Raw genomic sequence first — 71,705 nt, forward strand, 5'->3', positions numbered from 1 at the left:
GGCTGGGCAGGAGCACAGTGGCTTTTTATCTAGCTTAGTTCCCTCTGCCATGCCCCCCCACCCAAAGCGGCGTTTTCTGGGTATAATTTATGTTGTGGCATTTCTGTCAGTAGATGTGGTGTCAGCAATTTGTGTTCCTAATGGAAGTTTACATGGAAATGAGATACTTAGCCACAGAATAAAATTAAAGATGGGATAAAACTAATAAAAATTGTAATGCAAAGGTGTTTGTGCCTGCTCATATCTTTAAAAAAAAATTTTAATGAGGATTGTCTTTAGCCAGGCAAGCTTGTTTTCCATGGCTAAAATTCTGATATAAGTAATATGAACAGAGTTAAAGGTAAAACTGTGTCAGCACTTATATTAAAAACTTCTACATTGCACAGGCCTTATACCACTGGGATAATATTTTACATTAAAATGATATTTAAAGTTTTAGAACCCAGAATGTTTAATAAAATTCTGTGGTGTTTGTACCTTGGGAAAAAATATGTACATACGATGTATATTTTTGTAAAGTTAAAAAACTCAGCTCAGTGCAAATTTTATTGGAGAAATGATTTTCCTGAATAAATAGTCCCACTGCAGGATAGTGAGAGTATTTAGAAACAGCTGCATATTGCATTAGAAATGAAATAGAAGCATTGTTTAGACTTCTTAGCAAAAGGCCCCCGAGATAGCCCAAGCTCTGGAGTTAGACTCTCAACTTCTCCATCCTAAAAAGGGGTTTTACACAAATGGGATCCTTATTCATTCTGAGGGACAGCAGACAGTAGAGGCACAGTTAGTGTTCTTCCATGCATCTACAACCTCTCTGTTCCCATCTCATTCTTTTCCTCATAGAGAACACATTCCCAAGAAGCCAAGCAGCACATAGACATCGTAATCCTCTAGACGGAGTTTCACTACATTATCATAGGAAGCTTCCTGCCATTGAATTAGCAAAAGACTTTATCACTTACATTCCCACGTGTTTCTGAAGTATTTTTTAAAATATCTTAATGGCATTTTCTGCCTTAACTAGAATTTTCTAGTTGATCCATTCATCGAATGGACTGTATCTTTGAATATTTTCTAATATTCTGAGCTGAATGTGAATGATGATTAGATTATGCACAAAGATGTTCAGAAAGGAGATTTACTTTCGTGAATGATGCCTGTATTTCTGAAACAATTTTCCTCAAGTCAAACTGGTGAGAAAGACTTGAACTCCAACAGTTGAAAAATTTCACCCTTTTCAAATGATTTAAGGACCTGTCCTTAGTAATTCTGATTAAAGGTGAATGTTCTGACACTCGGTCCCTATATCAGAGGTGTATCTACCAGTGTCCTGCTAGGATTCTGAATAGACAGCAGAGCAGCAGACACAGCTTACACATACCAAAATGCCCATATATGTATTCAGCTTTGTAAATATGCCTTTAAAAATACCTCATCATATTTAGCCACTCCTAAATATGTATTTACACAAGTCTACACACTGTAAGTGTTTACCTGGGAGACAGGAACAGACTCTCTGGTAAATAATATGGGTTTTATAGCCTTTCATGAAGGAATTTTTTGTTTGCTATGTAAAAAAAATCATCTCCTCTCAGTTATAATTTAATAAAATTTTCCTTTCCCTGTAAATTTACTGCAAAGCAATTGAGGTAAAGCCTTGAGATGTTAAAAAAAAAAAAGACAACACTGGTGTTAGCTTTGGGTACAGAGTGGCTTTGATTCATTTTGCTAAAGACTACAGAGAGTAGAAAACACGGATATGATTTCTGAAAACCAGACAAATAAAAATAACCTGTCAGATATATTTTAGAGCTAAGGCTATCGAGTAATTACCTATTTTTTCAGGTTAAAGAAAAAAAAAAAACAGAACCTCTAGGAAGATCCAAATGATTTAAACTACTTTGCCCTGAATTTTCTAGATCACTGCTTAAATTTACACTTTATATTACATGAGTGGATGCAGGTTAAACATTTTTCAACTCATAAGCAAAACTGTGTTAAATCTAAGATATGATCAAATTCTTATAGAAAAGCAGCATTGTCCAGTACACCAGTTCAAGGACAGGAAATTTTCAGTGCATACTCTAACTTGCAAATACACGGCCTTAAGCAATTGAGTTGATCTGACTTATGATTCTGAATGTGTAAATTAGGTTGTGATCTACCCTAGACCTAATGAATGATGGATCTGTACTCAGATATTAAGTACTGAATATTAATAGCAAAAATATATCTTTTTTAAAAAGACACATTTTTCTTTTCTTTTTTTTAATTGAAATACAAAGTGAAATAACACATGATGCTTGGAATTAAAGGGATGTCTCGTTACTTGGTAGGTTCTCACAATTTATTCACTATCCTTCTCCCCACATTTGCTCTCCCCTTATTAAGGCTTTTGAAATCACCTAACATTGAGCAACTGACGTTACCTTTTGTGAGCCGTTTTAGGGTCCCAGAAATGGATATGGCTTAATTTGGAGTCCTTTACAGATTTTTTTTTTTTTTTTTTTTTTTGGTGGTACGCAGGCCTCTCACTGTTGTGGCCTCTCCCGTTGCGGAGCACAGGCTCCGGACGCGCAGGCTCAGCGGCCATGGCTCACGGGCCCAGCCGCTCCGCGGCATGCGGGATCTTCCCGGACCGGGTCACGAACCCATGTCCCCTGCATCGGCAGGCGGACTCCCAACCACTGCGCCACCAGGGAAGCCCCTTTACAGATTTTTAAAGGGAGGATCTCTCAGAAGAGATCACTCTCCTCATCAGCTCACTTCCTTCTAGAAAATAAATGTGCAGGATTTCCAGCAGTTTGTCTCTGGAACCACTGAAGATTTTCCTGTCATCAGTGGACTTAGAGACCTACAAGAGAAGAACAAAAGGAGAGAAGCCCCTTATATGAATTCTAAAGACATTTAATAAATTACAGCCTTGCATTTAAAGGAGACTCCTCTTTGTTCTACATGTTTCAAAAATTTTCTCTTTCGGGATCTTTCTGTGTATGGGTACCTGTGCACAGAATGTATGAGTTTGACTTATGTTGAGGAGGTGGGAAATGTGGGCATTTGGGGCAAGTCCAGATATGGAAACATTGCAGGCTTTTTTCAGGATAGAAACATACGAATTTTTTAATGGGCCCAATTATTTTACCCCCACATAAAATGCCTGTTGAAATTTGTCAGTGCAAAATAGGTGCTTACATGCCTTCCTATCTCATCTCTAAATGCAGCTTGGAAGAGATAAAGTTTATATATAATATACATATTTTTAAAATAGGTGTGAAAACATTTACCTCTTAAATTCAGATGTTTTAAGGTACTTTACTTTTAAGCCTTTTTCTTCCATTTATTCTCAAAATGTTGAAAGATGCATCCTGTTATTAAAGATTAAAACAATCTTTTAAAAATAAAATTATGATTTGTTTTACCTTTGAAATGTACTAGAAATTTAAATACAATGATATGCTTGATGAACATGGAACGAGGGGTTTTGCAACTAGGTCACGAATTCAGATGTGATCCAGAGAGTACTGAATACCCTACAGCTGTCTATCATGAGTATCTAAAATGAATGCAACAAATAAATATCTGATTATATTTCCATACAAATTTTATACCTACTCTGCTAATTGAAGTGGAGCATAACGTACTATTTGTGTATTCAGTTTACACTTTTGAAAATTATTCTATATCATCTTACATTTTCACAAAAGGAATAATAAATCCACTGTCACGTGAATAATGCCCACACATATGTTCCAAAGGACACAATATATTCCCCACCTTCTGAGTGTGAACCAGGAAGATGTAATTCTTTCGGCTCCATTGTAGATTCTCACACACCTAGGGACATGGCAGGTGAAAAGGATCACTCCTGTGTACAGCAAATCCATCCTGACCCTGATGAACGATGTTCCAGGGTACTGCAAGAGCTAACAGATGAGCAAAATCACTGACCCTCTCATTAGAATCTGAGTCTGTTAGAAGAAGCACTGCCTTCTGTCTCTTAATATCTCACAGACATTTGGGAAATACGATTTCTATTCATTTACTTCTGACCAGTCACTCTACACCTTATCCCCACTAAGACTCAGGCACAAGTGTGGAGTGCCAGAGGAAGGACAAACACCTGCTATGCTAAAAATTGCCCCATCTCCTTGCCTGTTTTCCTGGAAACAAAGATGTGCACTTTGACTCTCTTCCCTGAGGGTTCTTTCCTGAAACTGTGACAAGATTTCAGAATTCTCAAGTTTTGCTGGAAACTGAGACCAGCATTTGTTGAGGTGAAAGGAGAGTGTGAAGGGGGCTCAGCTAGAATTAAATCACAAGCCTTCATGTGGCTGCCAAGTGTAATCTTAGACATACAGTCTTTAAAATTCCTAGGTGGCAGTCCCACTCTAGTCTGTACTGTTGAATCAGTCCTGGATGTATTGTGCTTAGATCTTAATGCTACCTTGTAAGAGTGTACAGCATTCAGGGAAGAGAATATAGCTTCACAGGGGAAATACAACCATATCCTATAGAGCTCAGCTAAAAACACTAGGACTGCTTAGAAAAAAACAGAGGGAATTTGAAATCCCCTTCAAATATCTCTGCTATGCAGAAGGTGCATTAGGCTTATTCTGTATGGAAGCATCATGGGATAGAGTCTGGCTGAATATATAGAAGTTTCTATGAGTTGCCCTGTCCCCAAAAGGAAGACTCACTGCCTCAACAGAATTTAGGCAGCATCCAGGCACAGGCTAGATGGCCCCTTGGAAATTTGGGTACTGACCTTTAAGCCTCTTTCCAGTACTGAAGTTGTATGAATCTACAAAACCAAACCACTTGTGGGAGGTCCAAAGGTGCTCATGGGGCAGTTTCAGGATAATGTGAGAGTCAGGCGATATGGTCAGGCCATTCAAGATGGCTGTCCTCTTGCTCTTTGTCATCCCCTAGTCGACCAGCACCTGCTTCACCTACAACCTGCCCCACCTAGTGCTTGTTCTAATGCTTAGGCCAGAACGCTTCCACCTGCTAGTTTATTAAAGGGAAACATCTGCCCTCGTGATGGTCATTAATCTGATGGGCTGTGCCCCAGCTGCTGGTTTCCTGGTAACTGATGAGCCAACCTGATGTCAATTCCCACTATAAATGGTAGTCTCCTCCTTTCTTGAGTGGCGAAGGTTATTGTCATGTCCTGCCTGCTGTCTGCCGTACACGGTGGGGTGTTGCTCCAGGACCCATTGTTTCAGATGTGTTAAGATACCCTATCCAGTAAACCACTGATGTCTCTGTCACTGTCTCCGGGCTCTTTCTTTGCTCTCAAGGCTGGGCAAGCACAGGGCTTGCAGGTCTGTGGGGTATAGTCCAACACATACCAACTAGGCATATCCTTGTTTTGGTCTTTTCTAAGCCCAGGATTTCTTTCAAGGAGGATGAATTCCCTGCAGTGAATGTGACTGTAAAAAGAACATGGGTTCTACAATCAGAGATTCCCTGATTGAGAATCTTGACTCTTCCATTATACTAGTTGTGTACACTGGAGGAAGGCAATGAACCTAAGAATCTCAGTCATAAAACTGAGAATTATTATTCCCATCTCAAAGGGTAGCTGTGAGAATAGAAAATCATCTGTATACTGCCTGGTGTATGTAGTAGGTGTTAATTGCTGCAGGTGCATAATTATATGGGACATAAATATTGTGGCCTAAAAAGCCCACTTCTAGACATCATGGGGGAGGATGCTCATATGGCAATAAGTTCTGAAGGCAGTGAGCTAGGGTGATGTGTGTCAATTACCTACTTCTTAAAAGGCTCCTTTTTCCATCAGGAATACGTACATTTATGTTAATATGGAAAAGAAAAAAAGATCCTACTGTGGAGATTGTGCTATAAACACCTAAAATGTGGTAAATGAAATAATAATCACAGTGATGAACTTTATCAAAATTTACATGAAATGAATAATGCAAAGGCAGAGGAAATTATTCTCTACTAGCAGCAGAAATCCTCTACACAGCTCCCTCTTAATTTCAAGATTCTCCTAGTGAAGCAGAGTCTGTCTGATTATTAGTACTCTATCTTTTTAAAATCAAATCACCTAAGGACGGAAGCACTGGTCACAAGGACAGTGAGAATCGTCTGATTTCTTTGCTGAAGAAATAAATTCCCAAACTAAAAGTTTTGATTTTCCAACCAGGAGGGCAATTATTTTCACATATAAATAATTGGCGAGTTTGATCCAATTAAACTGCTGAGTTTATTAACTAGCTATTCTGTAAAATGTAACCCTCAGCTATAATTATTATGCATAATTATCTCTGTATTTAATCTACTTTCAGGTATTAAGCCTATATTTAACATGGCTAGCCCTTTGAAATTGGAATCAAAGACCTTTGATCTGGTCAGTCTTCACCACATGTATGGGGTATTTCTGTCATGAATTTGCACTTTCACCATCCCTTGAAGGACACTAACGTAGCACTGGGTTCTTTTCAGTTTTGACAGGAACATGCAATTCGCACTGAATTAGTAGCATTAATTAAAATTCCTACTAAATTCCTAGCATTAATTAAAATTCCTACTAAAATGAAAGGATGAGTAGATTTGATGGAACATTCACTCCTAACTTAAATTGGTAACCTTTAACACACAGGTAAGTTAAGCAGTCTTTTCGCTGATTGGGTTCCTTCAGGCAATCTGGCTACATGCATGACTTAATGCCGCCTCCAAAGATGCCTGACTTTGAACTTGTGAATATAAAATGGGCAGTCGGGAGCGTGTGTTCCAGGAACACAGTTCTCTTGCTCTAGCACAAGCATACTTGCACACAGGAGAGGGGGCAAGTTATCTGACGGTGAAGGCTCCGGGGACGGCCCCTGGCTTCCTGCCCTACCTTCATGTGGCAGTAATTTCCCTACACAAGAGGCAGAGGGCCTCTCCTTGACACACGGTGTCTGCCTTGCCTCCCACACACAAACCCACAAGAAAGTCTGAGCCAGCAAGTATTAAGAAAGAAGTCCTGAGCTGACCACTCCAACTCTGGAGCAGGAGTAGTAGCCACTGCCATGCTCATGGCAAGAGTTTCACTGCATCCAGTTGGAAGCGGGCATAATGAAATTCCTTGATCAAGAGTCCCGGTGGAGTGTTGGCAATTGAGCGCATATTCTCCCCTTGGTAGGAACAACCATGGAACAGCAGGAAATCTATGCTTTGGCAGCAAGGGAGCTTGGTGCTAACATTTTTCTAAACAGAAACAAGACGGATGATTTGGCCTGATAGTTACAAATTATATGATACATTAAATCACCTCTAAAAATAAAAACAAAAGATTTGAAGAAAGGTGTGAATCTTATGAAAGGAGAAAGACGCTTAGACAAGCTTTTTGCCTGTTAGCAAAAAGTAATTTTAAAGCGTGTTGAGACACATGAGTAGAGGAGACTAAAATATAGAATTGTGAACACCTAAGGTGTTCTAGTGTGTTTAGAATTCAAGGACCGAGGGGTCTGGACAAACTCCCACAATAATCCAGAGAGCATTTATCTGTAATCAATCAAAAATTTCTCTTACCCAGTAACTTATTACAGAGTTCAGTAAACATCAGGCACAGACCATAGGCACTAAACAAACACAAACATAAAAAGAGACCGCCCCCACAAAAATCTATTCACAGATATAAGGTATAAACCCTCTGGATAGCAACAGATGAGCACTAAGAACTAGAGAAAATTAGAAAAACTATAGGCATTAAAAAGAAAAATAAATATTCTAGAGAAACATTCAAAAATCTTTTTCAAATTTCTCAGTGTGATACTGGGTCTTCACTTTCTTGCTGCTCTCCACCTTGTCAGATGGCTTCATTGGTCAGAGACACTGCCTCAGTTTCCTACAAGGTCAGGATCATTGTTACTTCTCTTCCTCCTAACTATTGACCCAAAGAAGACAGCCTAGAATAACACAATCACAATGCTTCCTCCCTAAGGAATGTTTTGGGATTTCTTTCCTCAGAATATTGTTTCTCAAAGAACCCAAATGAGTACAGAGGACAGCTTTGCTTGTGGCCACCACTAACCTCAGTGAGCAGATCCAGAGAAAAGAAAGAAAAACAGGGCAAAGCTTCCTTTCTCTGAGTTCCCGAGACTTGGTGATAAAGCCACTTCATTACTTGTCGTCTAATTCAATTTCAAGCTGTATTTGATTTGAAAAACACAACGCTTATTAGATCAAAAACCTGGAGATGATTCATAAAATACAGGACAAAGATATACAGAGGATGTATGAGCATAGTGCAGAGTGACAAAAATAGAGCATAAAACATGTATATCTTATCCCTAACATGCTCAAGATTTTAAAAGTAAAATGAAGAACCTGTCCATGAGGCTGAAATTGAACCACTCAAACCAGGCTCAGTGTTTAGAAATGAGGAAGAGCCAAACCAATAATAATATTGTGGCATTGATTCTTTATGGTCTCAGTCACACCCACCTCATCACTTAATATATTTCTTCTCCTAAAATGTGTTCAATCCTTTTTGACGGCTTGGCTCAGAGCGTAGATAGTGGAGCCAAACCATATCCCTTTGGTTGGTCTTAAGCTTGGCTGGACTTTCAATGACTTCCACACATTAAGAGCCCACTCTCACAAAAGGCTTAATATAATAATGAAGCCACCTACCTAACAAGTAATAAGAATCAGCATTTCCCGATTCGTCCTGTGAGCCAGGCGCTGTGCATGGAGCCTTACCACAGTGTGTCGCTTAACCCTCACAAGATGCTGAGGTAGGTAGCATTAGCCCCATTTAACAGATAAGGGACTTGAGGCCGGGAGGTTAAGACTTTGCCAAGGTCACAGAGTTCGCAAATGGTGGGACCTTGATTCCATCCATTACATTCAAATTGCTGCAGGTTCACAGGCTGTTGTTCCGCTATACTTTGAGGCAAATTTCCTGACAAATTAGTATTGCCACTTCTGGAAATTTGGAAAGCTTCACATTGCTGCATCATGTGAAGACTAGCCAGCATTTCCTGGGGAGTCTGGGAAATAAACCGCTCACCTTCAGTTAGTACAGAGGTCTAATGTTCACAAACATGCAATCAATTACTAACACCCCTCCCTCTGCCACCAGCACCTCCATCAGCAGCAAGAAAAAATTAGGACTGCTGCACACCCACACGGCGGATTATTTTTTGTGATTAGTGATTTTTTAATTTCTTTTTTAATGTAGTCAATGGAGTATGAGGTCTCCTGTATGCAAATACTGGGGGAGGGGTTACACACTGTGTGAGTTACCTCAGGCCAAACCCAAAATAGCCCTGGTTCTCCCATCCCTGAACTTCAAAGCCAGCCCCTTCTCCTTGCTGCCGCCACTGCCGCTGCCGCTGCAGTGACTCTGCAGTGGTCACAGGCCGCGCAGCCTGGGTGGTCCCCCCAACCCAAGCATTCCCCAAGCCGAACTGTGGAGAAACCACATGCGTCGTTCTGGGGTGGGGAAGGCAGGGGAGAAAAAGGCAGAGCTGATAAATACACTCTGCCTTCCCCCCAACTCCCCCCTGGGGAAGGTCAACTATATACAAGCCGACTGTGCTCACACAAGGCAAAGCTTTTCCACAGTACAGCACTGTCCCGCACTCCCGGGATGTTGCTTCCTGACTACCGTGCGGCGACACGGGAGGCCACGTGGCACTCATTGGTGGGAAGATCATAAAACTGGAAGCAAAGAGGCCCAAGTTCTGACTGCAGCTATCATTCACAAGCCCAGATTCCCAGCGTTCTATGCCCACATCTGACATGCCTCCGGGTATTGGGCACAGGGGCTTATTAGTTTGTTTCCTGACTGTGGGAAAAATACAAACTATTTCTCCCAAATTTCCTCAGCCCCTGACTCTATCAGAAAGCACTGATTTGCAGCAAGCAAGTTTCAGTCCTCAAGAGAATTCAGCTAGAAATCAGCTTTCGCATCTTTCAGAGAGCAGACAGGAGGTTTCAGGGAGGACCTAAGCTCACCTCAGGCATATCTCTTCTGTGGAGAGAGAACAGAAGGTTTTTACACTTGGGATGACTTTTCAGGGGAATCAGGAACTGAGCAGTGACATTATCCCTGCTGTGCATTGGAGAATCCTCTTTCTCCGGCCTGTTATGGGGCTTTAATCTGAGGGACATCATCTGGAAAAGCCTGGGAGAAACAGAGAACCACGAGCCTATGCAGCTCTGGGGGGAGTTTCTTTTCTTTATGAAACTCACAAAGGAATCAGTCCTAGGATCTGAAAGAATACTAAGGTTTTTTAAACAAACAAAAAAAAAAATGGCCTCTGGACGTTCCAAGACCACAGGCTACAGAGTGGGGAGGAAGAACCGGCTTTTCTTTGAAACCAGAAAATCCATTTGGCACCTTTGTCCAACAGACACAAGGAAAGGATCCCGTGATCATAAGTTGTTTTATCTAATTTTTTCCCTCCTGGTTTCCTTTGTTGTGAGTTCCCAGCTGCTTTACACCTTTCCATGCTTTACAACTATTGAATCTCTTCTACAGATCTGTAAAAATAAACAGGCCATTTCCAGATTACCAGCCAGCGACACCACATCCTGTGTTGGAGCTGATGATAAATAAGAGTGAGGCAGGTAGTCCCCCAGACACATCTGGGAAGCATCCTCTTCTCTGAACAGAAGCACACAGCATTCAATTCTAGCCAAAGCTTGTTTGGCCTGTGGTCTGCTGAGTTGAAATGGTTATGCTATTTTTATTTCTCTGAATCTAAAGATTATGTTTTTCCTCTGACATTTTTCCTTTTCTAAAATTTTGATATATAAAAAAATAATCCCCTGGGGGAAACTCTATTGGCTTTAGCCGTGAATCCCAGGTGCTTTCTAATTAGCTTTAAAACTTATGTTAGAAAAACTTCAAGTCAAAGACAGCTAAAGCAACCAGCAGCCACAGTTTGGGCTAATTAACTCTTCTGGTAACATCCGGTGACTAGAAACTGTGGTCTCAAATATTCTGTGATGATGTAGCCACTCAGGATCTTATGTGCTCTTTTAACTTCTTTTCAATTAATCAGCTTTATAATGATTAACAACCCGAAATTATTTTTAGCTCTAGTTCTTATTTATTCTTCCATTTATGTATTCTTCACTTTCTCCCATTTAAATCCTCCAATCTCTGCTTAAAACACAGGAATTTCATGAAACCAGCATCGCTCCCTCTGCTCCCCAAACATGTGCAAACATACACAGAGGGGGTACATGTAGGGAATAATCTTTCTTTCACATCCTGAATTTAGCATCCTCAGAAGGAAGGGCAGACAGAAGATAGGCAAAGAAAGGGAAGAGAATTGCTAGAACTCGCACTTTGCTCCCTAGAATCTTAAGCCTTCCATCTGTAAAGGTTCTGTGATGTGTGCTCCCATCTGCCCTTTTGAAGGCCAGCTGCTAGCTTCTGTGCAGATATAAGGTGGAGGAATCAGCCTCAAGGAAACCCAGATTTACATATCATAGGACCAGTAAGGGGAGTTTTTAAACATACATGTTTACCACTCTTTTCTAAAATCCAGAGAGCTCTGCAGGCCAATGCTGGTTATAAGACCTACATGAAACAAAATATCATTTTTCTGATACATTGATCACCAGTCAGAAGGTTAAATTGAGATTTCCTGGTAAAGCAAGAAAACAGCTCTAAAAGTTGAACTAAAATGAATAAATATGACTACAACAATAGAAACACCAAATGAACATTTTATCCTTATTTTCTGCCAGACACTGAGCTAGGGATTTCTGCATGTGTTATCTCAGCTGAGCATTATAAACACGCTCTGTCCTCTCATTCTGTTCTCCAATTATCCCCCCAGGCCGGCCTGCCATATGCCCACCTCCTGCACGGAGATGTGGAATAAGGCAAGACCTTTATACACAAGCACACCAGACCAGTCCAAATCCACCCTGAGAACTTCCACAGCCCTAATCTCAATGCATGACTTCCTAGTGGGAGGAAAAGAGCTCCATATTTGTCAAAAAGAAAAGTCTCAGTGTTTGTCTGCCTTTTCCAGGTGCCCTTCCTTCAAGTTTCTGGGAGTATTTTATCTACACAAGGAGGAACACTCTAGTGTCTGGATCAATATTTGTAAAAGCTTTTAAGCTATAAAAACCATGATCTTCAGCACTCAATATATTCCGACAAGACCACCCTCTATGTCAAGTGAAGCGGGTAAATTCTTAGGTAGGGATTTTTAGACTCACTCCTTGCCTACTAGCTCTTTCAGTGGAAAAGTCCGTAATCATTAAGCTAAATACAAGGGGACAGGCATTCCCAATTATAGAGTTTTAATTCCCTATAAGTCCAACCAGCACAAACTTCATCACTACTTTGTAGTGTTGCTAACTAATGAGCTGAATTTTGGCAGCCCATTAATCTTAATTTTGTAAACATTAAATTTTTTCCCTGGGTTTTGAATGGAGCTAAAATTAGCATTTTTGTTGTTGTTTTGGGGTTTTTTTTAGTATAACCTCCATTTCAACTTCCTGCTACTGGATATTTTATTACAACAAACAGCTCTATCCTTGACCAGGGTCTAAAAAGAACTCAGAAGAGTTCTGGGAATAATGGTCCCACCTCTCATCTTGTTTCACACACTTCCCCTGTCCCTTCTGGGACACGGAGCCGCCATTGACTTCTAAGGAAATTCACTTGAGGCTCAATTAAAACTACGGAGCACAGAGAAGAAGAGGCATGTCCTCACCTTTTCCTCCCCAGTAAGATCTGTTTCCAGGACCAATCCTATATAGGAGGACTTTTGAGGGCTTATGGTATGAGACAAAACTTGGAAGTTCAACCCAGCTCTCACTCATTTGACAACTGCTGGTTCATCTCAAGTTTCTCTCATAAGTGCAAACGCCTAAAAATTAAAACTGAAAGGCTCTCTCCCACAAAGGAAGTACTCATGGCTTCCAATTTTCCCCCAACTCTCTCTGGCTTCTTAGTCATTGCCATTTAGCAAACAGAGTTTAGGGAATAGCAGTTTTATTAGTGTAAGAGACATGGGGTATAAACTACACTCTGTTTAGGTAAGCTACCTGAGGTCACTTCACATCACCCATTTTCTCATTGTGGGCTCTCTTTAGCATGTTCTCACTCCAAACAGGCTATACACTCTATCTTTCTTCCCTTTTTTCTCTCTGATAGCATATTCTAGAAGTCTTTGAGCCCCTTCCCCTTATTTTCCTCAGGTCTACCACACTGGAGCCTCCAAGACTCTCTCTTCCTTTCTATACTGGACCCCTTCAGTCTGTTGCCATTACTTCATATTTCTGCTGATAAAATACCGATCCAATCACTGAGCATCATCTGCTCACTTATGACAAACAAACAATCACATTTCTTGTTCTGAAGCATCCTGACATTTATCATTTTCCTTCAATTTCATGTTACTTACTTAAAGTCTAAAAGCAGTCACCAAATCAGTCTTGCGGGCGGGGGGGGGGGGGGGGGTGGGGGGGCGGGGTAGGCGGCTGAAAGCATTTCCATGCAGAAGGCTATACTTGTGGTGATTAGGAATAAAGGCCCCAAAGTCAGCAGCAGACAGCCAGGTAGAAATCTCAGTTCTGCTGTGTACCACCTGGGTGTCCTTGGGCACACTGTATAAGCTCTCTGTGCCTCCTTTTTTCCTACCTGCAAACTGAAGGTAGAATTGTCTCTACTTCACAGGGTAGTTGTAGAGATGAAACGAGATCCTGTGTGTAAACACTTAGCACAGTGCCTGGTGGAAAATAAATTCTTAATAAATGTTAACGACAAGACAAAAACATACAACATTGTTTTAACTGAAGGTTACATCAGTCCCCAATTGCAGTTTGAGAATAATTATCCTACTGTACCACCCTATTTGCAGGAACATTTTATTCTGTAGTATGAGGAACATGGAAAGGTATGCATATATGTATGTATGTGTATTATACACATATATATGTATATTTGTACATGTATTCTTTAAACTTCTCTTTTACTGACCTGCCTCATGCAATAGATGCCTACTTTTCATGACATGCTGTCAATCAGCACTGTGAAAGCTAGGAAGAGGTAGGAAACAGAGAGAGAATTAAAGCTGAACCTTGAAACATGGGCCTATTGGGACCAAATAAAAGAAGTAAGGTGAACATAACTAGCAGGGAAGTTTCAGAAACAGTGGCTCCAGAGTCTGGACAGACTAGAGCACATTCAGCAGACAGTTAGGTCCTGAATTCTGCCAGAGCAGAGCAGGAATTATTTCATACCTACACCTAACGGAAGACAGAGCGGGATCAGCTTACGTTGGGTTCACAGGGTGTGGGCTTTCACTTTGAATTTGCTGTTTTGGTCCCTGTGTAACAACAAAGTTTCATCTGGAGAACTGTCTCCTAGCAATTGACAATGGTTCATTAGGACTCTGTGTTGAGGATTCTGAGGCCACTGGCTCTTAGGGAAACAAAGCATGGCTGATTATTAATGTCTGCCATGAGGAAGGAGAAAGAGGTAGCCTACATGCTTTATGTCTGCCATCCAGGCAATGTAAACAATCGAGGTCAAGGAGGGCGATTTTAGCCAAAGAGTGACATGATAAAAGAGATGTTTTAAAGAGATTAATTTGGCAACAGATCATAGGACAGGCTGCTGAGAGAAGAGAAGAGGCAAGAAAACCACTTTGGGAACTTCTCCCGAAACCAGGACAGCAACCATGAAAACATAAAAGAAGGAATACATTTAAGAGACTGTAAGAACAAATCGATATACTTAGCCTGACTTCTCAAGAGCCTTTAAACTGAGGGAGGGCATTTTTTAATAGACTTTATTTTTTAGAGCAGTTTTGGGTTCACAGTAATATGGAGCAGAAGGTACAGAGATTTCCCACACCTCTTGACCCCAACACATGCATAAGCCTGCCCATTATCAACATTCCCCTACCACAGTGGCACATTTGTTACAGCTGATGAACCTACACTGACACATCACAGTCACCCAAAGTCCACAGTACACATTAGGGTTCACTCTTGGAGCTACACATTCTATGTGTTTGCACAAATGTTTAATGACATGTATCCACCGTTATAGTATCATACAGTGTAGTTTCACTGCCCTAAAAATCTTCTGTGCTCTGCCTATTCCCTCCCCACTAGCCCCTGGCAACCATTGATCTTTTCACTGTCTCCACAGTTTCACCTTTTCCAGAATGTCACATAGTTTGAGTCATACAGTACATAGATTTTCAGGTCGGCTTCTTTCACTTAGTAATATGCACTTAATTTTTCTCCATTAGAATGAGCTTGATAGCTCATTTCTTTTTTAGTGCTGAATAATATCTGTTGTCTGGATGTACAAAAATTTATTTATCCATTTACTAAAGGACACCTTGGTTGCTTCCAAGTTTTGGCAGTTATAGAATAAAGCTGCTATAAACATCCATGTGCAGTTTTTTGTGTGGACATAAGTTTATAACTCTTTGGGGTAAATTATGAAGGAGCTCAATTGCTGGATCATATGGTAAGAGTATGTTTAGTTATGCAAGAAACTGACAACTTATCTTCCAAAGTGACTACCATTTTGCATTCCAACCAGTAATGAATGCAAGTTCCTATTGTTTCACATCCTCTCCAGCATTTGTGGTCAGTATTCTGGATTTTGGCCATTCTAATAGGCATGTAGTGGTTTCTCATTGATGTTTTAATTTGCATTTCCCTGATGACATATGATGTGGAGCAGAGTTAAGGCGTTTTGATTCTTGAGAAGGGTATCATTTTGTCTAGTTCTTCCAATAAATACAAAGATTTGTTTATTTCATTCATCCGTTACCAAGCATTGTCACCTAGCAGACAGCAAAGTAAGGGTATTTGAAATACAGTACAGGTGAATTCTGACAAATAATAGCCAAGGAAAAATTTGGATGAGGTGTATTTCTAACATCAGTGAGTATTTTGGTAAATACTCATTTACAGTGAGTAAATACGGTAAAAGCTTTTTCCTGGTGAAGCAGGGGCCACCTAGAGGGAGTCAATGACCTGGGGCAGAGGTGTTTGAAGATACTAAACATAATCTTGCCTTCTTCATAATTTTGACCAGCAGCTCTGGCCCTGCCTTAGTCACCCACTTTTGTCTCTTCATCGTGTGTGCACTTGTACAAGGTACATCATGGCAGTTATGCCAGAAGTAAAGCCAGATCTCATTTTAAGGACAAGTCTCTAAAAGCCTCCTGGAGGATAGGGTAGAGGGAAAGAAGGAATACTGTTTATAATCACTGACCCTGAAAAATGTATTTATTTGTTATTTTACTGAGGGACCACTCTATATGAAGCTCTGAATTAAAAACAATTTCAAAAGTATAGGAATGACATAGAGCCTCCAAAACCATATACCCTTCCTAGAAGAAAAAACACATGTTTATTAAAAATTAAGGAATACAGCAAGAGATGGCATAGACCCTATATAGAAAATATCCCTGCCTTGTACCAAGCCAGTAATAGTCTATATGCTGCCAGTCGGGTGAATGAAAGTATGACTTGGGGGACAGGAATAACCATTCACATAAGTGCTGAATCACAGAGATTTCCCCAAGCTTGGGCAAATGCTAGGCAAGAGGGAATAACAAATGAAGAGATGCTGTTTGGAGAAGAATGGGCCCTGACTGGGGCTCCCGCCTTCCTGCACAAATGTGTTGATTATGTGACTCCAACTAGGCTGAGGGAAAGATGGTTGGAACATTTCCTTAGACAATGGCCTGATTGAAAGGTCACTTCCTGCCACTTTCCATATCCCTGAGGGGAAATCCCATGCTGGCTCCAGTACACAGTGATGGCTATGTTGAAAGCCAGGCTTCTGAACAAATGCCTGCCTGCCAGAGTCACTGGCCTCTACTTTGGGGTTTAGAGATGAATTAAAGATAAGTATTCATGCTTAAATGTCCACTCAAACATAATGCAATCTGTACAATTTTCAATTCACAACCGTTGCGAAGTAGCCGTGAGTGTTTTTCTATACTTCGTTGACCCTATGATTTTTCATACCATCTAAGAAACAGAAATTCCTCACTCCCAAATGAGCAACATTTTGAACTCACCCCTGACCCTAACATGATAAAAATCTGTGCCGTTGAAAAGAAACATAAAGTGTTTTGTTGTTTTGTTCTGTCTCTTCCCCTGAAAGCCATCCAAGGGCAGAATCCTGTTGCCTGTGTTCACAATGAATATGACATAGAAAGAACATGATATTTTAGACAGAGCTTTCAGAAAACTCTATATAAGGACAAAAAGAAACATTTGATGCTGAATTCTTTCCTAATTTAAGACATTTTGAGTCCAGTTTTTATTTATTTATTTTTTAAAGGAACAAGACAAATTCCAGGACAAATGCTCCTGGGATTTCTTGTGTGAGCTGAACGTAGTGATGAGCAGACATTGTCTAAGTCATTGCAGGAACCCTAGATAACCTAAATGTTCCCTCTGTGTGCCCAGCCAGCAACACCCTGCAAAAAAGATCTCACCCCTTCCCCAGCTGCAACCACACTCCCTGAATTCTGACATATTTCAGTACCCTAGCATTTCAAACATGTTGGTGTGTTATTTTGAAATTGCTCTCACATTATTTCGTGGGAACATTTAATAATTGAATGCAATGCTTATCAAAGCAGATGTTCTGCAACAGAATCACCTGGCATTGTTTTTTTTTTATATAAATTTATTTATTTTGGGCTGCATTGTGTCTTCTTTGCTGCGCACAGGCTTGCTCTAGTTGCAGTGGCTGGGGGGGGCTATTCTTTGTTGCAGTGTGCGGGCTTCTTATTGTGGTGGCTTCTCTTGTTGTGGAGCACGGGCTCTAGGTGCACGGGCTTCAGTAGTTGTGGCACTCAGGCTCAGTAGTTGTGGCTCGTGGGCTTCGTTGCTCTGCTGCATGTGGGATCTTCCCGGACCAGGGTTCAAACCCGTGTCCCCTGCATTGGCAGGCAGATTCTTAACCACTGCGCCACCAGGGAAGTCCACCTGGCATTTTTTTAAAATGCAGATTCTTGAGCCCCTGCCTGGAATGTGGAACATCTATGCGAGAGGCCTGGGTATCTGCAATGTTAGAGAAAATCCTGTGGTTTGGATCCACAGCGTAAAGAATCCTGGACTCTAACTATAGTCTTAGTTCCACTATTCACCATTCACTGTAGACTTTCAGCCAGTCATTTAATCTCTGGACTTAAGTGTTTTCAGCTGTAACATAGGATTATTGTGAAATAGTATATGCAAAAGTACTCATATATATAAAAAATTATTCACACGTGTACTTGTGAATTCCCTAGTTAGATGATAAAACCTTTGAGACCCAGGAATCTCTTTATTGTACTTTCCTTATTGGTAATGTCATATTTATAGCTGGATTTCAGTAAATAGTTGTTTAATGTACTATACAGCACAAGACTCGGAAGCATTTGCACCCTGATACTTAGAGAAAGTTAATTAGCCAACAGGAGTCCACATCAATGTAGAATTTACCTTGGACCAGGGCCGTCCCTAGGATTTGAAGGTTAATCAACTATCAGAGTTGATTAATTAAACTGTTGTTTGCTGTCTAACAAAGCTTATTAAGGTGGACACGTAAGGCCTCCTTGCCTATTTATTCAATTTTCCAAGAGAAAAATAACTCACGTAGCCTGACAAGTCAGGCTGACTACCCAAAATGGATCAGAGTAAGAGTAAAGAGATTTTGTTTTAATTAAAAAAAAAAAAAAGAACTTTTATTGTGGACATTACTTTAATGCTTTCTCATGTCAATACATTTAGTACTATATCATATCCCTACTTTACAAATGAATAAACTAAGTCACAGCCTGATTTGTCTGTCTCCACAAGAGGAAAAGACCCATCGACGGGTTGGGCTGATCACAGGGGCCTGACAGGGCATCCTGCACCCAGAGAGCCATGAATCTGCTGCAAACAGTCACTGAGTAACTGACTCCCTTGTGCTCTGTTCTATGGCTGACCAACTCCATTTTTGTTTTGTGATTGAGATATTTATTTCTTTAAATATGGTAAAGTCTTCATTCAGGTTTAGGTCAGTTTTATAGCCTTCGAGTTATTTCGTCTTGTAAAGTCAGTGTTTCCACAAGTTCTATTATGTGGTAAAAAGAGGAGCACTTTTTTATATGAATAATTATATATTTGTGATATGGTTATTAGAAAAAAATGTATAACCAGTATACCAATCCTAATTTCAAAAATAGTATTACAAAGATGAGGTTAAATAATTTTAAATGGTGAGTTGATATAAAGTTAATTTAATGAAAAACTTTAAATAATAGTTTAGGTATTGTGCAGATATCACAAACTTGTGAAAGGAGTAATAAGGGCAGTTTGGGGAAGACTGGTTTAAATTGACTTTGCATAGCTCTCTGTTTCATTTTGAGTTGCTTTTATAATTTAACTTTAAGAAAAAATATTCATTTCTCTATTCTCAGGTTCTTCAGCAGCTGCCTCAAAGTAGTCCCTCTTGAACCAACAACCTATCTGTACTTCACTTGAAATTATGCAGCTGATTATGTGATTCCAAATCACACTAAATACAAAGATAGTAATAATAGCTTCATTTATTGACTATTAGCATGAATTATACACTGGTTTAGTCATTGTACATATAGTGTTGTTAATTATCAGAACTCCTGTGGGGTAGGTATCATTATCCCCAATTTATAGGTGTGCAAACTGTGAAAGTGAATAATTACCTATAGCCCCCTAACATGCTAAATGTAGGAACCAAAAATGGAACTCAAATCTGTCATTCCCTTAAGTCTTTGTTCTTTCCCCAATACACATTGCCTCTCTGTACTAAATTTCCTAAACTACACGGCCAAATATTTTTAAATGTCTTACAGAGTAAAGTTGCAGTGAGAATACTGAAGTTGTAGAAGAACTATAGGCTATATCTGTATGTGTCTTTAAGTGAACTGAATTGATTATATTTGTAAATGGGTTACTTCCAAAGTGCCTGCCATCTTATTATATCTCCTTTTCAATCAAGCCAACATTCCCTTCTTCCCATGGAGATCAAAACCTGGCAACCGTATTCGTATATGAGACCCTAGCTGGTCCTGGCCCGCTAGGAGTCAACACATTTCCTAAGTCAAAGTTGCTCTGATTGATTTTCTTTCCTGCAAATCTGGACCAAGGACTACTTTGCTAAACAGAGGACATGTAAATTGGGGAGCTGTGAACAGTAGAGGGTGTAGAGAAGCAGAGAGGGAAGACTGAAGCAGAGGTGTGCCTAGAACTGGAGAACAAGGCCTTGAGATGAGAGAGAGAGAGAGAGACAGAGAGAGAGACTATATTACACAACAGAAAATTTAACACTTGGCCTCTAGCTAGAAAATTTTGAATGAAGAAGGGTATTTCAAGGAGTGTGAGTCCCTCATGAGCCCCTTCTGCCCTTGTGCTGTGTGAAGTATCCTTACAATACATTCTTACGTTTCAATTAAGCTAGTCTGACATGGATCTCTGTTATTATAACCAAAAGGGTGTTAAGTAATATAGTCGCAATGTTGGAAAGAAATTTCTCCTTAAAAACTTTCCTTGGAGTAACCTTGAACCATTCAGTTTCTTCTGATCATTTACTGGTAGTGATCATATTAGAGATGATTTCAGTTAGTTCTAGAAGCCAGTCCATTTAACCAAATTGTAATGTATACACTCAATATACAGATAACTGACTCAAGTTCTTTGATGGGTTTCATTAAATTGTCCAAATATTTTTGCATCATAAAGACATTCAAATGAGAAAATATCACATTCTTCCCAAAAGAGCAAAACCACATGCACACACACACACACACAAAGGCTTCATTTATCAAACAAACACCTATTCATCTCACTTAGCTCCCTTTAGTTGCACCTTCTACTCATCCTGTCTTAACCATTCTTACTGGAAACTCCAGAATAATTTTTGGCCCAGACGAAAGTAGAAGCAGATTTAGCAACCAAAGCATGTATATTTAAAAACTGCCCCTTACTTAGCATGTGTTAATATGATGGTGCATACCAGAGGAACAAAATAAAATCATCACAAGAAATGACTGCAAAACACAAGCACTCTGGATAATTCAAATGAAGCCTTTCAGCTGGCTCAAACAATTTGGTTTTGATTTCATACATCACCAAAGTGAGACATTAAAGAATACTCTATACAGGGCACTTTTTCTGTTGTTCATCCATGTTTTCCCCTGGGTTTAAGAAAGAAAAAAAAAACAGTGGAAAATCATAGCATTTTTTCATTGAATTGATTTTTTTAAAATGAGTTTGACAATTAAAATCAGATTTTTTTTAAGCAAGAAAAAAATACATATAAGAAACTTATACTAAAAGTTTTAGCAGAATGTGGATTAAATTATTGGTTTTTAAACCATGCTTTAAAAATGGCATTGACTCTGGAATGGAAAAATCAGTAAATCCAAAGTAGAACAAGATTTCGACACTAGTAAAATTGAAAGCTAAATTAAAACTTTGTGTACATTATTTGCAAACGTAATAATCCTAGGAAGATTCTGACTGTAACATCTTGCTAGCTGAAACTGATCTCTTCCTAAAGTGTTTGCTTCCACTGATTGTTTCTAGTTTATTAGAGAAATTCTTCAGGCTATAGCTATTGAAATCTGCAGTTGATCCTTCAAGTAGATTTTGGGTAGCAAATCACATGGGCCTGACTATCCAGTCTGTTGGCCTTGTTTCTTTTGGCCTAAAAGTTTTTCCTTTCAATATTTCCTGCCCCACGAGAGGAAAGGAAAATCTAGAGAGGTGGGAGGTACCATTGCTTTGTGAGCTGCCATAAAAGTTGGCAGGTGCTAAGAGACTGGAGTGCTAGGAGACCACTAAAGTTATAAATACATGCTTTAAAAAAATCTTGTGAGTAGTACATTAATATTATTGCATGTCATGCTGTAGATGAGTTTACTTCTACAAAGTGAACCCCTTGCTGAAAAAAATGAGCCAGCAGAGATTACTTTTGATAGGAAGAATTAATGCAGAAGGCTTCAACTGAATACTTCTTTTTGAAACCTAAAAACTCAATGTGCATTACTCATTAGGAGTAATTATTAAGCCCTGTTAATATACAAGTATATAGCAGAGTAATGGACCAGGCTGGCCCCCCACGGGAGAGTAAGCAACTTTCCGTGAAAAGCCTGTTAGAGACAATGTCTCCCTAAATTCCCACAGTGGTGCTTCAGTCCCTGGTTAATGCCAATGGAAACCTGTAGCTGTCAAAAAGCAAACACCTTTAAGGCTCCATGCAAACTCTTTCTGTTGCTTACAGGATCCTTCCCCTTACTCCTTTCTTTGGGAAGAAATATTTTTTCCTTTAGTCTCAATTTCAAGGACATTCCTTATCTGAAGCTTTTCCCCCATCAGCTCCTTCCTTTCACCCAACCATCACTGCAGCTGAATTAATAGATCAATCACGTGCTCCTCTGTGTTACAATAGCATTGTGTTAATACCTGTAGCACAGCACTTATCATGTTGTATTACAATTAGCTCTGTGTGCATGGATCTATCATCATGATCCTGGAGATTTTTGAAAGTGGGGACAATGTGTTATTCATTTAGTGCTTTGTTTATAATAGGTACCCAAAAGATATTCATCAGAACAAGTGAATGAAATTCTCTTAATAGAAGTATACTCATGCTTTCACTGTTCATACCTCTATTCAACAAGTAGTGTTACTTAGAACATATTTTGTGTCTTACTGCAAAATATTTTCGGATCCATTCCTGAGAAGTAGAGGGTAGAGAACTGGAGGTCCCTGGAAATCTTTCAAATGGATGACATCATGTAGTGGACAAGTGCAGAGAAAAAGAGACAAGAATACAACTTCTCCTGATTAACAATTTTGCTTACAGCTATCTCTGATACTAAACATATAGCATGTGCTTGATGAAGGCTTTTTGAATGATTGATTAATTGATTACAGTAGAGGTTCAACTGTTTTCTGTCCAAGCAGGCTATAATAACATACGCTAAAAATCTCATCTTCTACAAAAACTTTCTTATAAAGTTTTCTCCTATTAACCCACATAAGACTGACTCCATTCCTTACTAAAACCTTTAAAATTTCTTGTTTGTATATCTTTATACTCTAAATATATACCATCATGATTGTACTTATACAGTATTTGCTGATAATTGGTGCCCTTTTTAATATGCTGATTTTCTCAGAATTAGAGAAAAACATTTTCTCTTTCAACTAAAAACTAATATTTTTATGCTTTTATAAACCAGGAATTTGATTAATTGGTTCTTTACCAGGATAGTGATCACTTATATTAACAATGATCGCCCAGAGGCAGTGCAAGTTGTGGGGCTCCTTCTGTAGTCTCAGCAAGTGCCATGTTAGTATCAAGCATAGACGACCATACCGTAACTTCTTAAGCTTTCACAGTTGAAAGAGACTTTAGGAATACTCTGTTTCACGTTCAATGCAAGAATCCCTTCCCCGACTTCCACACCACTAAAACCTGTGGCTATAACCAGGGGCAGAAATTGTCTTCCACATCGACAGGCTATTCCATTTCTGAAGAACTCTGATTCTTAGAATGCACTTCCCTTTACTGAGCCAAAATCAGATTCCCTGCACTTCAAACACTGATCCTGGCTCTAGCCTCTAGTGTTTCAAAGATCTAATCTAATCCCTCTTCAAATATTGAAAGGCAGCCATGCTTCCCTCTAGGTATTTTCCAGTACAACTTATAAATCTGAATAAATCTGTATCATCCAGCACACATGTGTCTATTAACCACAAGGACATCATGAGAGATCACTTCAAAGGCCTTGCTCATGTACCAATGCCAGTATTTTTTCAACCACCAATTAAATAAGCAAAGTGAATTGGTCACAATTGCTCTTAAGAAACTCGTGGTGGCTCTTAATGATCACTGCCTACTTTTGGGTGCACATAGCAACATGCTTAGTAAATCATTTGGAAATTGGCTCATTTTGTTTCCAGAATCTCTATTTCATTCTGTCACAATTCAACTGGTGGGCATGGGGTGGAGGCAGGGGTAGACTCTAAGTATTTGAAATGGAGGAAGGGGATAGATTTAACACAGGGAACTGGTTACAAATAAGCAGAAAGGCTCACTGAACAGGGATTGGTGAGGCAACCCAGAGATTAGAAATAGCAGGAAGTCACTGGGACTTCTAGGCTAGAGGAGAAAAGGGAGGAGCCTATGAGACCAGGGCCAGGACTTAGGGTCACCCAGAGGAAGATGGAACTGGGACAGGAAGGTAGAGCAGGAGTTGCAGATACAGAGAAGCCACAGGACATTTCCAGAGATATCAGCTGAGGCACAGAGAAAATAACCTGGCTTTCCCCTTCCTCCAGCCCTTTACTTTCCCATTGGGGTTTCCCACTGGGGAGTCAGCTGACATGGAAATCTGGGAAATGCAGCGAGCAGAGAAGCCTGAGCAGAGCAGGGGAGGGGCAGAAATGGGTGCCTTTCCACAATTCTTCATGATTTTTCAAAAGTTACATACTTAAAGAATATTTCAGTACTTTTGAATAAGTATGACATAACTGTGTTGCTATTGTTGCTATTGTTGTTGTCATTTACCTCCACAGCATTTACCAGTGTGTAGCACACAGGAGACACGAAATTAATAAATTTGTCTGATTTTGGAAAAATCGATTATTCCCTCAAAATAGCTCCTCATTTATTATCTCGTCTCTTGCTTGATGTTCAATTTCTGCCTAATCATGTTTGCATTACGTTTTTTAGTTTATAGCTGGTATTAATAAATAACTAAATGGAATTAAGCCAATCTAATTTTTCTTTCTTGGAGGGTTCACTTGAAAACATCTGCACTTACTGATTGTTTTTCTAACAATACACACCCAACTTTCATTGTTATGAGGAACATAAAATGTATCATACAAGTGTTCAACTGAGGGCTTCCCTGATGGCGCAGTGGTTGAGAGTCCACCTGCCGATGCAGGGGATGCGGGTTCGTGCCCCGGTCTGGGAGGATCCCACATGCCACGGAGCGGCTGGGCCCATGAGCCATGGCCGCTGAGCCTGCGCGTCCGGAGCCTGTGCTCCTCAACGGGAGAGGCCACAACAGTAAGAGGCCCGCGTACCACAAAAAAAAAAAGTGTTCAACTGACATTTAAATGATGTACATCTAAAGGTCTTTGATATTATATTTTCATTTTTAAAGTAATCCCCTTTTTTCTTTTGAAATTTTACTAAAAGAATATATACACAGTATCTATGGCACAAACATTTTAGCATTTTAATAGCCAGGTAGATTTATAAAATTGTCAGTCAGCTGACTGAATTTATGAATTTCACTAACCTTTCCACGACAAAACAATGGGCTTTAACAGTAATTGGCAGAATTGAACAGTAATTGCATCATTGTGTTGATTCGGGATGCATATCCAGCTTTTCCTGACTGTTCAAAGTAAACATTTTAATAAAGGACACTACACTGATCTTCAAATGGTGACATTTAGAGCTGTGTTGTTCCATACAGTAAACACTGACCATGGAAAGCTACCAGAAACTTGAGATGTGGTTCTGCTGAAATGGCATAAGCCAATTCTTCTGAATAAGCATAAAATATACCAAATTTCAAAGACTTAGTGTGAAGGGAAAAAAATGCAAAATACCTTATTTTATATCGATTTCATGTTAAAATGATAATCTACATAGATTGCATTCAATAAAATGTTATTAAAATTAATGTCGCCTGTTTCTTTTTACTTTTTAAAATTTGGCCCCTCGAAAATTTAAAAATATATACGTGGCTATAGCATTTATGCCTTTCATTGTATTACTTTTGGGTGGTGCCGATCTAGAGCAAATGAAGAAGTGACTGTCTGCTGAGACAGGACATAGCCACTAAAGGAGAAGTCATCTCTCCTTTTAATTAGTTTGGTAATAGCAACAGATTCAATGTCAGACATTTAAAAGAGACAAGACTATTCTCTTCAGTCAAGCAAAACTCCCACTGTGGTTCCTAAGAGTTCTGCCTGAGTAAAACAAATGAGATTAGGCCCGTGATGTTTACTTCATACTAAAACATTTTTTTTTCCGAAACTTTCTTAGTACACTGTTGGCTACCAGGCTGTGGAAGTGCAGAACCGAGAAAGGATGAAAGAACAATAAGGGAACAATTTGAAAGTGTTGTTTTGAAACATGTAACTAGTGCTGTCAGCCTGCTGGTTCTTTCCATTTTGTACATTTACATTTCCTGACTGTAGTTGAAGAACATTTCACTGCGTGTTACTATCAATCATCCTTAACCTAGAAGTGTACTGTACATTAGTAACAGTTAATTGGCATATTTAAAGTAAATAGCTACTTAGTTTTGTTGTGAAGGTTTTGCATACAAATCTCTAACACCACAGGCTTTGTTTGTTTCAATAACAAATACCCCTGTCTGCACCATTGCCACTTCTGTCAGGAGATGAATAGAGATGCAATCGCATTGAAATACCCGGCACACAAGACGACAGCCCGAAGGATGTGCAATGTGTAAGCAGGCCCTCCTTGCTCATCAAAGATGCCCACACAGAGGGGAAAACACACACACATGAAAAGGAGAGGCAATGGGGAGTTTTAGAAGGATGGTCAGGAAAGAAAAAACAGAAATTATAACTTTGCCTATACATTTTCTATGCGTTAACAACCTGAAAGGGAGATTATTTAGCTGACACTGTCTTAGCCTCTGCCATTTGTTCAGTGTCAGGTTCACACTCAGCAAGACTCCCAAAGCTTAGGGAGAGATATCTTTCTACTCTTCATTCCCCTAGGAGCCCAGCAGCAAGTGGATTTGTGCCTCTTCCTTGGGTAGCAGAGCTGAAATGGGAGTGGGTTAGGTATTTGATAAAAGAACATAAAATGACATGAACTTCTTTCCAAATGTGAAGCCAATACAGCTATAATATATATCTTAAAAACAAACAATCCACATTACATTTTGGGTGAACTCCTATATTTCCTAGACCTAGAGGGATGAATCTTTAAATGAGTCCCAACATTTCCTTCACTACCAGCACCAAAAAGTCAAAAGAGACTATTTGGTAGTTATGTGTGTGTGTGTGTGTGTGTGTGTGTGTGTGTGTGTGTGTGTGTGTGTGTGTGTGTGTGTGTGTGTGTGCTGTGAATCAGAGGAAGTGCCACTCACTCCTTTAGCCACAACTCTGAAATAGAATTTCCACAGAAGAAACAATATAAATGCTTGTCCATATGGATCATTATTACAGTCTATAAAAACTCTATAAACTTACAAAAAGTTTTAAATAAACTAACATAGTAATACTGTTGTTAGCACTAATAACATTATTTCAACTCTATTCAAAGGTTAAGAAAAAAAGAACAGGTTTTATGGAAATAACCTGGAGAGAGTTAACCATTACTTATTTCTAATGTTATTTCTTTGACAAAATTCAAATCTGAGATACCAAAAATTATTTTCCTTAGAACATCGAGATACATCATCATTAAGCAGGCTTTGCTACTTTTATTATGGGCTATCAGCTATGGCATTTTTCAGTGCTTGGAATATGCCAACACGTCCTGCAAAGGTAGGAGTGGTCTGAGCATGTGTCCTTCATCCACTCCCATGTATTGCATCTACCTTGTAAGGAAAAAGAAGGAAAGTTGCAAATAATGTTATTTCAAACATCAGAAAATGTGAAGCGGGGAACCTCTCTTTCTCAGTAAAACTATCAGGAAGAATTTCCCATCTGTTCTAAGTTTCTAACATTGAACTCTTCAGCTGTGGTCCACAGTCTTTCATGGTTCACTACAAATTTCTAAATAGATGTTTTGCCATCACTAACTTAAAACTAAAAAGTCAGAATTCCTGGTGTTTTCAAGGCTCTACTGTCAATGAAGCTTTTCCGTATCTATTGGGAGCAACACGATCCAGGCTAATATTGGGGCAGCATGTGCCTCCTTGTCACACGGCCGGTCCAATTCAGGACTTCATCCTGTTCCTTCTCCTGGATAGTATTTCCAAGATGGATGTATTCCTTTCCTTCCACACCTACCATTAAAGCTCCTGAGTAATGGTTAACACATAACTAGATGACTGCTCTAACCTCCTTGTCGTGGGTGGATCCATTGTCTCTATTTTGATCCATCTTACATAAAATGATGGAATTACAGACTCTAAAGTGGTGCTTCCCACAGACATAGAAAACAAACTATGGTTACCAAAGGGGAAAAGGGGGTGGGGGAGGGATATATTAGGAGTTTGGGATTAGCAGATACAAACTACTATATATAAAATAGATACACAACTAGGACCTACTGTATAGCACAGGGAACTATATTCAATATCCCGTAATAAACCATAATGGGAAAGAATATGAGAAAGAATAGATAGATAGATACTGAATCACTTTGCTGTATACCAGAAACTTACACAACATTGTAAATCAACTATACTTCAATTTAAAAAATAAATAAATAAAAAAGTGGTGCTTCTTAAACTATCTGTGGTAGTGAACACAGTTCTTATTTCCTCCAATCCATAATGGACTGAAATATTGGTAAGCTAAAATAAAATGAATTTCTGGAAAAGTGATCACAGGCTTGGATGTCACAGCTATGTCAAACCGCTATGGAAGTTTCTAAATGATGACTCTCAATTTCTGTATGTCTCATCATAGACCTTTACCAGTTTGCTCGTCTAAATCAGTCTTTAGACCACACTCTGAGTAGCAAGGATGAGCTACCTTCTATCAAATCACCATCATTTTCTAGGCTTGCCATTTGTATACTTCCAGTCCAAGCACCAAAAGTAAATATAAAACTAAGTTATCTGTTCAGGGCTTCCCTGGTGGGGTAGTGGTTAAGAATCCGCCTGCCAATTCAGGGGACACAGGTTCGAGCCCTGGACTGGGAAGATGCTGCGCAGCAACTAAGCCCGTGTGCCACAACTACTGAGCCTGCGCTCTAGAGCCCGCAAGCCATAACTACTGAAGCCTGCGTGCCTAGAGCCCATGCTCCGCAACAAGAGAAGCCACTGCAGTGAGAAACCCGTGAACCGCAAGGAAGAGCAGCCCCCACTCACCGCAACTAGAGAAAACTCACGTGCAGCAACGAAGACTCAACGCAGCCAAAAATAAATAAATAAAATAAATAAATTTATTTTTTTTAAAAAAGTTATGTGTTCAAATGAGTTGTATCTAGAAAAGACCTGAAAAGCTATTTTCTTTCCCATTAAATAATCTCTGATCATAAAACAGTTTAGAATTCTATAGGTGTTAGATAAAATCTAAAGATAATAAAAGATCAAACATCTTATGGCAAAGAGGTAACAATACCATGATCAAAGTACGAGAGGGCAGGAAGATACCTGAAAATACTGTGGCCACAAAAGTCATATGGAGAAGCAGAGAAATAACAAAAAAAAACCCAAAAAACTATCCAAGCTTATTTTAAACATTTTTAAAAATGTTCTGCAAAGGAGATGCACAAACTGTACCCAAGATCTCATCACCAAGATGGCCAAATTCAAAACTGCAGGGCAAATACAGAAATAAACATTAAATAATAAGTTCTCCTGTGAACTCTCCCTTCCTAGCTTGTTAGTTTTTTAAAAGTCATCAAACAGTTTATTCTGTTTTATAGAAACAAAATATCTAGATGAATTCCTGAAATTTCAACCATATTGACTGATATCAATATGTTGCAGAGATACAGAGGTATCTCAGGTGCGATGCTCACCCTCCAGCTGTGCCTGGGCATACCATTTGTATTATGGACTAAAATGCAGAGCTAGCAGTACCCTGATTCCTAGGCTCAAAGAGTCATAATAATCCCCTTCCTTCTGGGTTCCATTGCTTGAGCCAGATTACTTTTCATACTGTTTCTTCATATACTTTGCAACATGATCACATTGCATTTTTCTTCAAAACTCTGGCAGATTGTTTGGGCTAGAGATAGATGGAGACAAGAGGCACCATCTGGTGCAAGATCTTTATTCCTTGTTAACACTACAGGAGTTCTGGTATTTTACATGGTTCAGGCAGTAGCAAAGATTTTTTTTTTTTTTTTTTTTTAATGTATAGCTTGAGAAGGTGTAAGATGGTCAAAGGGCCCTGGCACTGTTTGATCACATTACTGATTTCCTTGGTGTAGAGCTGGGTTTTTTGTTTTTGTTGTTGGGTTTTTTGTTTTTTTTTTTTCCTTCGATTCAGACAACCAGTGGCATATGGTTTCATGATTCACAAAGATGGTCCTTGACTATAGATTTGACGATCTCAACATAACTTCCAGGCTTGCCAGAGCTGTGTTACAGCAGAGAGAGCAAATAGCTCATGATATTTCTCCTCTGATGAGTAAGCTCCAGAATCGCAGGTTTAAATTTGATCTGGGATTGAAAGAAAAGGAGCTATGTCCTCCCATGCCAGCATCCATGCTTTTCTTTGTCAGAGGTGAGTGTCTATTTTTGTACCATTGACCCATGGCTTCAGGGGCCAAAAACTCAAATAATGCCCAGGTGAATTCTGTTGATTCAGACTGAATACACACTTGCTCTTTTCTATACCTTTCTATTCTTCGGAATTCCAAGCGCTTCCTGAAATATAGCTTTCGTTCTAAAAATCTGGTGACTGTTTAATAGAAAAAATGTTCGCCTTCTATACACAATTAAAGTCAGTATTTTTTAACAGAATTAGCTAAGAGTTGGGAGCCAGGAGATTTGCCTGATGATGCTAAGCTAACTCACAGCTACCTTGTGAGGATAAGTGAAAAAATGAAGTGGAACGGTGTATTGGAAATAAACTAAAACACCAAAAAAAAAAAAAAGTGGCTTGTACAAGTTAATCTTGACTGTACTTTAAAAATAAAGTTAAAGGAAGCCTTCACCTGTTGATCCCTGATTTCAGAAGCCTACTTGGAGTTACTGCTGTTGGAATGTGTTGTCAAAAATTTGAAGTATCTTTCCAATGAACAGATTAATTCCACCTTAATCTCTGTGAGATGCTCTGCCATCACCCCGTACACCCATGGTCCTTATTCTCCTGTCTCCTCTCAGCTATTTCTGGTGCTTTTGTTAATCCCAAATTAAACCCTCACTTCTCTCTCATGCTTCCTCCAGATACTTTCTCACCTTTTTACATGGTTTTCAGGGCCCAGGAATTATGACTTTTTTCCTACTGAGCCCTTTGACCACTTGTCTGTCCCTGTCTTCCTCTACTCCCTCACTGAAAGCCTCCTTTCTTGATATCATGAAATGGTACAGATATCAGTGAATATGACTTGAAATAAAGAAGGAAAAGAAGAAATAACAGAACATATCTAAGAAAAAGGAGGGTGCTATGTTGAAGGAAGCAGATGTCAATACGACAGCAGATGGTGTAGATAAACTCGGTACTAGTATGGTCAACTTGTTGCATTTGCCACATGGTCGCAACTGCAAACCATTACATACAAAACTCAGAAGTATAAAAAGCTATGCAGGTGGTTATTCATTGATGCTCTGTAGTCAAGGGCTATGCCACAATCAATTCTTTCTATATTTGTCCAAGAGGCAGAGTACCTCACAACGTGTAGGTCATTCTGCTTAAAAGCTAATGACTTGTGAGGAGTCTTATTTTTATGTTAACAGTAAACAATCTCCTCCAAAGTTCAAAGGAGAGATACAGGTATACTCCTCACACCTCTCAGACTCAATTTTGTAATAGGACACAGCTTCTTCTTAGACAGATGCCTCAAAAGAAAAAGTGAATGAATGTACATCACTCTGTCTTGATAAAGTAGAGAAAGCAGTGTCCCTGTGGCAGCTTATTTCTTCCTCACTCTGTGTGTTGGAGGTGAAACAGGAGGTGGAGTCCAGGGAGTGACCAACATCACTGTGCTTTAAATTGTAATAACTTTCGAAATCCGGGCTTGGGAGATAAATCTGAAGCTAGGGACAAATTTAGGCTCCAGGTTGCTGTCAATAAATAGATCATCCCCAAATCTCCAATGGTTCCCAACTGAATATAAAATAAAGGCCACACTTATCAAACTGACATTTAGAGCTCTCCACAATCTGATAGCAACCTATCTTTCCAACATTTAAGCTGCTATTTTCATTCACTAACCCTCAGTTCCCTGTAGAAAAATCTATTCGCTGTTACTTAAAAACATTGTATGGATTCCAGGGGCTGCAATTTCGTTTACACGTATCCCTTTTTGAGACGGCTGCCTCACTTCTCAGTTTATCTGAACAACATCCTCCCTTTACATCCATCCTAAAGGCTCACGCTGTGTTCTCTTCCCAGTTGCTCTAGACCATGATGATTCCCTCTCTCTGCTGATCATCCAGAGAACTGATCTCTCACAATACTCATTAGGCTTTTATCGTGGGCTATCTTTGGTTACTAGTTAACACTTTTTTCCACATGCCCCGTCCTCTCCACCAGATTCTTCTGTACCAGGTGCTGTGATTAAGTCCCAGAGTGTAAGTTCCTTGGAGGCAATCACTCATTTCTATGTGCAGCTTTCATAGGGCTTAGAAAAGGCACTCACAATTTGTCAATGGATCATTTTATTGAATTCCTGCATTTTAAATATAAGTGTATAATCGATGTTAAGTGTTTGACTCCAAATTTCTCCAACTGTAGAGACTTTTGCCACGTTGAGGCTGGCTTTATAAAATCATATTCCTAGGCATTAATGTAAGCCTGAGATAACACCCTAAAATCAAAGATAGAAAAATACAGATTGAAAGCCTAAGAAGTAAAGTAGAGATAAAATAAAAAATTTCCCTTAAAAATCTGCAGTAACATGCTCTGGTTTTGAAGATATCTTTTCAATATAACTAATAGTCTGAACATCAACACAGTACTACAAGAGACTTTTTTTTTTTCAAAAACAAGAGGTCTGTAGGATTGACCCCATCGGGTATTGACAGCAAAAATAAAACATATAAACTAGATTGTGTTGAAAATACTGAGACAAACTTGGTCTGTATACTCTCAGCTAAGCTCTGAAAGAAGCACTCTTCTGAATAAGCTAGGACAATGGAGCATTCTAAAAAGAACTTGGGAAAGGAAATTAGGGAAGGTGACAGTGTCTAGAAAAATAAATGTAGTGACAAAGACAAATTTTACACCAGCTGCAGTGTGATTATATCTATATGGGACTACTGCACAAACTTTATGCCAAAGTAACCATTCCATTCAGCCAAACAATTGGAAATTCAGTCAGACAACGAAGTGGATTGACTTCACTCAGTTAATTGGCCAGTCAACTGAACTGATCAAATGTGCAGGCATTAAAAAACTTTGCTTGTAACTAAAATGGCCTTAAAATTCAAAGAGTAAATAGCTGTAAAAAGCATCTTCTAAGCTTAAAGTAACATACAAAATGTGGTGTCGCAGACCATCAGCTGTCCGCCAAAGACATGTGCTCCTCTCCATAGTGTAGAGTTGTTACTGGAAAGTGCCTATGCTGCCAGAAACTCCATTTCCCAGCCCCCTTGCATTTAGGTGGAACCATCTGACTAGTTCTCATCAAAAAAAAAAAAAAAAAAAAAAAAAGCCTAAGTGGTATGGGCTATTTGGGGGATGATTTCCTAAAATCTACTTGTGCCTTCACCACGATTCCTCTTCCCCTATCGGCCCAGGCACTTCTTTGCATGCTTTCACCATTGCTACATATTGGTCCTTATGGCTGGGAGAAATTTTGCCATAAGCTAAGAGTATTAGTCAGCTCAGGCTGCTATAACAAAAAAATACCATAGACTGGGTGGGTTAAACAAAGACATTTATTTTTCACAGTTCTGGAGGTTAGGAAGTCCAAGATCAAGGTGCCCACAGATTAAACTCTTGGTAAAGGTCTTCTTCCTGGCTTGCAGAAGTCGACCATCTTGCTGTATCCTCACATGGTGGAGACAGGAAGCTCTAATGTCTCTTCCTCCTGTTATAAGGACACTAATCCCATCACAGGGGCTCCACCCTCATGACTTCATCTCAACCAAATCACCTCCCAAAAACCCCTAATAATACCTCCTACTACCATCGCATTGGGGGTTAGGACTTCAACATATGAATTTGCGGGGTTGGTGGAGGGACACAAACATTCAGTCCATAAGAGTAAGATTTCTACACCCAAATCTGATATTTATTCATTTCTATTTACCTATTCAAAGCTTGAAAAGAGGTTCAGAAAAGAGCCCAATTATTTGGGGAAAACTGGGACCACTGTCCATGCATTATAATTCAACATTTGATTATAATAAAAATAATGATGGTGATGATGATAATAAAAAGTGAACAGTTTTTTGTTTGTTTTTAAATAAGAGATTCTTTACAACAATTTGTTGAAATAAATATCATGTTCTAAAGGCTTTTCTTTTTAGTCTTTCAAGGGAAAAATAATTTCTTTCAATTAAAACCGAACTAGCCAAAGCTTAAGAAGTCTCTCTATAATTATGTTTAAGCCTGTTGCAATTTATTGTCCCCAAGGTATTCATTGGTAAGACCTCTAGGGCATTACTATAGCCATAGTGTTAAAGTTAACTGATTCAAACCACAGTCCATCCAAGTAAGCCCCCTGCAGAGCTCCTACTATTACTCAGTGCGAGGAACTACATTGTCTTCCTAACCATCTAATTTAGAATGAACTTAGATGAGCTCTTATCTGCACTGTAGTCTTGTGGAGCCAGAAATATTACCCAGAAGCTGGACCAGGAAAAATAGAAAGTAGGGTCCTGTGAAGTGCAAAGGCGTGAGACAAACCCTAAGTGTCCATAAGATCTTAGAAATGAAACACAGTTTACCTAACAGTCCTACAATTTCTTTCACTGTTAGCTAATTAGCATTTACAAAGTTAAATGAGAAGTAGCTTAAGCAAAAATCCCATTTAAAACAAAAAAAATATTTAAGAACTACTTTTCCTTCCTTTGAACTGATTTTCCTATTTCCCCTCAAGTTAGGCTGTTATTTGGGGTTTCCAAATATAATAGTGCTTCTGACCATTCTTAATTGCACCATAATGGGTGTTAAGCACAGGAGAGTGTGCAAACAGACTTGACTTTTCTAGTCTTTGACTGTTCCTTGCCTCTGGCCTCTGTCAGAGAGGCTTGCTAACTGCATCTCAGGGGAGCAATCACACGGCTTGACTCAGACTGTGGCTCTGACTATTGGGACTTCCTGAAGTCACAACCACTTTGACGTCCAGAACTGGGGCATGGCGTGTCTACTCTTCATAAAATCCAGAGATTGCAAGGGAAGTGTGAAATGCGAGAACTGATTAGGGATGCACCTTAAATGGTATCAAGGGACCCAGTTAGCAATGCAAAATATGAGATAATATAAACATAACATTCACTGCCAGTTGATCACTTATGTGAGCACCATGAAAAGCAAAACACAACAGAAAAAAAATTGGAGATGAGTAACAAATACAAGATTTCCTCCAAGATAATTCTGCATAAAAGTTCAGTTTCATGGGAAAAAATGCATAATAAAATGACGTGGAATGATATGCCAGAAACATTTGTTATGTCTATTTGTTTTCCTGGAACTTGCTTGGTATTAATCATTTGTAATGGGTATATCCAGTCTTTGTTATACATACACCCTTCCTTTCTTGCATTATTGATTGAGAGAATCTAAAGTTGGAAGATGCAATTATTTTGGCTGTATTTAACCTTCTGTGGCTACAAAGAATGATTCCATTTTCACTAGTAAGAAGCCAAAGTAATTTTAATTCAGGAATTTCTCTTTTAATTATTAGTTTTTAAAGAACACAGCATTATACCTAGCAGAGGGTCCCTTTCTTCCTCAGTATTCTGGTGTAGCTACTCTCCTGTCAGCCTAGACTTTCAGAGAGAAGAGGAAAAATCTTCATAAAAGCCTTGGCCTAATTAACAAGAATGAACTAGATTTTATGATGAACAATTTATAGGCAGTTAATAGAGCTCATACACGGTAGCCAGGAGCTAGATAATTTATCATAAAAGGAATCTCAGCTACACTTCTAATCCTCATTCTCCTGATACTACAACCAACTGCATTCACAATTGCTACTTTTATAAGCTTTGATTTACTGACAAATGATGCTGCATTTTATAGAGTCATAATGAGACTTATAAATGCAGTAAATTCTTGTATCTCTGCCCATATGCTTCATATTCTTTGCCAAACAATTTACTCTTCTGCATTGTTATCTCTAGATAAAAATAATTTTTCAAAGATCTCCTAAGGATTCTTCATACTAGCACAAATGAGAATAAAAAAATAGCAAATTGTTTATTAACCATCCTAAGTATTTGTTGAAAAGAAACTGATTTATCCCTAAAAGAACAATGCAGCTATTGTAATGAGTTTTGAAAGAGTAATACTTTTCAAAATTACAAATAAGATAAAAAAGCTAATATCCAAATGTAATTTCTTAAAGAACAGAATTTAAAGTAGGTGAGACCCAGGAAATCGTATTGTCTCTTCCCACTTGGTGTCTTACTGCTGTTTCTGTTTTAAAGTTATAGCAAAATACAGCACACTGGGTGGACAGAACTGGGTGACTGTATATATAGTGCCATCAGATCAGCTACATTTCATTTATCCATTGATCTACAGAGGGGTTCCTGAAGTCCTCAAATTACATAACACTTCCTCCAGGAAGGCTCCCCTGACTACTGGTATCCCTTTTATATGCCTTCTTACCATCCTATTCTTCTTCTTACCACAAAAACAAATACTGCTGGGTTGTGACAAACACTACTGCCTAATTAGCATTCCATCCCCTCATTGACCATGAGCTCCAGGACAGTGAGGACCACCATTTTCTCACTCTGGAGTTGAACACAATGCCTGGGACATATTGCATTTGTAACTGAATGATATTCTTGGTTTCCAGAGCCTGTTAATGTAAGCGAGAATAAATCATTCAAGTTGTATGAATCAGCAATAAATTTGGTCACTGAAATTGACAGTGAATAAGTGTGTATTTTAAAAAGCTGAAGAGTCAAAAGTCATGACTTTCTCTACTTCTTTCTTATGACCAGCATTATAAGTATTTTTAAACATTATGCTCCGTTTAGATGTTCTGCATTTGAAAAGGGACATGTTACAATAAAAAAAGGTGATAGCGAAAACAGTAAAAATAAGAAATGACTAGAATAGAAATCCAGGGGAGAAGGTCAGAGAAATATGATTGTTTGACCTGAAACAGATGTGCTAAATATTACATTAATCAAGGTCTCTGGGGACACAAAGGAACTGCTGCCTGTTTCTTGAAGGGACAGAGCCAGGGCCCATTGCAAAGGTGTTTAGGCCCCCATAAGTAACAGCTTCCTGACCTAAGAGGTTAGGAGATGTGAGATTATGTGTCTGTGGGTCCACTCAACAGACCATTTTTCAAATGATTAGGGATTTAGTTCTGCCTGCCAGACAACCAGTTTTTGTATAGCTGCTCAAATTACAGGCACATGGTCAATCTTAGTTTATCAACTATTCCCAAATATCAAATATACCTCTCTTTCAACCAGGGTTTCTCATCTCCTATTGAGAAGTTATAAAGACAGGTTCTCTTATTTTTTACAGCAAGACATTTTTCCAGTAGAAAAAAAAGGGAAATGATCTTTTTTCCTCTCAGATTCACCCTATCACTACAGAGAAGCTGAGGCTCAAACAGATGTCTCAGAAGTCAAACCCATAGCTGCCACATCGCCCACAAAAAGATAGCATCCTCAGCTCACTCTGAATGGCTAGTAGGAGAATACAGCTGAAAATCTGTTAGTTCCTTGACACCTTTGCCGATGTAGTCCCTGTCATAGACATGCAGGGACCCCAGTGCAGGCCATGCCCCTGGCCATGTCTGCTGAGTTTCCCAGCCCAGCAGGGCCTTGCCAGCCCACGATACCTAGGAGAGATGGAACCAACAATTCTTCTGCCCTGAGTCAAAATAAAGCTTAAAATCCTATCTTTTATGATTCCTAATGTCAACTAAAAATAACAGAGGTGGTTAGTTCAGACCTAAGATTCACCTTGGAGATTTTTTCTAATCGTACATATCCCCCAAAGTGTCTTTTTTCCAAATGGAATTGGTCACTGACATGTGGATGTGCTCCTAATAGCAAAATAAAAATATTCCCTGCCTGAAGCATTATAATAAAGTTGTCTTTTTCCATTTCATTGTCTCAGAACATTTAATCAATTGACATGACATCTGGGGCAGGTCAAAAGGAGCCGCCTCTATTAATTTATAATTGCAATAGTCAACTCATTGATGGCCTTCTCATTACTTTAGCTTATTTTTATCAGTTTCAACTTTTAAAATGTTTTTAAACTGTAAACTTTCTTGGGAGCCAAGGATAAAAACCCATACCCTTTTTAATCCTGTGTTCCCATTTTTTAAAAAAATCCAGCCCCAAGGAAAATTCTGAAGTGGACACACTTGTCTGCAAAATAGCTGGCTTCCCATTTAGGAAGGTTTCCTATTGCTTACCTAATTTTAAGAGCCTAAGATCTTCCTCCTACCAAAGTCTCATCTAAGTTTTACATTAAATGAAATTTTGAAAGTGTATTTAATTCTTCTAAGATAAAACCAGGTACATAGTAGAAGCCCCCAATTTATAGCCACCTTCTTTTTCCAGCTCAGGAAAAGACCTATTAAGAGTTATTTCCAAATGCATGAGAACATTAATCAATAATTTTCTTCTACCTGCAGTATTGACTCTTCTCTAGTTATAAAATAAAAGCCATGTCTCCTTACTAAAGAAGGAGTGTGTGTGTGTGTGTGTGTGTGTGTGTGTGTGTGTGTGTTTGCATGAGAAGTGGGAGAGGAAGAAGCAGAATGAAAGAAATACAAATACTTCCTAGGATGCTGAATGGCACAAAGTAAGCAGTTGCCTCATTCTGCCTACAAATCTGCCCTTTTGTTCTCTCCACTCCCTCCTCCATGACCCCCAGCTCCCAGCCCCTCCAACCCCCCACCAACCTGACTCCTGGGCAGGAGCCAGCTTCCCTGTCTTTATCTTCCTGAGTTTACAAGAGGATTCTGATGACCCTATCTCAATTCTGGCAGCAGAGAGCTAAGTACTTTACTGACAAGACAAGGCTTGTCCCAGGCAGACAATGGGAAGTAGATAACTGTTAAAAATGCTTAATTCCAAACATGGGAATGAATTAGCTGAATTGCTTTGGTAATGATTTTCCTCACTAACAAATACCAGGAGGAAAAGCATTCCTTAGCACAGTGGTGTGTACATGACAACTGGTTGGGTTCATTTACTTAACATGCTTTGTATAAATTGTGATAAATAGTCTACACTTTTCCTGATATTGTCTCCATCTTATTGTGAATTTCAAGTCTTAAACAATGGCTGTGTTTTAAATATTTGAGAACATATCAGACAGGTACCCTCCACCCTATTACCAAAAATATTACAAATACTAGCTAACTTGGGGAATCTGCATCCCAGATTTGTTCCCCACAAAGCTTATAAAATGTCTGTGCATATTTGCATTTGCATGCAAACTTTCTTGCTGAACGTAGGTATACTCACAAAGTCGCTGTCACTCTCTTATTTGTGCAGCCAGAAAGTCTGTTAGAACAAGGGCTAAACCGCATGCACAGTTCAGGGCATCTTTGAATGGCACACCCTCTCTACAGAATGTGGGCCACTCATCTAGACATCCTAGTATTTTGACATAAGCCCTGTCAGATAGAAGATTCCATGCTACCAGATACACCTCTTTTGAAAATGTCATCCAGTGTAGAAATTGATTTTCTGCCTCAAATGCAGCTGCTGCTCTGAGAAACCTCCTATCCTATTAAAAGTGTCCTTGTTCCACCTCTATCTAGACATAGGGCACATGATGAAATTGACATATTTGTAGGAATGCAAAATTCTCACTGATTCATTCATTCAACAACTGTATACAAATCGCTGTTCTAGATGCTGGAGATGTGGCAGTGAACAAGATGGCGAAGGTCCCTGCTCCCATGGAACTCCTTTCTATGATTTCAAATAGTGTATTATTATGAAAAAATAATATGAAACAGGGTAATTTGCTAGAGAAAGATTATTTTCGATTGAACAGTCAAAGAAAACCTCTCCCAAGGCTGTGATATTTGAGCAAATCATACACAATTACAGATATTAAATAACCTAGTAGAAAGGACACAGGATTTGGAGACAGAAGACTCAAGTCCTAATTTCTTAAAAGTCTTTAGGCAAGTTCCTGAAAGCCTTCTACCTTTTAGCACAGAATTGGTATCCCACTGGGGACATTTCTCATTCTCCCTAAAAGGGTTGAGCCTAGTTCAACCTGATGAGCTTTTCCATTATGATATTTATATTATGACTAAAACCCACTACATCCATCTTTTTGAATACGAAGACTCTAAATCAATGGTTCTCAACCCTGAATGAACAATAAGTTGAAATCCTGACCCTGCTGGCATTGTTTTAAATGCTGAAGTAAATAATGTAGGACAAATTAGTAGAAAGGATTCAGAGGCACAATATACAAGCAGCTAAGAAAAGGGGGCAGGGTGGGGTTTTTCAGGATTGGTGAGTCTAATGTCTCTGGATGCTCCGCTGCCTTAGAGAAAACCAGCTGATAGAAGCGAAAATTTTTGAAGCAATTCAACACTTTCATAGCAGATTTATCGCAGGTGATTAGCATTAGATATCTGTATCAGGGCAGAAAAAAAATCCATGATAATATCATCAAGCAACATTCGAATCAGAGGTGATGTATGTGTTTGTGGTGTTACCACATTTGTTACCACATTATTTTTTCAAATTATGCAACAGAAATCACACTCTCTTGAGGTTAAATACTGCCCTACTCTCTTCAAAAGATTTCAAATTTCACACCTCCACCCACATATTAAATTAGTAGTCCAAACCAGATGGAGGTTAGTGTTTTAGGTTATAATGACTATCTGGAGAAAGTCCTTCCTTGCATTGCCCGTACCTATCACTTTTACCTTTAGGCTTATTCGTGCTTTGCTTGATTTCTGACATTAGAGTGCATTTAAATGCTTCTAAGTCTTACTCTGACTATACAATTTTCCATACCATGGCCATGTGAAGTGGCTCAAAAATAGTTGTGTGATAGGTCATGAGGAAGAACCAAGAGAGAATTCAGAGATGAATGGGAAGCATTTTAATAAACAAACACATTCAAAAGCCAGCACCTTTTCTCATGGTGCTTTCCATCACCCCCACCAAGTATACATTTCTTCTTTCTATTCACATTTTACCCAATTTTCCTGGCTGAACTCTACCCTCATCTCCTTTCTCCCTCTACCAGCCTTCTAGAATGCATAGTTTTTGATGTATATGTACCATTGACTTGTCATCCCTCTGTTTTTGTATTTGATTGATTTAACTGAAGTATAAGTCCCTTCAAGATAAAAAAACATACCTTACATTGTTGTCTCTTAATAGCTTCTAAGTAGTTAGACTAGAATCAGGCAACAAATGGAACTACTTTTGAAGAAGACTTCTTGCCTAGGGCTAGAGCTTGACCTGAATCATGTATTCAGAACGAAATAGCAGAATAGACCCACTAAGCATATTCCTGGTTAGAAACCAGTAGTTTTAGAGACAGGAGGAAAGATCTCAGAATCTGAAGGCAGAGCTAGATTTGGAAGTTAGTTCAATCACTCCTCTGTAAAATGGGCTCACAGAATTCCAACAGGAATAAAGGTAATATGTGTAAAGCAGCTATACAATGACTAGCATACAGTAAGTGCTTGGTAAATAATAGCTGTTATTATGATGGCCCAGTATTGCTTGAATAAAAAGACTTCTAATATATTTTTGCCTGCGAATCCTGGATGAAATGAGACATAAAAAATTGTAGGCAAAATTAAAATTTGTGAGAAAGATTAACTGGGTCCCACTGAGCACTTGACTCCAAGTGAAATTTGGTTCAGTGTAGGAAGAGGACTATTTGACTTCTCTCTTATCCCAGAAATGCATCTTTTTTCCTTCCTTTAACATCTTATAAAGCGTTAAAGCTTCCATGTTCTAGAAATTACAACAATGTGGTACAAAGGAAAGAGCCCAGGATCTGAAACAAGCATATGTGGGTTCTGGTCTCATTGGAAGAAAGTAAGCAAATATCTTAACCTCTGCACCTTGTTTTGATCCAATGTAAAATGGGCATACTGACTCCCCAGTGCTCTTGAGAAAATCAAGATCGTTTCTAAAACATCAATACCTTGGAGTTGATCAGCCAAACAATTCAGTAATCAAATAAAAAAAAAAATCAGTGGATACTGCATTGGTACTTACCATTTACCATAAGCAAAGAACCATGAAAGACACAAAAGAAATCGGAGCCAGAGAACCCAATCAAGAACTAGTCACCAATGAGACTGCAATTCACTTAAACAGGGCACAAAACTAAATGAACATAGTGCCCACTGTGAAAACACAGAACATTCTGTATAGAGTGATGATACACAGAGCTTGATCATTAACCTCCCAGGGCTATCACTCAAAGCCCACCTCAACAGAGCTCTAATCCACCTCTGAAAGCTTCATTTCTCAAGTCTTGCTTGGGAACTGCTTCAGCCAAGTGGAAACACAAGCTATCCCCAAACACGTGCTGAACTTTCCCTCTGTTTGCTCGTGCTCTTTCTTTGCACATCTAATCACTCGGCTACCCAGAATTTTTCGCCCTTTTTAAATCTCTTCCATTCATTACCACACATCCTAATGGTTACTTTCTCCATGAAGCCTTCCTAAGTCTTCAAATTACATATTCATTTTCCACTTTTGAAAGCCCCATTTCATTTTGTTAGTGGCAGTCTGTACAGTCTACTTATGCATTATCTTTTCCCTCTTGGATTATAAGAGAGAAAACTTAACCTTCTTCACCTTGTATCACCAACAACTTGTTCATAGTAGGTATTAACTAACTTTTTGAAAATTATATTTACTAATGGAACCTGATGGAGATGCTTATAAATCATGCAATCTTAATCTTGATTTGAACAAAACAACTCCGTGCTACCTCATTCATTTACTCCTTAAATAGGTATTGGCGCCTATGATATGTACGCTTATGGGATACATGCAGGGAAACAGCTGATTGCGGAAGCAGATGATAGGGCTTTCCTAGAAGAAGTACAGGATGGGATGCCTGGGGGTGGGGAGGAGATACAAACTCATTCCTTAACGCTTTCCAGTGGACATTTAATGACTAAAAGAAAGGGTTTTCTCAATAGGTGATCCATGCATCAGAAAGCTGGCTTTGACACCAACCCTCTCTCTCCAAAGAGGGTGGGAGCAGAAAGATTCAAGTTCAGCCGGACAAGAGACACGGAGCAAAGGCAAGAAGAAGACCCTTCCCTCTCTGCATATTGAACTTGTAGTCCTTATCAGAGGAAAATATTGGGAAGATTGATAAATATTTCCATTACCCTAATAAAACTTCATGTTACATACAAGCTATTATTATCACAATTATATCTTTTTCTCACTTTTTAAAAATCGATTCAGAACAATTGAATCTTAGAAATGGTAGTGTTGAAATACGGCAAACATCTTCCTTGCAGCAGCAATAAACTTGACGCTGAAGCCTAATGTTTTTTGTATATTCCTTCTCTATTTCTCCTTTTGGATTATAGATTATGAAAGAGGGATTTTATGCAGCAGTTGGTGACAAAATATATTTCTTACTAATGTGTAATATTTGCTACATTAATAATTTTATGGCTTTAATTATTGATGCAAACTTAATTGTGCCCCATGTCCCTTTTTCTTGCAGCTCAATAAAAACTATATATTTCTTTAATTAGGCTTCATTTGAAGACTAGAAGACAATGCAGGAGTGGTTTCTTGCTAATTCACCCATCTATAGCCAGAGAAAAAACGGAATTAGTGTCTTCAGTGTAGTTTAGCAAGAAAAAATATCTAACTGTTCTGAAAGTGTGACTTTCCTTTGCACAGTTAACCTCACCCAGAGGCCAGGAATATATAGGCAACTGAAAGAGGACACTGCAACAGGGGATGATATTCTCCCCTTGCTGGCTCTGGGGAGAAATTTCATTGATTTTAGTAGAGATGGAAAGGAAAAATTGGGGTCACCTACATGGTTATCATACTGTCTTCCCTCTTTATATTCTCGACCTTACTCAAAATCTAATCTTAGCCTTTCCTGCTTGATTCCAACATTTTGTTGTGGTAGTCCACTTACAATCACCAGGAGTATTACAGTCACTTTATTCTGTGTCCAAACGTTTCAAAACAACTACCAGAAAGCCTGGATGGAAGGAAACTAACATTTGCTAAGCATCTGGTCTGGGTTATACAAGGTGCTTTCAATCAATTATTGCTTTAATCTCCAGGGGTCACAATCGCAAATGCCAACAAGTTCAAAAATGAAGAGAGCAGATAGGGCTTGAGAAACAAGGAGCCCTCGGAGCTCCATCTTTCATTTTCCACTTTGATAGAGAAGTGAGTTCAGAAAAAAAAAAATGTTTAAGAATAACATTTGTAACATTCTGTGAGAATAACAGTAGAGCAATGATTGCAGATGATACTCCATCTCAGTGTCAGGTGGACATCAGGAGAGACAGGACTGGCCAACTGGAAGGCTTACATCCCATCTCAGTGAGATTCTCAACTCTGGCCCACCACTGCCATGCTGAGAGCTCTTCTAAATTTTTAAGTGAAGCTTAAAAGCTTCATTCTTAACTATATCCGTTTTCTAGTGTTACATGAAAGATTACCACAAATTTAGTCGCCTAAAACAATACAAATTCATTACCTCACTGTTCTCCTAACTCAGGAGGTTGAACTGGAGTTGGCTGGGTCCTGTGCTCAGGTGTCACCTGGCAAAACTCGAGGTATTGGCAGGCGCTATAATCACATCTGTGACTCCAGAGTCCTCTTCCAAACTCACTGACTGATAGTATAATTTGTTTTCTTGTGGTTGTATGACCAACAACCTTATTTTCTTGCTGGCTTTTAGGGACTATTCTCGGTTTCTAGCGGCTACCCTCGCATCCTGGCCCTGTAGCCTCCTCCACAGACCCTCTCACCACATAGAAAGTTTACTTCTTCAAGCTTAGCAGGAGAATCTAATGCTTCAAATCTCTCTTACCTGTTTTAGAAGCTCACCTGAGTAGGTCAGGTTCATCCAGGATTATCTATCTCCCTCTTGATTAGGTCAAAGTGAAATAACTAGTGACCTTAACTACATCTGCATAATCCCTTCTGCCCTATAATGTAACTTACTCATCAGAGTAACATACATCTTTTTCCCAAGTCTCCTTCCTACTCAAGTTGGAGGGGATTAACACAAAACAGGGACGGGGATCTTGGTGGCCATCTTGGAATTCTGCCTACCTTTCCCTTTTCTCAAGCTTCCCACAGAAATATAGCACTCTTAAAAAATGAGCTGCTGAATAGCCATGAATACTTTTAACTTCCTTTCATTTTCTACAACTGCTTTGACCTCTTGGCACTATCTTATCACATTATCTGATTGGTCCAATGCCCATCTATATTCAGTGCCTGTCTCTAGTTTTAAAATTTCAGCGTTGGAGCTTTTTCCTGCCGTTTGATAAGCATAATAAATAGTTGTCACAAATGAAATTTGCACAAAAGCAGACTGTGATGTCAATAGCAGGTATAGTTTTTGTAACTGTAATGTAGGTTGATTCTTGAAATCCTAAATTTATCATTAGTACACTCTATTCAGAGAGAGTTACTCTCTTGATATACATAAAAAAATTCAAACTTCAAAGCATTTTAGAAAATGACAGGCATCTGAAAGTCCCATTTTTATTCTAATGAAAATATATATCTTTTACCAAGAAGTTAAGATTTCTCACAAAATGTAAAGGGACTTAAAAAAAATAAGGGTACTAAAAAGTGTTATTATTCTCAGCAAGACAACTCATAACCATGTTGATTTAGGAAAATCTTCAAGGATTTACTGAGGCAATTGTAAGGTAAACTCAGTTCTCACAATGAAAGGAAAATGCTTTGATAAGTTTTCTGGGGTTTCCTTTCAGCTTACTTGCTTCTTTGCCTATAAAAATATTTTATATCATTTTTAAGGGCAAGCTATAAGCAATATTTATGTTCAGAGAAGAAATCCATCTATAGGATTTCAGATTTAATTTTAAAAACAGGTAAACAATTCTACGAACAAAGTCAGTGATTTCCCCAGGTACTTTTTGAAAATAAATAAAAACAAATCAGCTCTCGTTGTCTCATTTGTTGTTTGAACACTAAACAGCGAGACACTAGGATTTCTGAGAGCAGTTGTATTATTTTAGACTTTACAAATCTATACAATAATTCATGATTTAGAAAAGAACTGTTGGGTTATCTAGCTAGTCTTTTTTAAGAGTAGCAGTTGAAACAAACAATCAGCTCACTTCATGCATGGAAGAGAATTCTTCAAGCTCTTCCCCTTAAACAAATCTTCAATCAGTTAAATGACAACATTGTTCAAAAGAGAAGTATTTTATATTTCTCCAGTTCTTATTGATGAATCTCTCATTCTCAATTTTAAAATTTGTGTGTCAACTAAACTCCTGTAAGTGGACTGACATACTTTTTATTGTACATATATTAACTAGATCAATTCAATCAAATGCCAATATTTCACCCTATCTGATTTTCAACACAGCATGTTGGTAAATACTTATAGAAAAATGTTTCTGTATATACTGTTTCCAGCTTGAGAAGATTAATATGGTTATACAAATGTAAGCCTAATTTGGAACATTTCCAGACACTTTTTGATTGTGCCAAGGGTGATTTTTGAAAAATCTGTAAAGGGTTTCCCGAGTGGCACAGTGGTTGAGAGTCCGCCTGCCGATGCAGGGGACATGGGTTCGAGCCCCGGTCCGGGAAGATCCCACATGCCGCGGAGCGGCTGGGCCCGTGAGCCATGGCCGCTGGGCCTGCGCGTCCGGAGCCTGTGCTCCGCAACAGGAGAGGCCACAGCAGTGAGAGGCCCGTGTACCGAATAAAAAAAAAAAAAAAGAAAAATCTGTGATAAGTTTATTGTGATCATTTGGTAAAAATAATAATTTCAAAAGACTAGAGAAAAGATAAAATTATTAATAGAAAAAAGCTCATTTTAAAAGCACATTCTTATTGATTTTTATTGTATTTAAAAATAAAAGCAAAGCCAGCTTTAGCTCCTGATCTACCTCTTCATTCCTATTGAGTGAATAGAGAAATTTCTACATGGTATAATTTGAGAAGCACTGAGCACCTTCAACTGGCCTTGCTTAATCCCGGTGACTAAGACTTCAAGACTTAACTTTAAAGGCATTGGCAACCACCATTTAAAGGCAGAAGTTATCTAGCGGGGGTAATGAGTAAAGTCATTAACACATAAGATTAGTTCTGAAAGATAAATTGTGGCCTTCTAGTGAGTCCCTAGCAAAACAGGAGCAGTCGGATTTAAAGAGGATAGGAAAAAGAAAAGGCATCTACTAAAACACTCCAGCCATAATGACGATCCAGTGAATATCTGTGGAGTTGAATCAACTTGAACAGAGAGCAACAGACTTTACCTCTGGGACCCTGTCAAAAGGTAACGCTTTGTAGCTGAATCTCAAGGGAAAGTTTGAGGCCCAGGGGAAAGAAAGGAAATGAACAGAGGCTGCAAAAAGAGGTAAGGAGAGTGCCCATATCCACGTTGGGATACTTGAAACAAAGTAGAGGTGAGGAAACAGGAGATGTTGTATAAATACTACCCAGAGACATGCCTCTCTTTCCACAAGTATAAAATTCAATCTTGTTATATAGCTGATAATTCATTTTAGAAACCCATGGAGGTTAAATTGACACCTAGAATTCTTTACAGAAATTTTTTCACGTATCTAGGTAGCTTGTGAGTATAATTTTCATATCATTTAAATAAAACAGAATAACAAAACTTCCCTTTTGTATCATGAATCCATGGGACAATTTAGCTATTGGCTTTAGCTAAAAAACAGAGCTATTGGTTAGCAACTTGAACAATCACCACCAAGTATAAGATTAAGCCAATTTTGCACTTTTCAGTGAATTCAAATCTGCAATATGGTCCTAATGGCAGAATGTATCTTTGGTTTCACTGTCTGGTCCTTCTACCTAAGATAACATAGATTCCAAAGTTTAATTTTATACTTATAACCATTAGCATTTATTTTTCTCCAACAGGGTATCAATAAGTTTCTGCCAGTGAATTGGCAAAATCATGACTCTTCTTAATTTATTTTTTGCCTCTCAATAATTTTGCAACCCAGCTCTGTTTCTAGGAGCTCTGCTTTTACTTCTTGCGGGAGAAAAGAAATTTGTTTGCACAATGCAACAAGATCTAGGGATCTGTAACATGAGAAACTGAGCAATTGTTTCAATATATCCACCAGTAGTTTTCAGAGGGTAGGATCATACAACTATATTTAATCAGAAGAACTTATCACAGAAGCTTGGGATACAAATGTCAAGACACTGCATATGATGAAGTGTTGCCTGTTAGTATCCAGGATATCCAGAGTTCAAAGGGAAGATCCACTAGAAAAGGCTTCCCAGAAAAGTCAGGGGCTTCTGGATAATAGTTCAAATATGTCTACTCCTTACTTGAATGACTGATCATACTTCCTTGATTCAAGATACCCATTTTTCACAACTATGGTTTTCAAAATCAGGAAGCAACTTTTAATCAAGGTACACTTTTAATATTGTGATTTTTTTCCTTTTTTTGGAAACTTATTATTTAATCAATGGTGAATCTAATGATCAGTGGTTCTTTAAACTCAAGAAAATAGGCATTCCAACAAATAGATATAAGATCAAGAATAAGAAGAGTAAAACCTTATGAGAGGACCAATATTTGCCCTGATATGTAAAACCTCAGCAAATGAAGAAAAACAGAAAAGGAAAAATTCTGTACTGTGGTAGGGAATCTTTGCTATTAGACACTAGATCTATGTTTAAAAGCATGTGGAATGCTTCTCCAGCCTAAATTTGGTATCCTTGTGGGGGAGAGAATTTACTTGTTTTTTTTTTTTTTAACATCTTTATTGGAGTATAATTGCTTTACAATGGTATGTTAGTTTCAGCTTCACAACAAAATGAATCAGTTATATATATACATATATTCCCATATCTCTTCCCGCTTGCGTCTCCCTCCCTCCCACCCTCCCTATCCCACCCCTCCAGGCGGTCACAAAGCACCGAGCTGATCTCCCTGTGCTATGCGGCTGCTTCCCACTAGCTATCTACCTTACGTTTGGTAGTGTATATATGTCCATGCCTCTTTATCGCTTTGTCACCGTTTACCCTTCCCCCTCCCCATAGTCTCAAGTCCATTCTCTAGTAAGTCTGTGTCTTTATTCCTGTTTCACCCCTAGGTTTTTCATGACATTTTTTTTTTAAATTCCATATATATGTGTTAGCATACGGTATTTGTCTCTCTCTTTCTGACTTACTTCACTCTGTATGACAGACTCTAGGTCTATCCACCTCATTACAAATAGCTCAATTTCATCTCTTTTTATGGCTGAGTAATATTCCATTGTATATATGTGCCACATCTTCTTTATCCATTCATCCGATGATGGACACTTAGGTTGTTTCCATCTCTGGGCTATTGTAAATAGAGCTGCAATGAACATTTTGGTACATGACTCTTTTTGAATTATGGTTTTCTCAGGGTATATGCCCAGTAGTGGGATTGCTGGGTCATATGGTAGTTCTATTTGTAGCTCTTTAAGGAACCTCCATACTGTTCTCCACAGTGGCTGTATCAATTTACATTCCCACCAACAGTGTAAGAGGGTTCCCTTTTCTCCACACCCTCTCCAGCATTTATTGTTTCTAGATTTTTTGATGATGGCCATTCTGACTGGTGTGAGGTGATATCTCATTGTAGTTTTGATTTGCATTTCTCTAATGATTAGTGATGTTGAGCATTCTTTCATGTGTTTGTTGGCACTCTGTATATCTTCTTTGGAGAAATGTCTATTTAGGTCTTCTGCCCATTTTTGGATTGGGTTGTTTGTTTTTTTGTTATTAAGCTGCATGAGCTGCTTATAAATTTTGGAGATTAATCCTTTGTCAGTTGCTTCATTTGCAAATATTTTCTCCCATTCTGAGGGTTGTCTTTTGGTCTTCTTTATGGTTTCCTTTGCTGCGCAAAAGCTTTTAAGTTTCATTAGGTCCCATTTGTTTACTTTTGTTTTTATTTCCATTTCTCTAGGAGGTGGGTCAAAAAGGACCTTGCTGTGATTTATGTCATAGAGTGTTCTGCCTATGTTTTCCTCTAAGAGTTTGATAGTGTCTGGCCTTACATTTAGGTCTTTAATCCATTTTGAGCTTATTTTTGTGTATGGTGTTAGGGAGTGATCTAATCTCATACTTTTACATGTAGCTGTCCAGTTTTCCCAGCACCACTTATTGAATAGGCTGTCCTTTCTCCACTGTACATTTCTGCCTCCTTTGTCAAAGATAAGGTGACCATATGTGCGTGGGTTTATCTCTGGGCTTTCTATCCTGTTCCATTGATCTATCTTTCTGTTTTTGTGCCAGTACCATACCGTCTTGATAACTGTAGCTTTGTAGTATAGTCTGAAGTCAGGGAGCCTGATTCCTCCAGTTCCTTCTTTCGTTCTCAAGATTGCTTTGGCTATTCGGGGTCTTTTGTGTTTCCATACAAATTGTGTAATTTTTTGTTCTAGTTCTGTGAAAAATGCCAGTGGTAGTTTGATCGGGATTGCATTGAATCTATAGATTGCTTTGGGTAGTAGAGTCATTTTCACAATGTTGATTCTTCCAATCCAAGAACATGGTATATCTCTCCATCTATTTGTATCATCTTTAATTTCTTTCATCAGTGTCTTATAATTTTCTGCATACAGATCTTTTGTCTCCTTAGGTAGGTTTATTCCTAGATATTTTATTCTTTTTGTTGCAATGGTAAATGGGAGTGTTTTCTTGATTTCACTTTCAGATTTTTCATCATTAGTATATAGGAATGCCAGAGATTTCTGTGCATTAATTTTGTATCCTGCCACTTTACCAAATTCATTGATTAGCTCTAGTAGTTTTCTGGTAGCATCTTTAGGGTTCTCTATGTATAGGATCATGTCATCTGCAAACAGTGACAGCTTTACTTCTTCTTTTCCGATTTGGATTCCTTTTATTTCCTTTTCTTCTCTGATTGCTGTGGCTAAAACTTCCAAAACTATGTTGAATAAGAGTGGTGAGAGTGGGCAACCTTGTCTTGTTCCTGATCTTAGTGGAAATGCTTTCAGTTTTTCACCATTGAGGATGATGTTGGCTGTGGGCTTGTCATATATGGCCTTTATTATGTTGAGGAAAGTTCCCTCTATGCCTACTTTCTGCAGGGTTTTTATCATAAATGGGTGTTGAATTTTGTCAAAAGCTTTCTCTGCATCTATTGAGATGATCATATGGTTTTTCTCCTTCAGTTTGTTAATATGGTTTATCACATTGATAGATTTGCGTATATTGAAGAATCCTTGCATTCCTGGAATAAACCCCACTTGATCATGGTGTATGATCCTTTTAATGTGCTGTTGGATTCTGTTTGCTAGTATTTTGTTGAGGATTTTTGCATCTATGTTCATCAGTGATATTGGCCTGTTGTTTTCTTTCTTTGTGACATCCTTGTCTGGTTTTGGTATGAAGGTGATGGTGGCCTCGTAGAAGGAGTTTGGGAGTGTTCCTCCCTCTGCTATATTTTGGAAGACTTTGAGAAGGATAGGTGTTAGCTTTTCTCTAAATGTTTGATAGAATTCGCCTGTGAAGCCATCTGGTCCTGGGCTTTTCTTTGTTGGAAGATTTTTAATCACAGTTTCAATTTCAGTGCTTGTGATTGGTCTGTTCATATTTTCTATTTCTTCCTGATTCAGTCTTGGCAGGTTGTGCATGTCTAAGAATTTGTCCATTTCTTCCAGATTGTCCATTTTATTGGCATAGAGTTGCTTGTAGTAATCTCTCATGATCTCTTTTATTTCTGCAGTGTCAGTTGTTACCTCTCCTTTTTCATTTCTAATTCTATTGATTTGAGTCTTCTCCCTTTTTTTCTTGATCAGTCTGGCTAGTGGTTTATCTATTTTGTTTATCTTCTCAAAGAACCAGCTTTTAGTTTTATTGATCTTTGCTATTGTTTCCTTCATTTCTTTTTCATTTATTTCTGATCTGATTTTTATGATTTCTTTCCTTCTGCTAGCTTTGGGGTTTTTTTGTTCTTCTTTCTCTAATTGCTTGAGGTGCAAGGTTAGGTTGTTTATTCGAGATGTTTCCTGCTTCTTAAGGTGGGCTTGTATTGCTATAAACTTCCCCCTTAGAACTGCTTTTGCTGCATCCCACAGGTTTTGGGTCGTTGTGTCTCCATTGTCATTTGTTTCTAGGTATTTTTTGATTTCCTCTTTGATTTCTTCAGTGATCACTTCATTATTAAGTAGTGTATTGTTTAGCCTCCATGTGTTTGTATTTTTTACAGATCTTTTCCTGTAATTGATATCTAGTCTCATGGCGTTGTGGTCAGAAAAGATACTTGATACAATTTCAATTTTCTTAAATTTACCAAGGCTTGATTTGTGACCCAAGATATGATCTATCCTGGAGAATGTTCCATGAGCACTTGAGAAAAATGTGTATTCTGTTGTTTTTGGATGGAATGTCCTATAAATATCAATTAACTCCATCTCGTGTAATGTATCATTTAAAGCTTGTGTTTCCTTATTTATTTTCATTTTGGATGATCTTTCCATTGGTGAAAGTGGGGTGTTAAAGTCCCCTACTATGAATGTGTTACTGTCGATTTCCCCTTTTATGGTTGTCAGTATTTGCCTTATGTATTGAGGTGCACCTATGTTGGGTGCATAAATATTTACAATTGTTATATCTTCCTCTTGGATCGATCCCTTGATCATTATGTAGTGTCCTTATTTGTCTCTTCTAATAGTCTTTGTTTTAAAGTCTATTTTGTCTGATATGAGAATTGCTACTCCAGCTTTCTTTTGGTTTCCATTTGCATGAAATACCTTTTTCCATCCCCTTACTCTCAGTCTGTATGTGTCTCTGGGTCTGAAGTGGGTCTCTTGTAGACAGCAAATATATGGGTCTTGTTTTTGTATCCATTCAGCCAATCTGTGTCTTTTGGTGGGAGCATTTAGTCCATTTACATTTAAGGTAATTATCGATATGTGTGTTCCTATTCCCATTTTCTTAATTGTTTTGGGTTCGTTATTGTAGGTCCTTTCCTTCTTTTGTGTTTCTTGCCTAGAGAAGTTCCTTTAGCAGTTGTTGTAGAGCTGGTTTGGTGGTGCTGAACTCTCTCAGCTTTTGCTTCTCTGTAAAGGTTTTAATTTCTCCATCATATCTGAATGAGATCCTTGCTGGGTAGAGTAATCTTGGTTGCAGGTTTTTCTCCTTCAACACTTTCAATATGTCCTGCCACTCCCTTCTGGCTTGCAGAGTTTCTGCTGAAAGATCAGCTGTTAACCTTATGGGGATTCCCTTGTGTTTTATTTGTTGTTTTTCCCTTGCTGCTTTTAATATGTTTTCTTTGTATTTAATTTTTGACAGTTTGATTAATATGTGTCTTGGCGTATTTCTCCTTGGATTTATCCTGTATGGGACTCTCTGTGCTTCCTGGACTTGATTAACTATTTCCTTTCCCATATTAGGGAAGTTTTCAACTATAATCTCTTCAAATATTTTCTCAGTCCCTTTCTTTTTCTCTTCTTCTTCTGGAACCCCTATAATTCGAATGTTGGTGCGTTTAATGTTGTCCCAGAGGTCTCTGAGACTGTCCTCAGTTCTTTTCATTCTTTTTTCTTTATTCTGCTCTGCAGTAGTTATTTCCACTATTTTATCTTCCAGGTCACTTATCCGTTCTTCTGCCTCAGTTATTCTGCTATTGATCCCATCTAGAGTACTTTTAATTTCATTTATTGTGTTGATCATCGTTGCTTGTTTCATCTTTAGTTCTTCTAGGTCCTTGTTAACTGATTCTTGCAATTTGTCCATTCTATTGTCCATTCTATCTCCAAGATTTCGGATCAACCTTACTATCATTATTCTGAATTCTTTTTCAGGTAGACTGCCTATTTCCTCTTCATTTGTTAGGTCTGGTGGGTTTTTATCTTGCTCCTTCATCTGCTGTGTGTTTTTCTGTCTTTTCATTTTGCTTATCTTACTGTGTTTGGGGTCTCCTTTTTTGCAGGCTGAAGGTTCGTAGTTCCTGTTGTTTTTTGTGTCTGTCCCCAGTGGCTAAGGTTGGTTCAGTGGGTTGTGTAGGCTTCCTGGTGGAGGGTACTAGTGCCTGTGTTCTGGTGGATGAGGCTGGATCTTGTCTTTCTGGTGGGCAGGTCCACGTCTGGTGGTGTGTTTTGGGGTGTCTGTAGACTTATTATGATTTTGGGCAGCCTCTCTGCTAATGGGTGGGGTTGTGTTCCTGTCTTGCTAGTTGTTTGGCATAGGATGTCCAGCACTGTAGCTTGCTGGTCGTTGAGTGAAGCTGGGTGCTGGCGTTGAGATGGAGATCTCTCGGAGATTTTTGCTGTTTGATATTATGTGCAGCTGGGACGCCTCTTGTGGACCAGTGTCCTGAAGTTGGCTCTCCCACCTCAGAGGCACAGCACTGACTCCTGGCTGCAGCCCCAAGAGCCTTTCATCCACAGGGCTCCTTAATTTGGGATGATTCGTTGTCTATTCATGTATTCCACAGATGCAGGGTACATCAAGTTGATTGTGGAGCTTTAATCCGCTGCTTCTGAGGCTGCTGGGAGAGATTTCCCTTTCTCTTCTTTGTTCTCACAGCTCCCAGGGGCTCAGCTTTGGATTTGGCCCCGCCTGTGCGTGTAGGTCGCCGGAGGGCGTCTGTTCTTTGCTCAGACAGGACGGGGTTAAAGGAGCCGCTGATTCGGAGGCTCTGGCTCACCCAGGCCGGGGGGTAGGGAGGGTCACGGAGTGCAGGGCGGGCCTGCAGCGGTAGAGGCCGGCATGACGTTGCAGCCTGAGGCGCGCCGTGCGTTCTCCCGGGGGAGCCGTCCCCGGATCCCGGGACCCTGGCAGTGGTGGGCTGCACAGGCTCCCCGGAAGGGCGTGTGGCTAGTGACCTGTGTTCGCACACAGGCCTCCTGGCGGCGGCAGCAGCGGTCTTAGCGTCTCATGCCCCGTCTCTGGGCTCCGCACTTTTAGCCGCGGCTCGCGCCCGTCCCTGGAGCTCTCTCAAGCCGCGTTCTTAATACCCTCTCCTCGTGCACCAGGAAACAAAGAGGGACGTAAAAGTCTCTTGCCTCTTCGCCAGGTCCAGACCCCTCCCCGGACTCTCTCCCGGCCAGCCGCGGCGCACCAACGCCCTGCAGGCTGTGTTTACGCCGCCAACCTCAGTCCTCTCCCGGCGCTCCGACAAAAGCCGGAGCCTCAGCTCCCAGTCCCGCCCGCCCCAGCGGGCGAGCAGACAAGCCTCTCGGCTGGTGAGTGCCGGTCGGCCCGATCCTCTGCGCTGGAATCTGTCCGCTTTGCCCTCCGCACCCCTGTTGCTGTGCTCTTCTCCGCGGCTCCCAAGCTCCCCCACTCCGCCTCCCGAAGTCTCCACCCGCGAAGGGGCTTCCTAGTGTGTGGACACTTTTCCTCCTTCACAGCTCTCTCCCGCTGGTGCAGGACCCGTCCCTATCCTTTTGTCTCTGTTTAGTTTTTTCTTTTGCCCTAACCAGGCACGTGGGGGGTTCCTTGCCTTTGGGAGGTCTGAGGTCTTCTGCCAGCATTCAGTAGGTGCTCCGTAGGAGTTGTTCTACTTGTTATTTATAAGTGCACTGTGTGTGTGTGTGTGTGTGTGTGTGGTTTCCAAGTAATTCAAGGCACACTAGAGACCTTAACACCCTACCTACAAAACGACAATTATTGTTTTCATGAAAGATAAATGATTACATTTAAGAGTGGTGCTAGCAAAAGAAATTTTTTTCATTGAAAAGTTATAGTTTGACCTGTTTTGACACATTAAGGGGAGGCTCCCAATCTGAAATTTTTTCTTAACTCATGAGTCAATCAAGTAGTTCTGAGACTGTAATTGAGCATTTTGTCAATACAAGGAGACTTAAAGATTATCTAGAACACTTAGCTCATTTCACAAACAAGAAAAATGAAGTCCAGAGTCATTTGCTTTGCCCAAGGTTGCCTAATTAATTAGTGCCAAAACCATGGGTAGAACCCAGTACTTCTTTTTGCCAGTGTAATGCTTTTTTTCAGTGGAGAAGGGTATCTCCTTCCATAAACATGATAAAATACTGTGGTTCTGGGAGGCTTTGCCAGAACCTACAAATTGAGCCCAGGTCTCAGAGAAGTTCTGAAAAAGCACAGCTCAGTTCTACCACAATATTTCAAGTGGTTCTCTGTACTTCTCTGGCCACTATGCAGAGATATAACGTCTATAGGATTTTTGTAGTGGACCTGGGAATGCTTGCATTCAAACAGTATTTTAAGTGGTCGAGGAAGTCTTTAATAAGTTAGAATCATGCATCATTTTGAGAATTGGAAGAGCTCTGTGCAATACATTTCATTTTATTCCCTCAATTTATAGAGGAGGAAGATAACATCTGGGAAAGTAACATGGCCTATCACACGCTGATGGGTGCAGGGTCAGGACTGGAACACAAATTTCCTTGTTCACTGCTTTTTCATGACACCACACAGCTTTACCATGAATTATGCCCAGGAAATGGAAAGATGCAAAGGTGAAATAACCAAAGACAGCTTTCTATGAGAGATTTCTCAAGCAAATGATGAAATTGGTGATATTTGTCCTCAGGCCTGGCTAATTCCCTAGCCTTGTCCCTCTCAGTGGCCAGTGTCCTCCCTCATGGGTTCTCCCCTCTCTTGCTATCAAAATATACTTTTTAGGAAAGGTTTCACAAGCTATCTTATATATTCTTAGCAACTGTGTTTGGTAGGCATTAGTATTAACATTGCCATTTTGAGATGTGAAAGTGAAAGGTGCCTGAGGATTGAGTTACTTCTCCGCGGCTCTACAGTTTTGTAAGTGGCAAGCAAGGATGCAAGTCCACAAGTGTCGGGATTTTAGCACTTTTCTTTAAACATTGCTGATTCAGCACTGTATCTAGAACACAGTATGTGCACAATAAATGTGAGCTACACGAAAATAAAGGAGGAAGGAAGGAAAGAAGGAAGGAAGGAAGGAAGGAAGGAGGGATGGAGGGAGGGAGGGAGAAGAGACCTATTCAGACTAAGTTGTGATGAACAGCATTTGAACTTGCTATCTTTCTGTTTGCCTGTGAACGGGAAACAAAATCTTAAACTGAAGAAATAAATTGGAATTTCAGGCATCTTCCAGCAGGGTGAGAAATTTGGCAGAAGAAGATAAAGGTGGCCTAAAATTCCATGTTGGCCTTTTCAGAGCTTAGCAGTTACAAACTCGTGATAAAATAGTTCTATGATTATTTCAGAGAGGACTTTTCATGATGCAGGAAAATTATCAACCCTGTTTCTGCCCAAATACCACAGGCAGAATATTCCATGAAGTCCAGGGGTGGTTCCTTCCCTCAGTTTCCAAACAGTTAGTTCAGAGAGCATCAAATGCCAGAGGTGGATAGTCACAAAAGTTGGTTTAAAATGTCCTGGTCAGTGGTTGCCCAGCGGAGACCAGGGCGGGCAAACCTAGAGCCAGAATGCAGGTTTCAGAGATTTCATTTGCAATATCTTTGGGTTAATTCCCTAGATTTGGCTAAGGCTTTTAGGTTCTGCGAAGCGTTTGCAGGGAGGCCTAGCCATGGAGTCAAGCCCTGTTCCTGGAGACTTCATCAAGTTCCTCCCCGTTCGTGGTTCTGTCTATATGAGGTGGCACAGGAGGGGAGGGAGAGGTAGGACCAGAATCCACAAGCTCACAGGGGAGGGAAAAGGAGGAGCACCGGCACATTCTTTTAAGTTAATTCAAGTGAGTCATTCAAGGATCCAAAGGTCTGAAGGCCTCCTGGATGATTCTAATGTCATTTTCTGCATCTTCTTAGATTACCTATGGTCCATCATCTAAGAGTCAAAGAGCCAGGTTCAAGGCTCTGCAGAATTTAACTACTGATCAAATGGTCTTGGACAAATCACTATATTTGTACCTCAACTTCTCACTTATATTGATGACGATTAATAGTAGTGTGACCCACCTCACTTGATGGATGTAAAGAAAAAAAAGCCTTTTATATTGTAAAATATTCTGTAGCTGTGATTGTTATCATTGCTTTATAATATGAATGTGCTACTGTACTGTTTGGCCTTTGTTACTTCTTTTTTTTTTCCCTAAACTGTGACACTTGGAGGGCACACCTTACAAGTGACAAGTCAGAGTGGCTTATCCCAATGACATATCCTAATGCCTCCTTATGTGTAACATTAGTTGCAAAGACCACTGCTATATAAATAGAATCATACCTTCTACCTATTTCAAGTAGATGCCATCAAACAAAGGTAGAACATACCTACACATGAATGCATGTTTCAAAACCTCACGATAGGACATAACATATATTTTTTAATAAAATATTTTCTAGGAAAAAAAGTTTAAAACAGTAGAATACATACTGTCAGCAATTTCTACCTTAGAACTACTCAATATACAAGATATATCAAGGATTAAGAAAAACAGGGGCTTCCTTGGTGGCACAGTGGTTAAGAATCCGCCTGCCAATGCGGGGGACACGGGTTCGAGCCCTGGTCCAGGAAGATCCCACATGCCGCAGAGCAACTAAGCCCGTGCGCCACAACTACTGAGCCTGCACTCTAGAGCCCGCGAGCCACAACTACTGAGCCTGCGTGCCACAAGTACTGAAGCCCGCATGCCTAGAGCCTGTGCTCTGCAACAGGAGAGGCCACCACAGTGAGAAGCCCGTGCACCGCAACGGAGAGTAGCCCCCGCTCGCCGCAACTAGAGAAAGCCCGCACCCAGCAACGAAAACCCAACACAGCCAAAAATAAATAAATAAATAAATAAAATTTATTAAAAAAGAAAAACGGAACTTCCAGGTGCTCGGCTGCCTCTTCCCGGACAGAGCGAAGCGCCCACATGGCCGCTACCTGCGTCCTCCTTCCCACGGCCCTCGGGAGACCACGCTTGGTGGCAGTGGACCGCCAGCAGCTCCAAAGGTGACAGTGTGGGAGATTCCGTCCGTGGGAAACCTTCCGTGGTGTACAGATTTTTCACAAGTCTCGGACAGGTCTATCGGGCCTGGCTGGACAAGTCTACTCCATACACGGTTGTGCGATGGGTGGTGACGCTGGGCCTGAGCTTCATCTACATGATCCGAGTTTACCTGCTGCCAGGTTGGTACATCGTGACCTATGCCTTGGGAATCCACCATCTAAATCTCCTTATAGCTTTCCTTTCTCCAAAAGTGGATCCTTCCTTAATGGAAGATTCAGACGATGGCCCCTCGTTACCAACCAAACAGATGAGGAGTTCCAGTCCTCTATTCGAAGGCTCCCAGAGTTTAAATCCTGGCACACGGTGACCAAGGACATCCTGGTGGCCATGGTCTGCACCTTCTTTGAGGCATTCAACGTCCCGGTGTTCTGGCCCATCCTGGTGATGTACTTCGTCATGCTCTTCTGTATCACGATGAAGAGGCAGATAGAGCACATGATCGAGTACCGGTACATCCTGTTCACGCACGGCAAGAAGACATACAAGGGAAAGGAGGACACGGGCAAGACGTTCGCCAGCTAGACGCGGCCTTCCTCCACGGGCCCTGGACGGCCACAAGTTGCTGTGATGGAGCCTTCTTTCCTCACATAAAGTAGTTGATTACAAGGGAGTTATTTTCTTTTTAAAAAGGAGCTTCAATTATTTGTAACTGCGATATCAGGCTCTTGAAGAAACTTACATTTAAACAGAATCGTGTTGATTTGTTTTCCAGTGCCGGTCAGGCGACCAGACGCTGGCCTTGCAGGGCGCAGGCGGGGCGGACAGCCGGGTGGGCTGGGGGGCGGGGGGGGGAAGGGGGAGCGGGGGCGGGGTCGGCAGGGTAAGGCCCCGCGGCAGGAGCCAGGACGCCCAGCTGCCGCCTCCCAGGACGCTCACCTGGCCCCGCCAGCCACACGGAGGATGCTCGCCCGTCAGTCCTGTGCGTGGAAGAGATTCTGCAGTTAACTCAGGGCTGTAATGCCAGTTACCGAATTTCATCTCACTAGAGATGTGTTGAGTTGGCCTCTAGCATAATGACTCAAAACTTTGTTCTTAACTACCATGATTGCTTCTGAGGGCCTGGAATTATAAATATATATTATATTTTAATTGTTTGAGGTTATTTTGACACATTTCTTTGATACGTGAAGGGTTGTTTTAACTTAAACGAGTTCTCATGCAGCAGCCCCTTTTCAGAGACACCTGGCAGGAGCAGCCAGTTCTGTGGCTTTTAATACGTGGCTTCCCACTTTCTACCGGGAAACAACTCTGACCTGCATGTCAACTTTTTTGATGTGATACAAACCAATACTCGTAAGAAAAAGAAAAACAGGACTTCCAGATAACAAATGAAATGTTTCACATATTCATTTCATATATTCATTCATATATACTTTATCCCATCCTTACATGTATATATTTAATCTAAAGGCAATAAATGTAACACAGGTCGCAAGTTATAATCAAGAGGTTCATTTTGAATTGTTAATTGTTGTCCAACTTTTTAGAAAACAGAATACAAAGAGACAAAATTTCTTTAATAGTTCAGAAAGCACACCATAAGCTCTAATGGACAGATTAAGAAGCAAATAGTTAAAATTTGGAGATCTTACTATAAGTATTATAATTTTAAACTTTTTCTATAAAACTCAATTACTGCATGCATGCCAGTGAAATTAAAAAAGAGAGAGAAGGGACTTCCCTGGCTGTCCAGTGGTTAAGACTTCCCCTTCCAATGCAGGGGGTGCTGGTTCGATCTCTGGTCAGGGAGCTAAGATCCCACATGGCTTGCGGCCAAAAAACCAAGACATAAAACAGAAGCAATATTGTAACAAATTCAATGGAGACTTAAAAAAATAAAAACAGAGAGAAAAGTTTAAGCATTAACTGCTGTAAACATTTAAATAAATATAACATATATCTACATACACAACTTGCTAGTAGGTATATATCATTTCTGCCTGATAATTTTCTCTCTCCTCTCTGTGTCTTCCACCTCAGCACAATATGACATGACACTTTCTATATGAAAATAAATGACACCACTTTCTCATTAGGTTCCCCTCAGGGAATAAAACTAATGGACAAACTCTGTGGGGCACCATGGGTGAGGAATTATCCATGGTTGGGAGTAGCCTAGAGCTTGACAGGACCCAGGGTTACCTAACACAGTGAGGCCAAAGGAAATGGAGAAGAAAAGTTGAGGCAAGAGGAGTGATTTGAAAAGGCAGACCAAATGATAATGGGGTCCACATGGGGAAGACTAAACATAAGGTCAGAGGCTGGAAGAATGGGGACTGGAAGGCTCGGTGAAAATAGGTTCAAGACTACACAAAGGAGTCACAGCCCTGCCTCTATGAGGGTCCTGGTGTGACGTGCCTGATGAAATAGGAAACTAGACAGTTACCGACATGTATTTCTCAACTGATACGCCATGGAGTCTGTGATGGCACTCTGTACTATCCAGCCATGCCAATGGGTGGTGGCTTGCCCTCTCAGACATCTGTGGTCGACTTCAATTATTTTCTTGCTACTGTAAATTTCTACCCAAACTGAATTTTTAGAAAATTTAACAATGCATCTGTTGGGAGAAACATTGGGATTTCTAAACTGAGAATGCATATTATACTCATTTTAAGAAAAAAATACATTTCAAAGAAAATCTTCGAAGGGTTATAATAAGTTTCCCTCTTAAAATCTCCAGTAACTAATTTTAACAATGGCTTTCATATCTTTCTCCAGTTGGGCATTTTGTTTAGCTCAAAAAAAAAGAAATAATTATAATATTTCTTTTCTAATAATGTCAAGAAGTTTCTGTTATTGCCCAAGTGAAAATATTTCACCGTAGCCTCATTTCCTTCTTCATTATATAGCATAAAGATCAGGAGGCACAAAAATCATTATTTTCCTGATAACTTCAATCGTCTATTTCATAAAGGAAAGGAAGTGAAAGAAAACTACCTCTCGACATTCCCAAACCGGTTTGCTTTTGGATTTTGCATATTCAGGCAACTAACTGTTGGCTGTTTTACTGGTTTGAATAACCCATAAGGTACAAGAGAATCTAAGTTCTACATTAGAACCCACATCTGCTTATGCTAGAATGAAAACCCATCTGAGAATCAATGAAGCACATGGAAAGGGTCTAATTAAATCCCTATGCCATTTCCTTTAAAACTGTCAAATTGAAATTGTAATCGTGTATTCATTCACCCCCCAGTGGTGTAGTGGTAATTTTAGAAGTGGGAATATTTAAGCAATAAGAGCCAACGGGGTGTGTTTTGCTAGGATATCAATGAGCCTGGACAGTTCCTGTAAGCAGACAATAGACTGAAAACAAAACCTTTCCTACATAGTGAGTGAATCAGGAGACCCTCTCCAAGTGTACAGCCACACTAATGACAAAGACTTAATTCTGTATTAGGAATGAGAACTTATAATAGATGTATTGAGAGAATTATACTGTGAAATCACACTAAACTATTAAATGAAAATAATACAAAGCATTGGCACATTAAATCAAAGTGATAAAATGTTCAACAAATTAAAAATCAAACATAAAAGATTTCTGGCTTTTGAAGTCACCGTAAAATTCCTAACACTTGTTCTGTCTACAGTCCTCTTTCTTCTTTGCCTAATTTTGTGGTTGCCTTAAATGACCCCCCAACAAAAATCTACCTGAATAAGTATGAGAGGAATATGTGCTCTGCAACTTGTTATTGGGGTACCTTTTGGCCTCATTTTAGAGGACAGCAATACTTTAAGAGTGAGTCTCTTTAGAGCATGGATTGGAATATCTATATGCTCTTAACATATACTAAAATATATGCTACCCAGGATGGTTTTTGCACTATGTTTAAATAACAAATATGAAAGAAAGGCAACCACATTATATAGCTAATTCACTGGCTTCATGTAGATTCAGCCTGAGTTAAGAGACCACCGGGGGGCTTCCCTGGTGGCGCAGTGGTTAGGAATCCACCTGCCAATGCAGGAGACACAGGTTCGAGACCTGGTCTGGGAAGATCCCACAGGCCGTGGAGCAACTAAGCCCGTGCACCACAACTGCTGAGCCTGTACTCTGGAGCCCGCAAGCCACAACTGCTGAGCCCACGTGCCACAACTACTGAAGCCCGCATGCCTAGAGCCCGTGCTCCACAACAAGAGAAGCCACTGCAACGAGAAGCCCACACACCGCAATGAAGAGTGGCCCCCCACTCGCCGCAACTAGAGAAAGCCCACCAGGGTATCTCCAGGCCTCATCAGCAGTATCTCCATGTTCTTGCTTCTAGGCTACAGTGTGGCTTGATCTAGAGGCAGTGACCAAAAAAAAAAAAGTTCTGCAGATTAATTTGTTAAACTGCTTTCCTCGATATACTTGCTGACCAGAAAATTTGGTAGAGGCCAGTAAAAAAGGCTAGCATGACCGCGTTCAAGCAATCTGCACATGAAAAAGTCCTCCGTTCACTCACCTTCTCTCATTTCATACCTCCCATCCTCCTCCAAGCCCAATCCCAAACATGAACACAGCTGTAGGGATGGGTGTCTGGCTGCTCTGCAGGCAGGAAAGATCATCAAGGGGGGGCAAGAATGGAGAAAAGGGAAAATAGGGAGTTCGATGTTGCTTTTGCCCTCCCCACTCTTTACGCCAGCCCCCTCTCCATACAAAATCCTCTTAGAAAGCTTTCCTCAGTCAAGCTGGGCCAGCCTCCAAGGTCACTGTGTACAAATATAGCAACCTCAGAAGAAAATTAAATGGGGTTTCCATTGTCCTATTTGTCTAGGGTGTCCTTCAGGAAAGAATTAAGATAAGCAATGCTGACAGTTTTTTAAAAATTTAAATAAAGTAAAATATACTTCTGTATAAAGAACTGTGGAAAACTGAGTAGAACTAGAGGTCACATAAAAGAGAGAAATAACTGGATACTGGGAAGGCACTCTTCCCACCTTCCTCGCCACTTTGCTTAAGGCCATTCAACTTCTGGTGTGGGAATGGGGGGTAAGGAGGGGATGGACACTTAGGAGAAAGGACGTCTATTGCTTTGATCAAATGAATTCACGTTTTCTGATACGATTCTCCTAGAATATGAAAATCACTTACACCATCAGCGTGGAGAATCATAATGCCAACTCACACATGATGTTCTCTACCCTACACTGGCAACAGGACTATACAGAGAGTAACAGAGATTACAGACAAGTTAAAGGAAGATAAAATTCACAAATAATAAGTAAGAATTGAAAACCATCAGAATACCAAGAGAATCCATAAATTGCATCTCTCTGCAGTAAGTGAGATCCTCAACATCAGTCAGTGACAGGGAGAACATACACAAGGTTACGACGAAATTCCAACACTGAACTCTTATAAAAAGAAGCATAGGGCTTCCCTGGTGGCGCAGTGGTTGAGAGTCCGCCCGCCGTTGCAGGGTATGCGGGTTTGTGCCCCGGTCCGGGAAGATCCCACATGCTGCGGAGCGGCTGGGCCCGTAAGCCATGGCCGCTGAGCCTGCGGGTCCGGAGCCTGTGCTCCGCAACGGGAGAGGCCACAACAGTGAGAGGCCCGCGTACCGCAAAAAAAAAAAAAAAAAAAAAAAAAAAAAAGAAGCATAAACTTATGTCTTGGGACTTTTCAAGCACAGGTCAAGCTTTGAATTCTAGGGTATTGCTCTTTGGGCTCTTATGTTACCTGAGCCAATTTTGTCCACACTTAAAAAGAAGACATTGCTTTCGAAGAGCATATATTCCCACTCTCCAGCATTAGTGATAAATTTCTAAAACCTCTGCAGGAAAAAAAGAGTATTAAATTACTTGTTCTCAATGTTCATCAGACAGCAAGTTTGAGGACCCAAGTTAATTGAATACTGTCCAGTAGACTATTTCAGAGGTGTCAAATACATGACCCTAAATTAGAAGAATTATCTTACAGCTTTATTTCCACAAAATAAGTGATCCATTTTACTGAAATAAAAGTATTATCCCTCAAACTTGTATTTCCCTTTTTTTTTTTCTGGTAAAGAACCATATAAATGGGTTTCAAAAAGTATCTTTCACTTATAATACCATAGGATATGCTTTTTCGTTTTTGCTGGATTTTCATCTTTACATATAAAATATCATAAATGTGTACAGTGAAAGGGATGTATCTCCATTTAAATAAACGTGCCAATTACTAGCATCGTATAATAAAAGGAAATAATTTTACAGCATCAGATGATTCATTCTTTCATATATATATGCAAAACAAAAATGAACCAGTTATAAGTATTAAGCATTATTAGCACCTTAAAATGTAAGTCAGTCTGGTACAATGTAAGCAGGTTAATAATGAAAAATAATTAGTTATCTAGTTGGTATTTGGCCAGACAAGAGACATGTAGAAGACATGTAGGTCTAGGCATTTTAGACTAGATAACACCTGACTTACCTCGAGAGAGAAAAAGAGCAAAACCTTGTTAAAATCTCTGCTGTTTTAATTAGGGACGTTGCATCATGAAATACTTACTATTTGCTTTTTTTCCTGCTGCTAGAAAAACAACTGCTTCTCGCCTATTATCTGATCTTTTCAGCGCCCAAAGAGTGGAGAGCAAATGTTCATTACTAAAAGCCTTTCTGAGTAGTATGTCTCAACTAAACTTTAAACACCAAACAAAGGCTTGATAGAGGAATATTGATCCCAATAACCCTAGTAATAACTTTGCTTTGGAAGCCAAATGTTTGTAAGCTTTCCTATTTAATGTGGGTTTTGTCACACCTGTGTAGCCTTGCCACAAGGCATGCTGGGAGCTCAATGATGGGTTCACATGAAAAGTTATGTAAACGGGAACTGTGTTGAGCCAAGCTTACGAAGATTCATTTAGCTTTAAGCCCTTGAGGAACCAAAATGTTATGCCTAGGAGAGCATCACGATCTCAGATGTATTCAGGACTGGTGTTTATATACAGGAGGGCATGCATGGGAAGCATGCCGTAGCTTATGTTCAACAGGAGAGACAGGAAGAGGAATGGTAAGAGTTATCCAAGAGGTAAGCCTACAGCCAACTGGCCTGGGGTTTGTGGCAGGACCCTATTCCAGCAAACAGAACTGAGTGACACCTGGGAAAGTAAGCACAGTCATGGAAACAGCACAACCAGATCAGGAGATGTGATTGCAGCTTGGTAGGTAGTGCATGGGACTGACTCAGGACAGTAAGACTAGTGCCAAGTTCCCCCGATGGCAGAGAGCTAGCTCATATTTCTCTTTCAGTCTTAGTTCTCTCTGCTCAAACCTGGACAGAAATGAGCCTACAAGTTAAAGGTTTTCGATATCTAAATTTAAATGAGGCTAGAGAGGTTGTGAATCTACCTCTGCGTGGTCATTTATACTTTTTTTCTATCCAACACATGCTAAATTCTACACACACACAGAAGGACTGACACATACGCACACGTGCTAACATACTTTTGTAAATATACTATGAATGATTTTCTTATAGTTGGACCTTTCAAAGGTCCAGATTTATTGCTGGCTGCCAAGTCTTCTTAATTTATGATAACAACTAATAAATTTTACTTAAGATTAGAAAAGCTGCATTAAGTTTATGATCTTTCACATTTGAGCATACTGTTTAAAATGGTCACAAAATGATGGACTTGACTTACAAATGAGCTTCAGGCTTATACTTCATCACAGATTATGAAAATCAGTGGGGAAATGTAGAGTTGTGGAATAACCAGTGGGAATATACACATTTACAATTCTGGGTTTCCTAATTTTAAGCTCTTGGTATCTTGATTTATCAAATGCAAACTTTGAACTTCTCCAGTTGAAATATTTCTTAAATTCTAATATAGAAGGATTTATGTATACTCCCCATTGTTTCCTTTACTTAGAAAACAGACTGAAGAACAATTATGCTGGATTTCAGATGTCTTGAGGAAATAACTGCATGCATGACATCTGTTTTCCCTGGGGTTTGACACACATTTGCTTTAATGTACTGGTGTGTTCTTCATTACCTTAGAAGCTATGTGCTAAAAACAAGAGTGTGTTTCAGTTTTGAAGGAAAAGAAAAAAATCGTAAATCCCAAAGCCCTTCTCTGTGAAGAACAATAATTTAGGGGTTAAGCGTTCAAAAAAAGAAAAAATGCAAATGATCATGTTTCTAAATGGCCCAACTTTTTAAAGATTATGTGTAAGTCTTCTGTAGACTTCCATATATGTAAGTCTTCCTTGCTATTGAAAAATTATCCAGAGCCAGAAAGAACATGCCTTTGAAAATCAACAGCTAAAAGAAATAAGATCTTCATCTCTAAAAAGTCCCAGTCATCAATTCAAGATGTTTGAGGTATTAATCCTCCGGAAAATTATTTGGCCTCCAGAAGCAGTGAATTGCTAAACATTTCTGGTGGGTATCCTGGAGTTTTGCACAAACTGACACATGAAGTTCCAGGCCGAATACAGAAATCCACCATTCTACACTATACCAGCTGGCTTGTAACATCTACATCTATGAAGAAGTCCCCTTAATTAAAAACATAAAATATCCAAAACACTTCCATGATTCTCATTCACTATCTGTTCAACCAATTTGCAAATTAAGGCATATCCTCCCCTCAGGTCACCTGAATTTAAAAGCTTTTGTCAAGTTCCTTCATACTGAAGGAACACAATTCAGTATGATAGCAAGTTGAAGTTCACACATCATATGGGTAGATGAAATAAAATCTCTTTTTTTCACTTTATTTGCCCTTTGCCTGAAAGGACCACATCAAATGATCAGATGTTACTCTGCAGCATGAGAACTTGATGGAGCTTTGAAATCAACTGTCTCAAATCATTTCCTAAGCCCAGACAATGATAATAAACATCTCTTGAAGGGTCTAAACCAGACCCATTAGTGAACATGAGCTGCTTCACATCAGCTGACAGGAAAACTGTCTGCTGAAATTAAAGAGCAATTGATATCAACATTTGCTTTCTCCTAGTACCATCTTTAGAATCTTGGATTCAGACTTTTGACTCATGTATCCTGGTGCACTTAAAATAAAACTTAAAGGACTTTAAAATCCCCCACTCAGTGAACTGAAGTATATAAGTGAATTGATAAAGTAAATTGCATCCATACACTTAATTAAATGCAATTCACAACTTAAGTTGGAGAATTAATTTTACACTTCTTGCAATGTCTTTTCCTATTAAAAATGGAGACACCAAAAGAGTCAGAGTGATTTAGGGATAGAGGTTAGAAGGCCCTATTAAAAAGACAAATAGGCTTCCCTGGTGGCGCAGTGGTTGAGCGTCCTCCTGCCGATGCAGGGGACATGGGTTCGTGCCCCAGTCCGGGAGGATCCCACATGCCGTGGAGCGGCTGGGCCCGTGAGCCATGGCCGCTGAGCCTGAGCGTCCGGAGCCTGTGCTCCGCAACGGGAGAGGCCACGGCAGTGAGAGGCCTGCGTAATGAAAAAAAAAAAAAAAAGACAAATAAAAAGTGATTTAAATGTCACCATCTCTCTGCCAAAGTGTGTTAGCGATATTTTCAGTTTGACATGAGAACTCTATCCTTGTTTGTTGGTGTTGAATTCTAAACATAAATTCTACAGTTTTCAGAAAGAGAGGATATGTGTGTACTTAACAGGTAAAACACTGACAGCCTTGGAAACCAAAATCCTCTATTTATCCAAAGGTTAGGGACAGTGCACTCAGCCACCATACAAATGTAGAGCACCTACATGAGCTTGCCAACAGGAATCTTTAGGGAAGAATAGTAACCCACCTTAGCTAGGCATTCAGCGGGGACAGCTGGCCAAGTCTAGCTGACTGAGGCAAGTTACTATTAGCAAATATGTCTGTTGAAGATGAGATTTAGTAGTTTTTATGGTCTATGTCTCTTTTGGTTTGAATGTTTTCAAAGCCTAGGAGACTACAAAAATATTAAAGTGAGAGTTCTTTATTGATTTAATGAACAAAACAATAAATTGATTAATAGATTGGTGGAGACTGAATGTATAGATGGATGAATAGATGAACTTTCAAAGACTGTAATTTATAATATAGCTTTTATTTAAATAAAAGACCAAAATGTTTTACTCCTTATTATAGTATATATAGTATATTATAGTATAGTATACTTAGTATAGTATAGTATTATAGTATATAGTATATGGTCTTAAACTGTACCCAGTATATGGAAGACGACTGAGGGAGTAACTGGGGAAACTTTTCCTAAAGAGGCTATAATGACATGGGACTTCCCTGGTGGCGCAGTGGTTAAGAATCTGCCTGCCAGTGCAGGGGACATGGGTTCGAGCCCTGGTCCGGGAAGATCCCACATGCCGCGGATCAACTAAGCCCATGAGCCACAACTACTGAGCCTGCACTCTAGAGCCCACGACCCACAACTACTGAGCCCGTGTGCCACAACAACTGAAGCCTGCACGTCTACAGCCCGTGCTCCACAACAAGAGAAGCCACTGCAATGAGAAACCTGAGCCCCGCAACAAAGAGTAGCCCCCGCTGGCCGCAACCAGAGAAAGCCCACACGCAGCAACGCAGACCCAATGCGGCCAAAAATAAATAAATAAATAAATGCATTTTTTAAAAAAAAGAGGCTATAATGACACAACAATTCATTTTCTGTATATCATAGACATTATCATGGAAGGTAAACTGAAGAAATTCCAAGAAAGAAAAGATGTCATGATTCTAGGTATTAATTCTTCAGTCAAGACTTTACCCTCACAAAACTCTGTTTATATTTTTTACAAAACTAGATTTCAAATCTCTTGGCTGGACATATGCTGTGCATCAGAACAAGTAACTAGTTCATGATAAGCTAGATTCTCCATACACTAGGATCATCTCCACTTGTAAATTAAGTACCAGTGGAAGTCAAATCAGCAGAGTATAATTTATTAAGCTACTGCTGTGTTAATTCAACTTCTGAAGGTAGCTCGTTTACTATCCAGAATCTGATTAGCCCCTAGAAGAAACTGGTTCATTTTATTCAAATAAGCCTATTTCAAATCATAAATTCCACAAACTGACCCTCAGAGAAGAAAATATCTTTGAATTAAGTACATTGGAAACCTGTAAAATTCTAACTCATTCATTTGCCATCCATATTGACGTCTTGTTAGTTGCACAGGGAGTTATAAAACATATAATCCTGCTGTTTTTCAAAGATAAGTAAGGTACTATCATGGGGAGGCATATTTTGCTCAGGGATCCTTACACCATTATGATACTACCCAATATTTTATGGCCATTGTAATACTTTGTAGACCAGTGGAAAATATATCTAAAAATAACTGTGCCATTTCTGAGCAAAAGCAGAAGTAATTGATGTTTCCTAGAAAAATGATCCCACCTGGCTTTGTAGAAGAGCAGCATGAGCGTTTCAATGACAGGTAGATCCAGAACAGAGCTTTGTCCTCAATATCATTCCAATCCTCTGAAACCCCAAAGCAAGGTTCATAGAGATTCTTCAGAATGCTCCACTTGAAAGCCAGATTACACTATTTAAGTGGCCTATGGAGTTCTGTATTAAAGGCTCCCTGCTGCTCAGGCGTTTTTCCCATTATAATATATTGCTGTAGATTTAACACTGTAGATGTTCTATCATTTAACTAATATGGCTCAAAAGGTTGTCATCGGGGACACTTCTAAATTATATCACTGCAAATAAACCTTGCTACAGAAGGAATTGCTTATTTAGCAAAGACATTTCATGGCACATTTGCATAAAAATACCACTGCTGTCTTTCAAGTTCATCTGTACCATTGCTGCTGAGCAGAAGAGCATTAGATGTGTTACAAATATAAGCAACTTTGGCGGCAAGCTTATTTGTAAATGTATATTTGCGAACTTTAAGTGCACTGCTATGCCCTAACTTATACCCAGCATAAACCCATACATGTTTGTATAATCAGAAAAGAAAAAATACTTATTACTCAGTTTTCCCATTTAACTTACAGGAAATTAGTAATCAACCACTGGATGTTAGTCCCCCGTTACATGTGGCCTGCAAAGCAGGAGAATGAAGCAATTCAAAGCAAGGCAAGGCCGCTTCCAGAGGAGAAGGAAATGTTGGCCGCCTGGTTAAATTGTTTGAAGAGATTTTTTTTTACCCCTCTTCTGAAACCAACCAACAGTGAATGCTAAAGCAGACATGAGAATAAAGCTATTTACCAAACATTTTCAAAGCCTCTTGATCTCAGTTGACTGTGCTTGCTGGATACCGCAGAACATGTTAATAGCTTAGGTTTTAGAATCAGAGAAGGCTGGGTTCAATATTTGTCTTAACATATGAGCTATGTGATCTTAGACAAGTTGTTTGACCTAAGACTCAATTTCCTCATATATTTTTAAATGTGCTTCTTTGTGGTTAAAAGAAGTTAACGGCCTTTTGAGTTAAACAAGGCAGACACCTTTACTTATGTTGTTTAGATAGGGAAAGTAAGGCTCAATGAATTGAAGGGATTTGTGCAATGTTACATAGTTAGATAATAGCAGAACTGGATACAAATTCCAGGATTTATGGCTCCTGACATAAAGATATTTCTGTTCCAATATGCAGTATTCTCAATTTGCCTAATTTTCACTGGGTGTTCTGACCTCACTA

General features: G+C 39.5%; 1 protein-coding gene across 1 annotated transcript; it reads left to right on the top strand.

Moving 5' to 3' along the window:
• Window positions 1-30,200: 30,200 nt before the first annotated feature.
• LOC309958937 (protein RER1-like) lies at window positions 30,201-59,646 on the top strand (the record flags this gene model as incomplete). The annotated part of the gene is given in 3 exon segments (XM_082835055.1): window positions 30,201-30,402; window positions 58,947-59,369; window positions 59,372-59,646. Coding segments are annotated over 3 exon segments (900 nt in total).
• Between the last annotated feature and the right edge of the window lie 12,059 nt (window positions 59,647-71,705).

The sequence above is a fragment of the Leucopleurus acutus genome, assembly GCF_964270905.1.
Source record: "Leucopleurus acutus genome assembly, chromosome: 3".
Lineage (NCBI taxonomy): Eukaryota > Metazoa > Chordata > Mammalia > Artiodactyla > Delphinidae > Leucopleurus > Leucopleurus acutus.